The sequence below is a fragment of the Bufo gargarizans genome, chromosome 2, assembly GCF_014858855.1.
Source record: "Bufo gargarizans isolate SCDJY-AF-19 chromosome 2, ASM1485885v1, whole genome shotgun sequence".
Classification (NCBI taxonomy): Eukaryota; Metazoa; Chordata; class Amphibia; order Anura; family Bufonidae; genus Bufo; species Bufo gargarizans.
In genome coordinates, this window is record NC_058081.1 from 88447126 (window position 1) to 88519214 (window position 72089).

At 44.3% G+C, this 72089-nt stretch overlaps 1 protein-coding gene across 1 annotated transcript; it reads left to right on the top strand.

Annotated features, from left to right (window-relative positions):
- The first annotated feature begins 20639 nt into the window (after positions 1–20639).
- Positions 20640–46168, top strand: LOC122925663 (gastrokine-1-like). The gene is made up of 6 exons (XM_044277013.1): positions 20640–20699; positions 26872–26913; positions 27150–27287; positions 43185–43283; positions 45198–45327; positions 46078–46168. Exons 1-6 carry the CDS (start codon positions 20640–20642, stop codon positions 46146–46148), a joined length of 540 nt encoding a protein of 179 aa, XP_044132948.1. The 3' UTR covers positions 46149–46168.
- The last annotated feature ends 25921 nt before the right edge of the window (positions 46169–72089 follow it).

Below are 72089 nucleotides of genomic sequence, written 5' to 3' on the forward strand. Positions count from 1 at the left end.
TCGGGGGCGGGGGCTGCACAGATGGGGGGGGGGCTGCATGGATCGGGGGGGCCACGAGGACATTGATTTCAGGCTCTGATCTGCAGAGCGCAGATCAGAGCCTGAAACCGGCATTTTGACACAACCAAAAGACTAACCAATCGGATCGATTGCCGGCAAGGGGCCACTCTGATTGGTCCCTTGCCGGCATTACTGCACTGTATGCTGTCCGTGACAGCATACAGGGCAGGGGCAGAAGCTTTAATCCAAGCACTTTGCAGCGCTTGTATTAAAGAGCTGCCAGAACGTATATATACGTGGTAGCTGCACGGGGTATGTGCAGCTATCACGTATATATACAGATTGCGGTCGGGAAGGGGTTAATGTTAATTGTGTTTGTTATACATTCCCCATTTTAATTAGTATTAATAAAGTATATTCGTTTTAGCACCTCCATTCTTTCCATGATATGAGCGTAAAAGTTTACTGCATAAATTACAGAGGTTGTCCAAGTGTTTAATACTGGGGATAGGTCATCAGTATCTGATCTGTGGGGGTCTTATGCTTGACACCCTCACAAATCAGCTGTTTGAAGATATTGCAGTGTTCCATGAGAACTGCAGCCTCTCCCTAGGGAAGTGATGCTGTGTTCAGCTCAGTCCTATTTAAGTGAATGGAGCTAAGCTGCAATAGCAAGCACAGCCATTATCCAATGAATGACTCTGTGCTTGGTAAGCCGTGAGGAGGCTCTTCAAACAGGTGATGGGGGGTGCTGGGAGTCAGACCCCTACCAATCACATACTGATGACTTATACTAAGGATAGGTCATCAGTATTAAATACTCGGACAACCCCTTTAAGTTCAATGGATGAATTAATTGCTTTTGTTAGACCTATATTTATAACTGGTCTGATTTTTTTTTTTTTTACTTTTGTCAATTCAAGTTTTTATTTTCCACATCCCTCAATGTCTCAAAGTGCATTAAACATTATGGAGTATGTATAGAGTATGTATCAAATATCAGTACAGGGGACCTTGTCTACGTCTAGAAGAAAAAAGTTTCTACATCAACATTTACTGTATGAGCAGTGAGACTATAGAACTCTCTGCCAGAGAAGGTGGTGATGGTGAACTCACTAAAAGAGCTCAAGACGGGCCTGGATATATTTCTAGAAAGTAACAATATTATAGGTTGTATTATGTTACAATCAGAGTTTAATCGAATTTTAGAAAATGCGCTCATCTCTCGATTGGAGTATTGGACTTGTTGGCTACTAGGCTGTACAATCCTTTTAAGTTGCAAGTGTAAGAGGATGCCAACAAACCACAATCAGAGAAGTTAGTTTCCAACAATTCTATTATACTTTAAAATTGCATTCTCATACTACTCATTTTGGACTCAGGAACAAAAAAAAATCCCCACTTTTGTTAGGACCACAAGTTTTGACTTACTTGATGTCCCACTTTGTAGAAACCCCTTCTAGCTCCATCCTCCACTGCAAAAAGACAAATTACTTTGTCACAAGCCTCAAAACTTTGCATAGTAAATAATGGAAAGTGTAAGCTCCAAAAGAGTAGGATTTTCTTATGAAGACTCCCAAGACGCCAGTAACCAGGATGATCACAAGCCAGGCAGCCAGAAGTAAAACACTAGTGATCTAGATCTCCACAAGGTATTGCTCTATGTGAGTAAGACTTTAAAGGTTTTTGCAGGCATAAAATATTGGTGACCTATCTTTAAGATAGGTCATCAATATCAGGTCAGTGGGGTTCTGACTCCCGGCACCCCAGCTGATTAGCTGTTTGAATTAGCCAAGGAGCTTATTTGAGTCCTACAGCCTCTTCCAAGGCCAGTGATGTCACATTCATCGGTGACATGACCTATCTGCAGCTCAGTCCCGTTCAAGTGAATGGTTCTGAGCTGCAATACCAAACACAGCTGCTCTACAATGTATGAGGAATTAGCTGTAAATAGAGGCAATGTCTGTGACAGGGGAAATTATTTATGGGTACTTAAGATCCCTGTGCAGAGCAAACCCTGGAGAAATGAAACCAACTGTGCTGCTCAAATCTAGGCAGAAAAAGCAAATTAAAAATAATTACTATGATGGCATCATATATCAGACAAATTTAGGTACTTTCTATGTTTTCATAAGCTTGGAAAACCCTTTTAACATATAAAAAAATGCAAGAGAGGAGCAAAACACAACCTTTAATTTTACCATGCTAGCATGACATGTAGCAGTATTTAAACATAATTCAAATAAAGTGTGTTTAGTGATTTTTGCTTACTTTTGTGTTTTAGATCCAAGCTTCTATGGAACGGGCTGCAGCACCAGTGGGATCATTAACATTTTTGGCATTGTTATCTGTGGGGTGCCTTAAAATGACCTACAGTAAATTTTCCCTTCTTCTTGTATTAGGTGTATTTTCAATGATCCAAATGTTAATGCTCTTGAAATAAAATAAAATAAATGGCTGATATCAACTCACTTTTCTATGATAAAGCTTTACTTCACAAAGAAGGATCATTGTTGTTCATCATTCTTGTTTGTTTCTAAAGGCAGAATGAGCCTAGGGTCCCAAGGGGCAGTGGGGGACAATTTATGGATAAAAAAAAAAAAAAAAAAAAAAAAGCAACACCCTGCCAAATGATATAAATAACATTTATCCTTTATTTACAAAGAGGTTAGATTATTATTAGTGTTGAGCGAATCGAAGTTAACAAACTGGACTTCCATCCAAATTTCAGGAAAAATTTGATTCATCATGAAGACGAATTTTGTGACACTTCTTGGTGACAAATCAATTTTTCCTGAAATGGCAGTAAAAAAACAAAACAAAAAGAAAATTACCGGTAATTCGATTTCCAGAGAATCCCTCATGACAGCACCACAGGTGGTTGTCTCCCTTCTTGGGACAGTTAACAGAAAGGTTAAAATGGTCCCTCCACCCTTCAGTGTTTTCCAGATTACTACACCAGGATGGATGCAACTGATTTATTATAAATCCATAAGAAAATCGTATATGTTATATATTCATATAGTAGTTAGTAAAGGAGGGGATGTAAAGGTGCTTTCATGAGGGAATTCCTGGAAATCGAATTACCAGTAAATCTAATTTCTGTTTCAAGCTCATCGCTCATGACAGCACCACAGTCGATGCACCAAATTATAACTCTTTTAGGGGAAGGGGGGGCAAGCCTAAGGACATGTCCCAGATATATCCCAGATTAGATAAAAATATAATTTCATAGAATCAGGGAATAACCAAGAGAATAGAAACTTTCTGATTCTGCAAGAGAAACTAAATCTTGATGAGAGTAATTTGGAACTCTGAAATATCTCTTTAACTGCACCCCTGACTAACAGACCTATACTTGTCTATAGACTTATATACTTAATTAGATGAAGAATCTTAGACTATCGATGATCAGGAAATAAGTTGTCTTATTAGACATCAGCAGGAAAAAGGCTGCCCTCTACTCCTGAGCCTAGTTCATATGGTAAGTACCATTGAGGAAAGAACAGCCCGCTCTAATCCCAGATAATATTTTGTATCATATATAAATATTGCACTAAGAAATAAAAATACAGTAGGCCCCTACTGCTGTTTATTCCCAAGAGCTTTATTGTTATAATATGATAATCTACTACCTCCGGTATGCCTATAATATATAGGAAAGAGGCGAGCCAAGCTGACGGCACTGGCTTGCGGATGGCACAGACATCAACAGTGAGGTAACTGAAACTTACAATGACTTCACACCGGTTCAGGACAAGCTTGGGGAGCCAACACCAGGAGGTGCGGGCATGAACTCAATGGGAAAGAAGGGAGGATGTACCCCCCTGACAAAACTAGGACAACTAAGAACCCACCTGTCCACATGGCTTCGAAGCCAGAGGCAGTCCTGTGGGTTCCACCAGGAGATCTTCACATGGCGCTAGTCAGGTGACCAAAAAACTAAGGAGTGGCAGGAGGTCAAGCCCAGAGGCCACAGACCACGCACAGAAGCAGGAGGCCACAGGCCGTGCTCAGAAGCAAGTAGCAGCAAGCTATGCACTTAGGTAGCAACGTCAGGTCACAGGGGCCCTGAGGCCTCAACGCCAGATCACAGGGGCCCTGAGGCATCAATGCCAGGCACAGAGGCTCTGAGGCCTCAACGTCAGGCACATGCTTAAGAAAGGGATCAATTATTATTGAAACATTAAAGAGTGTACAGTCGCAAGAAAAAATATGTGAACCCTTTGAAATGATATAGATTTCTGCACAAATTGGTCATAAAATGTGATCTGATCTTCATCTAAGTCACAACAATAGACAATCACAGTCTGCTTAAACTAATAACACACAAATAATTAAATGTTACCATGTTTTTATTGAACACACCATGTAAACATTCACAGTGCAGGTGGAAAAAGTATGTGAACCTCTAGACTAATGACATCTCCAAGAGCTAATTGGAGTGAGGTCTCTGGAGTCCAATCAATGAGATGAAATTGGAGGTGTTGGTTACAGCGGCCCTGCACTATAAAAAACACACACCAGTTCTGAGTTTGCTTTTCACAAGAAGCATTGCCTGATGTGAATGATGCCTCGCACAAAAGAGCTCTCAGAAAACCTATGATTAAGAATTGTTGACGTGCATAAAGCTGGAAAGGGTTATAAAAGTATCTCCAAAAGCCTTGCTGCTCATCAGTCCACGGTAAGACAAATTGTCTATAAATGGAGAAAGTTCAGCACTGCTGCTACTCTCCCTAGGAGTGGCCGTCCTGTAAAGATGACTGCAAGAGCACAGCGCAGACTGCTCAATGAGGGGAAGAAGAATCCTAGAGTGTCAGCTAACGACATACAGAAGTCTCTGGCATATGCTAACATCCCTGTTAGCGAATCTATGATACGTAAAACACTGAACAAGAATGGATTTCATGGGAGGATACCCCAGAGGATACCCCAGTAAAAAAAAAACATTGCTGCACGTTTACAGTTTGCACAAGAGCACCTGGATGTTCCACAGCAGTACTGGCAAAATATTCTGTGGACAGATGAAACCAAAGTTGAGTTGTTTGGAAGAAACACACAACACTATGTGTGGAGAAAAAGAGGCACAGCACCCCAACATCAAAACCTCATCCCAACTGTGAAGTATGGTGGTGGGGGCATCATGGTTTGGGGCTGCTTTGCTGCATCAGGGCCTGGACGGATTGCTATCATCGAAGGAAAAATGAATTCCCAAGTTTATCAAGACATTTTGCAGGAGAACTTAAAGCCATCTGTCCACCAGCTCAAGCTCAACAGAAGATGTGTGTTGTAACAGTACAACGACCCAAAGTATAGAAGTAAATCAACAACAAAATGGCTTAAACAGAAGAAAATACGCCTTCTGGAGTGGCCCAGTCAGAGTCCTGACCTCAACCCGATTGAGATGCTGTGGCATGACCTCAAGAAAGCAATTCACACCAGACAACCCAAGAATATTGCTGAACTAAAACAGTTCTGTAAAGAGGAATGGTCAAGAATTACTCCTGACCGTTGTGCACGTCTGATCTGCAACTACAGGAAACGTTTGGTTGAAGTTATTGCTGCCAAAGGAGGTGCAACCAGTTATTAAATCCAAGGGTTCATACTTTTTCCACCTGCACTGTGAATGTTTACATGGTGTGTTCAATAAAAAAATGGTAACATTTAATTCTTTGAGTGTTATTAAGCAGACTGTGATTGTCTATTGTTGTGACTTAGATGAAGATCAGATCACATTTTATGACCAATTTGTGCAGAAATCCATATAATTCCAAAGGGTTCACATACTTTTTCTTGCAACTGTACTTTTACTCTATACATACACTTCATGAACTCTGCCCTAAACCATTTCATATATTCCCAGATTCAATATTATTGGATCTATGGATATGTGAAGAAATATTTGTATTTCTTTGGATTGTGCAACTTTGTATTTGAGAAGTGCAATATTCATTTATATCAGAGGCCAGGCAGTACCAAGCCAGGCATGAGTCTGCAAACCTACAGCCTGAATTTTTAATCCACAGCCAGTCCTCATTAAACAACAGGTGATACTATTATCGCCTGAACCACCCAATTAGATCCACACACAGATTCTCAATTAATGTAATTAGAACTGTTGAGACAATTAGACTGGTTAAATATATGCATGGTTTACTTACCTGACAAATAGTCTGCATGGTTTACTTACTGATATTGTCATGCAGCTTCTGCCAACCTGCATAGGGAGTGTTGGTCAGGAGAGGGGAATCACCCCAGTGGTGTAGCTGGGGGGGGGGGGGGCAGGGGGGCCGTTGCCCCCGGCGCCAAATTTTAGGGGGTTGCCAGCAGGGCCGTACCGCCAATTAGGCAAAGTGAGTAGATCGCCCCAGGCGGCATGGCCCTGCTCACAAGTGAGGGGCAGCGGCAGGGCACAGGGAGATGAGCGCTCCCATTGTGGAAGTGCTCATCCCCATAGTCATCTGTATGTTGCGGGGCAGGGGAGAGGCGTCTCCCTTCCCTGTTCCTCTGATAGGCTGCAGGCACTAGGCCTTGCAGGCGACGCAATGACGTAATTGCACCGCATGAGCCGTACAGTGCGGGACACAGTCCGGAAGAGGCCTGCACTGCTTCACTGAGTGTGCCATGGAGGTAAGTATAAGTGTTTATTTTTTTATATGGTACAATACTTGTTACTGGCACATGATTAGGGGGGCCATTTATGGGGGCACTTCTTACTGGTACATGGTTAGGGGGTATCTATGGGGGCACTTCTTACTGGCACATAATTGGGGGGTATCTATGGGCGCATTTCTTACTGGCACATTATTGGTGGCACTTTTTACTGGCACATTATTGGGTGGCAATTCTTATTGGCACATTATTGGGTGGCACTTCTTACTAGCACATTATTGGGGGCACTATGGTGTCATTTACTGAGGCCACAAAAAAGGGGTATTGCATTTGGAGGGCAGCATCGGGGAAGGGGGTAGAGGAACACTATGGAGGCTTCTACTGAGGCCACAAAGAAGGGGTATTTTATATGTGGGGCTCTGTATAGGGGCATTTTATGCTGGGACACATTTGTGGTGGGTACTATGGGGAAGGGGGGAGAGGAGTACTATGGGGTGATCTACGAGGGCACTAAGAAGGAATATTTTATACTTGCAAGTTATGGGGGACACTGAGGGCATCTACTGGGGCACTATATATGGGGCATTTTATACTGGTACATTATGGGGGCACTAAGAGGAAGGGGGTGGAGAGGAGCACTATGGGGGCATTTACTGGGGGCACTATATAGGGGTATTTTATACTGGCACATTATGCGGGCACTATGAGGAAACTACAAAAAATGGCGTGGGACATTAGCTCAACTGGGGGCATTAAAAGGGGGTATTTTTTTTCACTGGCACACATTATAAGGGGGCATTTTTTGTACTGTAACATTATAAGGAAAATGATTACTACTGAGGGGCATTATGGTGGGCTGTATTACTACTAGGGGTCTATGGGGAACATGATTACTAGTATGGGCACTATGGGAGCAGTATTACTTCTGGGGCACAGTGGGGACATGTTGGGGGCACTGTAGGAACACTATTACTACCATGTGTGCTCTAGCAGATAATTATTCCTATTGGTGGGACTTTTGGGAGCACTATTGCTGTGGGGGCACCTTTACACAGTATCAGTGTATGTTTGCACTATTAGTGTCAGGGGCACTATTTGCTGGGTGCTGTTATTTTAGGGCACTGTGTGCCAATAATTATTGAAGGGGGCATTATCTGCATGGTATTAGTATTTATCTGTTTCTGCAGTATAATATTGGGGAGCACAGAGGCACAGTATTGGGGGTGGTAGGATGATTTGTCCAGAAGATGGGAGGATGTTGGAAAAGTAGGAAACTAAGATTTTTTTTTTTGTCAAACTGCAGAGATGAGAAATGGCTGAAAAATGGTGGTCTGGTCTGAAGGTCTGAAAGTAGAATATGAGGAATGAGAATATCTACATCAAAGAGATGTCACTGGATGTAAGAGATATGGGGCGCTGTATTACCCTGTATGTTCTGTAGTGATAGGAGGGTGGATATAGAATTTGGCCCACCCTGACGCATCCTGGCCCCAGACTTCAGGTCACACTGTGCAAGTTCTGAATTCTGGGGGCTCACGCCCATCTACTACATTATCTGTACTCAGAGAATTATCACTGTGCTATCTGTGGTTTTACGTATGACTGCAAATGATATCTACTACATTATCTGTAAAAAGGGGCATGGCCACATGTTGGGTGGGGGGAGGGGCGCAATAGTTGGCTTGCAGCGAGTGCTGGCAACCCACGCTATGCCACTGAATCACCCCCATTCCAGCTGCTGAAATCCTCCCAAGGAACAGCGGATCTAAACTCAATAAACCCAAAGCCATCAACAATGCAGTAACCATCCAGCTGCATTAGCCACTTCATAAGGGTTAGGAACAAGCCAGGGGACCCCCATCATAAGAGGTGCTGGCACAGCCTATCATAGGGTAGGAAGGAATAGGATAAACTCCCCGATCAAACCCAGGCCAATACAGAACCCATGACTCCATCTGGGCTCCAACACCACCTGGTGGGTTCTGGGCTTCTAGGGGACCTTTGCACAGAAAGGTGTTAGCAAGATTATTCAGGAGCTGGAAGGAGAGACCGCTCCGATCCTAGTCGCAGCCTTAGGCTCTTTTTATAGAAAAATCTTCATCCCTTGAGCAGGGAACTTCTCTGTGTTTATCTCCTGTTGGGATAGGAAGATAACTGAAGGGTGGAGATGGGAGGGACCTTTTTAACCTCTCTGTTTTCTGTCCCAAGAAGGTCAATGGGGAACAACCTCCGGTGGTGCTGTCATGTGTTATGAACTGGAAAAATACATACAGACCTCATCCATTTTCTCGCAGAGAGGCCGTCGCAGCCATCTTGATTTAAGAAAATGCACCAAATCTTGCGAGCGCTGATGTGTGATATCACTATATCAGCGCACTAGCCCGGAGTTGTGATGTCATCAGTAATAACATCACTGCGCCTGGCCGGTGTGATGACATCACCATGTCAGCGCGCACAAGATTTGGCGCATTTTCCTCAACCAAGATGGCTGTGACGGCCTCTCTTGGAGAAAATAGATGAGGTCAGTATGTATCTTTTCGTTTTTAACCACTTATTAACCCCTGAAAGGCCTCAATGTGACTGTGAGATGCCATAATCAGCAATGAATGCAGCATCTTAGAGGTTCAATGACAGAGTGTGGCACAATCGCTGTTCCCCGTCATTACACCTGCTAAATATAATAGAATTTGTGACAAAGTCATTTGTAACGAATCGAATTTTGGCGAAGCAGCCAAATGAAATTTTTGATAACCGCTCATCTCTAACTGTTATGACAAGGGTTTATCAGATAACGGCTGAAGTAGATTATTACCGGCTGAAAGATGACTTTCCTCTCATGACTTCTGCATTTTATAAGAATGCACTGCAAATTCTGTGCAATCTGAATCACTGCGTGGGACATTAGCTCAACTGGGGGCATTAAAAGGGGGTCTTTTTTTTCACTGGCACACATTATAAGGGGGCTTTTTTTGTACTGTAACATTATAAGGAAAATTATTACTACTGGGGGGCATTATGGTGGGCTGTATTACTACTAGGGGTCTATGGGGAACATGATTACTAGTATGGGCACTATGGGAGCAGTATTACTTCTGGGGCACAGTGGGGACATGTTGGGGGCACTGTAGGAACACTATTACTACCATGTGTGCTCTAGCAGATAATTATTCCTATTGGTGGGACTTTTGGGAGCACTATTGCTGTGGGGGCACCTTTACACAGTATCAGTGTATGTTTGCGGTATTAGTGTCAGAGGCACTATTTGCTGGGTGCTGTTATTTTAGGGCACTGTGTGCCAATAATTATTGACAAGGGTTTATCAGATAACGGCTGAAGTAGATTATTACCGGCTGAAAGATGACTTTCCTCTCATGACTTCTGCATTTTATAAGAATGCACAGCAAATTCTGTGCAATCTGAATCACTGCAGAGAAGCAAATGGAAATTATATTAATAAAGACAATGGGGGAGATTTATCAAACTGGTGAAAAGTAGAACTGGTTTAGTTCCCCATAGCAACCAATCAGATTCCACCTTTCATTTTACACAGCTCCTTTGGAAAATCAAAGGATCAATCTGATTGGTTGCTATGGGCACCTAAGGCAGTTCTACTTTACACCAGTATGAGAAATCTCCTCCAATATTTTGACAAAAATCTTATGCATGAACAATCCAGTCTCCATGAAATTGATAGGTTCATTGATGACCCATTAACTTAACAGAACAGTGATGCATTTCTGACCACTAATAATAGCTTTAATTATGAATTAGTAATTTGACATGTATCAGCATTCTACTATAGATATGAATTTATGGAGTTGGAAATGTTGGTTGGTTTCCCGTACACACCGATACTGAAACAGGTTTTTACTTAAAAGCTGCTGGTATTGGTTAACTCTTGCTGACATCTACTGGTGGTATTATGTATGGACACTATTAGCTTATAACATCATTAGACATATCAATGGCAGGTAGAGTTTTCTTTTTGTAAAGAGCCTCTTCGTCTTACTGCCAAGTATGTTTTTAGAGGTCTGTACACGGTTGCCTCTGTATACTGTATATGGGGTTTTTGAGATGTGGAGACTTCTCTGTATTAGGGAAACAAAGAGCTAAGTTGTCTGGAGTTTTATCTCCTGTAGGGAAGGCTATGCATTTTAGAAATTTGGTAGCACAGAAACATTGAAATATCACTTCTGTCGACAATATCGGATGCAAAGGTTTCAAAAGCATGACCACTACAGCTATCACACACACGGAAAGGAGGAAAGGGGCAATGAAGCAGGTTAATGTAGGGAAGAGGGTATGCAAATCATCTCTTAGCAAGCACTGCCTCTATTGTCACCAGATGTAAGGCAGCTATCCTGTAATGTTCACTTATAGCTACTTTTCATCTGGTGGCATAAGAGGCAGAACTCACTAAGAGATGATATGCAAACCCTCTTCCCAGAATTCCAGAGGAGCATTGCCTGGCCTATAGTTCTCTTCATGCTGATTAGGCGCTCTTCATAAGAATATATGGTATCTGCTGAATGCAGCTCGATGTAAAGAACAGAGAGCACTTCAAAGTGAAGCTCCAGCTCCAGTGCACTTGCAGAAGCAGAATCTGACAGAATAAATCTTCATATTCCCACCTTGCACTGCTCTCCCTAATTTTGCCAACAGTTTTGCATGGTACCCGTAAAAACATAGCAATCTCCCCTTTACTTGATAAAAAAAAAGGTATTATTCTATAAAACATACATAAATAAAAACATGCTAATAAAAATATATCTATAATTGTATTGACAATTAATAATATATGTTTAAATAAAGGTAAAAAGTGATAATTTAAATAAAATATAGCAATGTAGCAAATTTGCTATTGAGGATGAAGCTGAGTTATCTTCAAAACTTAGCTGGTCATATGCATGCTTTCTGTGTCCAATAATTTATTATGTGCAATTCTTTAAGGAACCTACAACTGAATATACTTAACCACTTCAGCCCCCCTAGCTTAAACCCCCTTAATGACCAGACCACTTTTTACAATTCTGCACTACACTACTTTCACCATGTATTGCTCGGTCATACAACTTACCACTCAAATGAATTTTACCTCCTTTTCTTCTCACTAATAGAGCTTTCATTTGGTGGTGTTTTATTGCTGCTGACATTTTAACTTTTTTTGATATTAATCGAAATTGACCAAAATTTTTGCAAAAAAACAACATTTTTCACTTTCGGTTGTAAAATTTTTCAATTAAAACTACATTTCTATATAAATTTTTCTCTAAATTTATTGTTCTACATGTCTTTGATAAAAAAAAAATGCAATAAGTGTATATTTATTGGTTTGGGTAAAAGTTATAGCGTTTACAAACTATGTACAAACTATGGTGCAAAAATGTGAATTTACGCACTTTGACTTTCTGAGCACCTGTCATGTTTCCTGAGGTTCTACAATGCCCAGACAGTAGAAACACCCCACAAATGACCCCATTTCGGAAAGTAGACACCCTAAGGTATTCTCTGATGGGCATAGTGAGTTCATGGAAGTTTTAATTTTTTGTCACAAGTTAGCGGAAATTTTTTTATTTTTTATTTTTTCTTACAAAGTCTCATATTCCACTAACTTGTGACAAAAAATTAAATTTTACATGACTGTAACTCACCATACCCCTCACGGAATACCTTGGGGTGTCTTCTTTCCAAAATGGGGTCACTTGTAGGGTATTTATACTGCCCAGGCATTTTAGGGGCCCTAAAGCGTGAGAAGAAGTTTGGAATCCAAATGCGTAAAAATGCCCTGTGAAATCCTGAAAGTACTCATTGGAATTTGGGCCCCTTTGCGCATCTTGGCTGCAAAAAAGTGTCACACATGTGGTATCCTCGTACTCAGAAGAAGTAGGGCAATGTGTTTTGGGGTGTCTTTTTACATATACCCATGCTGGGTGAGATAAATATCTCTCTAAAAGACAACTTTTAAAAAAATTTTATACAAAGTTGTCATTTGACAGAGATATTTCTCTCACCCAGCATGGGTATCTGTAAAAATACACCCCAAAACACATTGCCCTACTTCTTCTGAGTACGGCGATACCATATGTGTGACACTTTTTTGCAGCCTAGGTGCGCAAAGGGGCCCAAATTCCAATGAGTATCTTTTTTTTCTCACAAAGTCTCCCTTTCGCACCTAGGCTGCACAAAAGTGTCACACATGTGGTATCGCCGTACTCAGTAGAAGTAGGGCAATGAGTTTTGGGGTGTATTTTTACATATACCCATGCTGGGTGAGAGAAATATCTGTCAAATGACAACTTTGTATAAAAAAATTGTAAAAGTTGTCTTTTAGAGAGATATTTCTCTCACCCAGCATGGGTATATGTAAAAAGACACCCCAAAACACATTGCCCTACTTCTTCTGAGTACGGCGATACCACATGTATGACACTTTTTGCAGCCAAGATGCGCAAAGGGGCCCAAATTCCAATGAGTACCTTTTAGGAGGGCATTTTTAGGCATTTGGATTCCAGACTTCTTCTCACGCTTTAGGGCCCCTAAAATGCCAGGGCAGTATAAATACCCCACAAGTACCCCCATTTTGGAAAGAAGACACCCCAAGGTATTTCGTGAGGGGCATGGCGAGTTCCTAGAATATTTTTTTTTTGCCACAAGTTAGCGGAAAATGATTTTGTAAGAGAAAAAAAAAATACATCTTCCGCTAACTTGTGCCAAAAAATATATATTCTAGGAACTCGCCATGCCCCTCACGGAATACCTTGGGGTGTCTTCTTTCCAAAATGGTGTCACTTGTGGGGTATTTATACTGCCTTGGCATTTTAGGGGCCCTAAAGCGTGAAAAGAAGTCTGGAATATAAATGTCTAAAAAATTTTACGCATTTGGATTCCGTGAGGGGTATGGTGAGTTCATGTGAGATTTAATTTTTTTATCACAAGTTAGTGGAATATGAGACTTTGTAAGAAAAAATAAAAAATAAAAAAATAAAAATTCTGCTAACTTGTGCCCAAAAAAAAAATCTTCTATGAACTTGCCATGCCCCTCAAAGTGATCTTTATAGCGCCGCAGCGATTTTACTGTGTTTTTGCAGTGATCAGAAAAAAAAAATTTCTTTCACTGCGGTGGGGCGGAATGAACGCAAGGCATTTTAGGGGCCCTAAAGCGTGAGAAGAAGTTTGGAATCCAAATGCGTAAAAATGCCCTGTGAAATCCTGAAAGTACTCATTGGAATTTGGGCCCCTTTGCGCATCTTGGCTGCAAAAAAGTGTCACACATGTGGTATCCTCGTACTCAGAAGAAGTAGGGCAATGTGTTTTGGGGTGTCTTTTTACATATACCCATGCTGGGTGAGATAAATATCTCTCTAAAAGACAACTTTTAAAAAATTTTTATACAAAGTTGTCATTTGACAGAGATATTTCTCTCACCCAGCATGGGTATATGTAAAAATACACCCCAAAACACATTGCCCTACTTCTTCTGAGTACGGCGATACCATATGTGTGACACTTTTTTGCAGCCTAGGTGCGCAAAGGGGCCCAAATTCCAATGAGTATCTTTTTTTTCTCACAAAGTCTCCCTTTCGCACCTAGGCTGCACAAAAGTGTCACACATGTGGTATCGCCGTACTCAGTAGAAGTAGGGCAATGAGTTTTGGGGTGTATTTTTACATATACCCATGCTGGGTGAGAGAAATATCTGTCAAATGACAACTTTGTATAAAAAAATTGTAAAAGTTGTCTTTTAGAGAGATATTTCTCTCACCCAGCATGGGTATATGTAAAAAGACACCCCAAAACACATTGCCCTACTTCTTCTGAGTACGGCGATACCACATGTATGACACTTTTTGCAGCCAAGATGCGCAAAGGGGCCCAAATTCCAATGAGTACCTTTTAGGAGGGCATTTTTAGGCATTTGGATTCCAGACTTCTTCTCACGCTTTAGGGCCCCTAAAATGCCAGGGCAGTATAAATACCCCACAAGTACCCCCATTTTGGAAAGAAGACACCCCAAGGTATTTCGTGAGGGGCATGGCGAGTTCCTAGAATATTTTTTTTTTGCCACAAGTTAGCGGAAAATGATTTTGTAAGAGAAAAAAAAAATACATCTTCCGCTAACTTGTGGCAAAAAATATATATTCTAGGAACTCGCCATGCCCCTCACGGAATACCTTGGGGTGTCTTCTTTCCAAAATGGTGTCACTTGTGGGGTATTTATACTGCCTTGGCATTTTAGGGGCCCTAAAGCGTGAGAAGAAGTCTGGAATATAAATGTCTAAAAAATTTTACGCATTTGGATTCCGTGAGGGGTATGGTGAGTTCATGTGAGATTTAATTTTTTTATCACAAGTTAGTGGAATATGAGACTTTGTAAGAAAAAATAAAAAATAAAAAAATAAAAATTCCGCTAACTTGTGCCCAAAAAAAATAATCTTCTATGAACTTGCCATGCCCCTCAAAGTGATCTTTATAGCGCCGCAGCGATTTTACTGTGTTTTTGCAGTGATCAGAAAAAAAAATTTCTTTCACAGCGGTGGGGCGGAATGAACGCAAGTGTGCGCACAAGATCAGGCCTGATCGGGCGAACACTGTGTTTTTTGTAGAGCCTATAGAACATGTTCTATTCTTGTCCGCAATTGCGGACAAGAAAAGGCATTTTCTATATAGTTCTGGCAATGTGCGGACCCGCAAAATGTGGAAAGCACATTGCCGGTGTCCATGTTTTGCAGATCTGCGGTGTCTGTGTTTTGCGGATCTGTGGATCCACGGATCTGCAAAACACATACGGACGTCTGAATGGAGCCTTACAGGGGGGTGATCAATGACAGGGGGGTGATCAGGGGTTAATAAGGGGTTAATAAGTGACAGGGGGGGTGTAGTGTAGTGTAGTGTGGTGCTTGGTGCTACTTTACTGAGCTGCCTGTGTCCTTTGGTGGTCGATCCAAGCAAAAGGGACCACCAGAGGAGCAGGTAGCAGGTATATCAGACGCTGTTAACAAAACAGCGTCTGATGTACCTTTCAGGGGTTAAAAATCGCCGCTGGCAGGCTGTAGATCCACTGGTTTACCTTCGGTTCCTGTGAACGCGCGCTCCTGTGTGCGCGCGTTCACAGGAAATCTCGCCTCTCGCGAGATAACGCGCCGACGCGTCTTGGAGGAATAACAGGGCCGCCGCTACCCCTCACATTTTGTAAATATTTTATTCTATCTTTTCTTGGGACAACACTGAAAATATGACACTTTAATACAATGTAAAGTAGTCAGTGTTCAGCTTGTATAACAGTGTATATTCGGTGTGCCCTCAATATAAACCAACACACAGCAATTAATGTCTAAATGTGCCCAATTAGCCATTTTCCCTCCCTGGTGTCGTATGACTCGTTAGTGTCTCAGGTCTCAGGTGTGAATGGTAAGCAGGTGTGTTAACTCTGGTGTTATCTCTCTCACACTCTCTCATACTGGTCACTGGAAGTTCAACATGGCACCTCATGGCAAAGAACTCTCTGAGGATCTGAAAAAAAGAATTGTTGCTCTACATAAAGATGGCCTAGGCCAGTGGTGGAGAACCTATGGCACGGGTGCCAGAGGCAGCACTCAGTACCCTCTCTGTGGGCATTCGCACCCTGGGAAAAGTCTATGGTGTACCAATATGCCTTAGACTTTTCCTGCATTCATCAGTGAAGGGCGCTCTATGAACAGCACAGGCAGCATATTGAATCTAGGCAGGCTATTATAGGTAAGTCAGACCTCATAAGTGTCCCTCTTTTGAAGGGACAGTCCCTCTTTTTGACCCAAGTCCCTCTGTCCCTCTTTTTAATCTGAGGTATAGATTTTCATTATTGCATTTACAATACTGATACAGAGCGTGTTTGTCTGGTTCCTCTCTGTATATTAGAGCCCACCTTGTATATTATTGCATTGCTTGATACAATTAGAATTTTTTAAATTTCTATATTCAGGGTTGCAGGTAGGGCACTTGGTCTCTAAAAGGTTCACCGTCACTGGCCTAGGCTATAAGAAGATTGCCAACATCCTAAAACTGAGCAGCAGAATGGTCGCTAAGACGATACAGCAGTATAACAAGACAGGTTCCATTCAGAACAGGCCTCGCCATGGTTGACCAAAGAAGTTGAGTGCACGTGCTCATCGTCATATCCAGAGGTTGCCTTTTTAAAATAGACATATGAGTGCTGTCAGCATTTCTTTAGAGGTTAAAGGGGTGAGGGGGGTCAGCCTGCCAGTGCTCAGACCATACGCCGCACACTGCATCAAATTGGTCTACGTGGCTGTCGTATCAGAAGGAAGCCTCTTCTAAAAATGATATACAAGAACGTCCGCAAACAGTTTGCTGAAGACAAGCAGAATAAGGACATGGATTACTGGAACCATGTGCTGTGGTCTGATGAGACCAAGATAAACTTATTTGGTTCAGATGGTGTCAAGCATGTGTGGTGGCAACCAGGTGAGGAGTAGAAAGACAAGTGTGTCTTGCCTACAATCAAGCATGATGGTGGGAGTGTCATGGTTTGGGGCTGCATGAGTGTTACTGGCTATGGAGCTACAGTTCATTGAGGGAACCATGAATGCCAATATGTTCTGTGAAATACTCAAGCAGAGCATGATCCCCTCTCTTCAGAAACTGGGCCGCAGGGCAGTATTCCAACATGATAATGACCCCACACACACACCTCCAAGACAACCACTGCCTTGCTAAAGAAACTGAGGGTAAAGGTGCTGGACTGTCCAATCATGTCTCCAGACCTAAACCCTATTGAGCATTTGTGGGGCATCCTCAAATGGAAGGTGGAGGAGTGCAGGGTCTCTAATATCCATCAACTCCGTGATGTCGTCATGGAGTTGTGGAAGCGGATTCCAGTAGCAACCTGTGAGGCTCTAGTGAACTCCATGCCCAACAGAATTAAGGCAGTGCTGGAAAATAATGGTAACCGCACAAAATATTGACACTTTGGGCACAATTTGACCATTTTCACTTAGGGGTGTACACACTTTTGTTGCCAATGGTTTAGACATTAATGCCTGTGTGTTGAGTTATTTTGAGGGCACACCAAATTTACACTGTTATACAAGTTGTATACTGACTATTTTACATTGTATTAAAGTGTCATATCTCCAGTGTTGTCCCATGAAAAGTTATAATAAAATATTTACTTTTATGAGATACTAATATATATATATATATATATATATATATATATATACAGTACAGCCCAAAAGTTTGGACACACCTTCTCATTCAAAGAGTTCTCTTTATTTTCATGACTATGAAAATTGTAGATTCACACTGAAGGCGTCAAAACTATGAAATAACACATGTGGAATTAGATACATAACAAAAAAGTGTGAAACAACTGAAAATATGTCATATTCTAGGTTCTTCAAAGTAGCCACCTTTTGCTTTGATTACTGGTTTGCACACGCTTGGCATTCTCTTGATTTCACCTGAAATGGTCTTCCAACAGTCTTGAAGGAGTTCCCAGAGATGCTTAGCACTTGTTGGCCCTTTTGCCTTCACTCTGCGGTCCAGCTCACCCCAAACCATCTCGATTAGGTTCAGGTCCGGTGACTGTGGAGGCCAGGTCATCTGGCGCAGCACCCCATCATTCTCCTTCATGGTCAAATAGCCCTTACACAGCCTGGAGGTGTGTTTGGGGTCATTGTCCTGTTGAAAAATAAATGATGGTCAAACTAAACGCAAACTGGATGGAATAGCATGCCGCTGCAATATGCTGTGGTAGCCATGCTGGTTCAGTATGCCTTAAATTTTGAATAAATAAAATATATATATATATATATATATATATATATATCGGAGGCTGGTATCTGACAACAATCTAAGCTTATTTTCAGTAGTCCAGCTTGATTTCTATACCTCCAATTTATTCTCATCATCATCTGTACTGTTTTATGTTATATTACTCCATCATGACCTAGGAAAGACAGTAATGAATCAGATTCATATCTTAGATTCCAGCCCAGTCTGTCAACACGGTCATTTTAATCTGTGGACTCAGACGTCAAACAGCGAAGTGGATCCAGTCCAGCATGGAAAGTGTATGCTTATTGTATCTTTTGGCTTCCATACACTGATTAAAACATTTATGTCAGCGAGCTTAGTCAATGGATTATCTAGAGTAAAGATGCTTTGGTTGGGAAGGGCAACCGGTACCAATTTCATGCCAGAAGAAACTGAAATACTGAGCTTTGTGAACCCAGGTGTTATTTTATGTCTACCCCTGTTCCAGGTTTAGCAAGATGTCCTGACATCTATATTTAAGGACCAGCAATGAATCACCCATGTCCTTTTATTATGCCCCAATCAACTGGCATCCCCCAAAAAATGACAGAAACTGACCCACCAATTTTAGCAAATTTAATTTGATCTTGGAGGGATAGTAAAAGGGGTTACCTAGGATTTTCATATTGATGGCCCATCCTCAGGACCAACACCCTGCACCTCTGCTGATCACTTGTTCTGAAGTAGCTCTAGTGCCAGAAGTTGGTGTTGGAACTACCCAGTTCCATCCTTTATTTAGTGGAACAAGCTGGTTACAGATGTGCTGCTTCAATTTACTTTACTAATTAAGTCAGGCCCCTACAAAAGGATAGGCCATCAAAATACAAATAGCAGAGAAACACTTTAACTAAGGTATCCCCAAAGTGATGTGTAGAATCCCTTGTGGATCACTTGTAATTGTTGATTCTTAGAGAACACAGATATCCAGCTTTCAGAGGGTGGCCAGTAAACTGTTCACCAGCAAGTATCTAAACTATATAATGAAGGTCACGCTATGAACTATGATATTAGATTTTTTTTTTACCATTACTGTAAATCGTGCTATAAAATGACTTAAAAAATTGAAAACATCAAATCCTTATTAGGGCATTCTTACGTAGAAGAGGAGTTCCCTTATTCACAGCTAAAAGTAGTCCCACAAATCATCTCTCAACATGTAGGATCTCGCGCGTATGAATTACACAGACAGCCTATTGATTTAAAGGGGTTGGCCACTACATAGCACTAGCTGCATATGCTGAGGTCACATAGTTCAATATGAATAATTCTACTGACCTGCATGCTGACACAGAGCTCAAAAAATGACCACTCCGTCCATCAGTGGCCTCCATTCATTTACACAGGGAACACAGACTGTGAATGCGCCAGTTACCCTGTTCATTGCCAGTCTAAATAATTAGAGGAGGCCTCCATTAGCAGCCATTTTCGGAGTGCAGCTCTAGCAAGCAGCTGAGTGGACCTGCACGTAAACATGAATTCTTCATTGTGCTGCTAGTTTAATAATGGTTTAATAATGTTTATTTCTAGTTGCATGTGTGTCCTGTTCCTAGCACATGTGCAGCTAGTAAGATATAGTGGCCAACCCCTTTAAATAGTAGACATGTAATGCTCCATATGGCCTGTGGTGGCGTTCCAGAGGAATGAAATGCTTGCTGCTGACACAGATGACTCAAGTATGTAAAGGATCCCAGATACTGTGGTCAGTTTATTATCTTATGGTTCCTAACTGAAATGATGCTGCAAAGTGGGAAAACAACCCCTTTACCCTGTTAAGCCACAATGATGTAACTGTATGTCATGGATTGATTGGTTTAAGCCTATACAATGAACAGTTATGTCATGTGATCACTGGGGCACCATAAGTGCAAGCATTGACTTACAGCCAGGCTCCAACTGTAAAGACCGGGATCAAAGATAATACTGATCCAGACTACTTAACCCACTAGATGCCACTGGGGCTAACAAAGGGCTCCAGTCATGTCATGGCTGTACAGTATGTGGAATAGCCTGTTAAGTTTATACTACTGATGCACCTGCATTGAACCACATAGGCGGCACAATATGCCGCAGAGAAATGTCTTATGTGGTTGAAACATCTAGATCTAACCCAGGAACCACATTAACAATATTGCCCATATACAAGATATAACAAATCTCATGACATCTAAGCGTGCTGTGAATTTTCTTCAGATATAAGTCTATAGTGCCTTGTCATGCTGAGTATACCAAAGGATTATATCAGCTATCAAAATGATTGCAAGTCTCTGGTGAAGGTAAAACAAAATTAAATAAATGCTTATAAAGTTTATTAAAAATGTAGATTTTTTTTTATTGTTCTATTGCATAAAAGTGGTAAAACACACACATCACTGACTCTAATTTTCCAAATCTGAATTTTTGATGATTCAATTTTGGCAAACTTTTCAAAATGGCGTAAGGGGGTGTGTGCATATACATTTGCTGCCGAAAAGTGAAAATTTTTGGACCATTTATAAAAAAAAATCCTACAATGAATGTGTCTTTAAAGAATCATCGCCATAGCCATATATACGGTACGTCATTGTCATTTTACTATTACTAATGTTGGCTTGGCATTAATGAGCTTGCAATGAGTTTCAGACAGTCCTTGGAGACCCCAGAATGTCATCCACAACTTTTCAGGGCAATTGGAACACTTTTGATATGGGTCAAATTTCAGAACTAAATCAAATCGCCCAATCGATTCAGCCATATTGAATCAAATTTCAAAAAATTCACTCACCGCTTATCACAAGCTATATAATAAAGTTAACATGCTATTCAAACCACATGGTGAACAACATAACAAACACAAAAATAACAGCAAAAATAAAAATAAATGCATTTTAATTAAATAATCGATAAATCTCATGTACCCCAAAAATGGCACTGATAAAAACTACATCTGAACCCATAAAGAACAATCAGGTTTTGGAGTGCAAGGCAAGGTTCCCTTAAAGAACTGGTGAAAGGGGCAATGAGGCAGTGCAGGCTGGCGATGCAGGAAAGGATTAGGTGTTTTTTGGGGGGTAACGAGTCCACTGAGACAACTTGGGCAGATGATACACACAAGCACTTGCAAAACTAAATTCAGTCTTTCCAGGTTACACACACAGTTTTCCCAAGGCTGTATCTAGGGGTATAGGCCATAAAATGAATTCTCTCCAGTTAATCCAGGCAAAGTTCCCACTTCGGCCAAGTGGTGCAAATTATCTATTACAATACATTCCCACTTCCAATATACTACAGTGTCCAACTGTGGGGTGTAGCCAGTCTGTCTCAGAAGTATGGAAGGCTGCCTGAAAGCTCTTCCAAATGCAATGAAGAAGTTTATGGGCTGCAAAACGGATCCGCCCCATTTCCATTATGCAGTGAAATTCTCTCCTGCATAACGGAAATGGGACGGAACCGTTATGAAGCCCATAGACTTCGATTATAACGGAATGAATAACGGAATGTCTCTAAAGGCATTCCGTTATGCATTCCAACATAGAATTGCGTTATGGTCCGTGGTAATGGAATCCATAACGCAATTCTGCTTTTACCACCAAACGAAGTGTAAACAAATTTTATAACATGAAATTTGCTCATCTCTACTTACAATACTTTTGCGAGAAAGTAACCACTATATACCACACAAGACCTGCAGTTTAGCAGATGCATTGAGCCAGTCAATTTACAATTAGATTTGACCCTTGCTTAGATTATCTGCCTCATACATCTCACCTCTTGACAGGTGCCATTATTGTGGGATAATCAATGCTACTCACTCCTCCGATCAGTAGTTTCAATGTTACAGCTGATCGGTGTAGTGATATGGTATATTAATGCTGATTTATTGATCAGACCAACATTTAAAGGGGTTTTCCAGGACCTTTATACTGAGGACCTATCCTCTGGATAGGTCCTCAGTATCTGATCAGTGAGGGTCCGAGACACGGGAACTCCGCCAATCAGTTGTTTGAGAATACACCAGCACGTACAGTAGCGCAATGGCCTTCTATCAGTTGAAGTCAATGGGGCTGAGCTCAGATACCAAGCACAACTGCTATACAATGTATGGCACTGTGGTTGGTGATCTGAGAGAAGATGAGCACTGGAGCCTTCTCAAACAGGTGATGATGATGTCCCGGGTGTCAGATCCACACTGTTCAGATACTGATGACCTATCTACATGATAGGTCATCAGTATAAAACTCCCAGAAACCCTTTTTAAAGAGGAAATAGAGCTACAAGAGTCCTGGTCAATATAAGACATCACATGGAAGAGTTGCAAGTAAGTCAACCAACAACGAGAAACTCCATATGCTCGATAAGCCACATAAGTAGGAAATGCAGACCTCAAACTAGGCTCTTTAATGATCACTATAGTTGCTATGAAGTTAGTTGCACCACTTCTCATGGAGGTTCAATAAAGGCACTATGCTTTCCCATGGTTACCCTTTTACCAAGCCATAATTCAGCCACATGCATGAGATCTAAGCCACAGGGACTTGTCACAAAATGATCTGTCATACTCTTCATTGTTCCTATAAAGATAGAAGCCTTGTCCAGTCTGAACAAGTTGTAGCTAGAATATCAGGCAAAAAAACACATTTTCCGTCACTTCTCAAGTCAACTGACTCAGTACAAGGCACTTAGAATAGATTGCTGAAATTTCGTTGGGAGTTTTCCCAGTGCTGCATTTTTTTAGTTAAGGATATGTACCTATTACACTTATTCAGCTTTCTAGATTAGATTTTACACAGTTTTTTATTTCATTTTTCACTGCAACTATTTGCATTGTCTCACTTAAGAAGTAATAGTTACATTCTTATATTGCAATACAAAATTATAATGTGGCAATAATTATATTGTGGCAGTTATGCTTTTTATTGGCATGCAGCTTCCTGGAAGGTCTGTTTTCCGGGGTTTTAATGTTGATGATGTCCTATCAGGATATAACTGATTGGCGGAGGTATGACAACCAGCACCCCCACCGATCAGCTGTTTCAGAGCAGCTCAGGTGACGGAAATCATCACCAGAACTACACAGCTCCATTCAACGTATGGTGGACAGAATGCGTTGAGGCAGTACTGTTCCTATTCACTTCAATGGGAGCAGCAGTTACCAGCTCGGTCCACTAAACAGACTGCTATGTGTACTATTGCCAATAGAGCCAATGCAGAACACCTGATTGGCACTCCGAATGATATGGATGGCCTATGCTGAGGATAGGACATCGATGGCAAAATCCCCCTCCCCCTCCAAAAAAATGTTGCATTTATATTCCAACATAATGGGATGGTCCAAGGTTCATAACAAAGTTCCTTAGAGACCTCACAGTGGTCCTTCAGAGAAATCACTCTTATGTTTGACAACTTTAGATTTAGCTACAGACCATACTGCTTCAAAGTTGTTACCTACTTTAATTTGGCTACAGACCATATCTTGTTTAACCAATCTTTGATTTGGCTACACACCATACCTTGTATTACCAAAACAATGGAACCCATATCAGATTTTGCCTGGGCATTTCTTATCTATGTTTAATAAGATAAAAGTTAGATGGTATCTATTCTACACAAGGTGGACACATTCCAAAGAAAAAACTGGAATTTGGTTTGTTTGTCCTCTCCTCTGTATATAATGGAGACCAAGCGATGGGTCTGTACTTTTGACTTCATTCTAAGCTTCTCTTCCTGGAGAGAAAACCAAAATGAAAACCTTGGTATGTATTGACACATGGAAACTGTTGCTATATTGGCTGATACAAGTTACATTATTAGGGCACCGGGCCTTGTCCTACCCACCAAAATAACACCTTTCAGATTAATAGGAACGATTTGCAGTTGCAGAACTATATGCAACAAATCTGCTGCATGTAACCCGAGCGGGTTATAATGGAGATTATATTAACATAAAACTTGCAGGTAAGTCATAGAGTTGCAATGATGGCGCCATTGACGTAGGAGGTCACGTAAAGGTTATCAAAGTTTATGTGTGATCCAGATAGCTTGTTTGTATAGTGAAAATGGAAGCAGTTTACACATGTTTTTGGCTAATATTCCTAGGATTTCTACTTGTAGTCATTTAAAAAGCACTTTCACTGTAGTGTATAGAAACTTAGCTAAAAAGAAATAAATTAAATGCAAATACATTTCAAAAAGCCACACTGTGACACAGGTTGCCTTCTTGTTCACGTTTATGCTTTGGCGTACTGGTTATGGTGGATTCGTGTTGGCTGGTTGCCAGGGGAAACATGTAGTAACGGCAACCTGTGTGTGCTCTGTCTCTTCCTTGCTTTCCCCTCCCTGTTTCCTAGTTTGTGTGGGGTTAATGTCTTGGTCTTGGTGTGGTCACAAGGTGCTATATTATCCTGTTAGCTGTGGGCCTGGGGTTAAGTCTGTCTCCAGCCTTGCTGGGTGCAGGAGCTTTGCACCTGAACTGGGGTTATTCCACCTGCCCTGTCTGTGTGGCCACTTAGTAAGACATCGAGGTCACCTTGTCTGCTTCTGTGTCTGGTCTGTGACTGCCATGTTCCCCATGGGATCCAGACATCTGCTTGTCTGTGCAGCTCTGTCTGTGACTGCCATGTGTCATTCTGCATGGCGTCCAGGCATCTGCTTGTCTGTCTGTTTGGACAGCTCTGCCTGAGACCACCATGCATCCGTTCCGCATGGGGTCCAGGCAGGTGCTTGTGTGCTGGTTGCCGTTTGTCTTGTCTGTACTCTGTCTTGTGTGGTTTATTCTGGTTCCAGTATGTGTGCCTGGGTTCCAGTCCTTGTTTGTGTGGACTGCAGGTGCTTGCACCATCAGTCTCTGTAGGTAAGTAGCCAAGTGCATCAGGACCATCCTGGAGATGCAACCAGTGAACCCCTTGCTAAGTTCATCCCTACCATCTGGGGTTCTGTGAAGAACTGGGCTCACTGAGTCTCTGCCCTCTGGGTTTGGCCCCAAGAAAAACCAGTGCACTTGGTCCAGTGGTATTTTCTGTCACTGGTCCCTTACGTACACTTAGTCGAGTGGTATTTTCTGTCACTGGTCCCTTACGTGCTGATCCAGGTTTCTACCATGTCTGTATCTTGTTATTAAAGTATTCAGTTTTGCTCACTGTCTTGTCTTTGTCTCTGCTTGCTTTAGGCCTCATGCACACGACAGTATTTTTTCACGGTCCACAAAACGCGGTTCCATTGTTCCGTGATCCGCTTTTTCTTCCGTGTGTCTTCCTTGATTTTTGGAGGATCACCAGACCAGAAAAGTGAAAATAAAATCTAAGTCAAGTTTGCCTTGAAAATGATAGGAAAAAAACTGACACGGATCACGGACGCGGATGACAATCTTGTGTGCCTCCATGTTTTTTCACGGACCCATTGACTTGAATGGGTCCGCGAACAGTTGTCCGTCCAAAAAATAGGACAAGTCATATTTTTTTGACGGACAGGAAACACGGATCACGGACGCGGATGACAAACGGTGCATTTTCCGAGTTTTCAACGGACCCATTGTAAGTCAATGGGTCCGCAGAAAATCACGGAAAATGGAACAACGGACACGGATGCACACAACGGTCGTGTGCATGAGGCCTTAGTGTGTTTGCCTGAGATGTTCAAGCGGTCGGTAGGTCCCTTGCTAGAACATGACACCCTGTTTATCTGAGAATATACATACCATATATCAAAACAGTCAAAACAAAATTTGCAAGCCGTTCTACTTTAGTGTGAATTCGCAAATTTAAGGAATAAGCAACCATAAATGTATCAACTTTTTTTGGTACTTTTAGTAAGCATTTCTCTTAATAAAACTAAAAAAAGAATACAATTCTGTTAAATGGTATCAAAGGGGTTGTCTCATCTGGAACATTGACGACATTTCACTAGGATATGTCACCAGTGTCACATAGATGAGGGACCCACCTCTGGGACAAGCACTGATCTCCAGAATGGAGCTCCCAAATAAATAAATGGAGTGCAGCTGCCTATCATTTATTTCTATAGGAGTGCCAAAACTTGCTGAGTGGTGCTTGTCTATTTTCAGAAGTTCCATAGAAACGAATGAAGAGCGCACTGCACAAACATGGCCACCACTCCATTCACTTCCATGGAAATGCCATAAATAGTCGAGCTGGCGCTAGGCTATTTTCTGCACTTGCATAGAAATAAATGGACGGCGCCCCCCACATGCACAATGTACTACTCTCATTCTCTTTAGGAGCTTTATTCTAGAGATAGGTGTGGGTCTCAGAGATCACAAAAAAAAAATGCACAAAAATTATTTTGCTAGCAAAACAAATAAAATACATTAAGGTCTTTATACAAATAAAATCACTAAAAAAAGTGTCAGGTCATTAACAACTGAAGAGCTCTAGTCCTTAAGTGGTTAAGTATACACTAGATATTAGAAGGTAATAAAATTAAATGAATACTGTGCATATTTCTCTCTTTCAGGTGATTTTCGCTGCTCTCCTTGGATCTCTGATTGCTACTGATGTAAGAATCCTTAAATTCTTCATATCTGTTAGTCATGTATTTATACATGGAATGTGGCTCCGGTTTTGTTCTAGAATTTCTTGGTTCTTTTTATTTCCTATGGAGAACAGTTGTGTTAACTTTGAGCTGATGTGTACTTACCAGCTATCCCTTGGTAGGCTCTGATTGTCACACTATTCTTGTTCTGCTTTGATATTATAGAAGATTGTGAGTAACTTTCCAACATTCTCCTATAGAACATCAATGTTAATAATCAAGGTAACGATGGAGGCAATGTGCATCAGACGGTGAATATCAACAACCAGGACCAAGTGGCCAACATTCATAATCTAAATGGCTGGGACTCCTGGGACTCCATCTGTGACTACGGGAAAGTAAGTACCTGTCTGACCCGGGCAACTTTACTTTCTTCATACAGTATAATAAGGACAATTTATTATTGTATACATAGTGCCATACAAGATACGTTTAGTAGGAGCCTTGTCCACACCAATTTATATTTCATAAGCAATAGGGAAAAGATAAATGAAGTCACAAATAGAATGTGCAGCTCTGGTCATCTCAGATGGAGACAGTGCTGGACAACAGGAGCCAGGTAACATGCTTGTCAATAGAGAGGAGTTTTCAGTGAGAGGATTGGAGAATGAGGGAGGAAGTTCCCCAGGAGAGAGGAAGCACAAGAGAAGTCTTACATATAAGATACATTTTAAAGGGCATGTGTCAGCAGATTTGTCCCTATGACACTGGCTGACCTGTTACATGTGCCCTTGGCAGCTGAAGGCATCTGTGTTGGTCCCATGTTCATATGTGCCCGCATTTCTGAGAAAAATGATATTTGGATACATGCAAATGAGCCTCTAGGAGCAACAGATGTATCACAGTTACACCTAGAGAATCAGCTCTTTCTGCAACTGCCACAATGTGCCATTGCCTGGCCCTGTCAATCAAAGTGGAGAGGGTGCGGCAGTTGCAGAAAGAGCAGAACCTCTAGAAGTAATGGAAATTCCCCCGTTGCACCTAGAGGCTCATTTGCATATAATAAAAAATCATTGTGGCAGCTGAAGGCATCTGTGTTGGTCCCATATAGAGTTGAGCGAACACCTGGATGTTCGGGTTCGAGAAGTTCGGCCGAACATCCCGGAAATGTTCGGGTTCGGGATCCGAACCCGATCCGAACTTCGTCCCGAACCCGAACCCCATTGAAGTCAATGGGGACCCGAACTTTTCGGCACTAAAAAGGCTGTAAAACAGCCCAGGAAAGAGCTAGAGGGCTGCAAAAGGCAGCAACATGTAGGTAAATCCCCTGCAAACAAATGTGGATAGGGAAATGAATTAAAATAAAAATTAAATAAATAAAAATTAACCAAAATCAATTGGAGAGAGGTTCCATAGCAGAGAATCTGGCTTCCCGTCACCCACCACTGGAACAGTCCATTCTCAGATATTTAGGCCCCGGCACCCAGGCAGAGGAGAGAGGTCCCGTAACAGAGAATCTGTCTTCATGTCAGCAGAGAATTAGTCTGCATGTCATAGCAGAGAATGAGGCTTCACGTCAGCCACCACTGCAACAGTCCATTGGCATATATTTAGGCCCAGCACCCAGGCAGAGGAGGGAGGTCCCGTAACAGAGAATCTGTCTTCATGTCAGCAGAGAATTAGTCTGCATGTCATAGCAGAGAATGAGGCTTCACGTCAGCCACCACTGCAACAGTCCATTGGCATATATTTAGGCCCAGCACACACACAGGCAGAGGAGAGAGGTCCCGTAACAGAGAATCTGGCTTCATGTCAGCAGAGAATCAGTCTGCATGTCATAGCAGAGAATGAGGCTTCACGTCAGCCACCACTGCAACAGTCCATTGGCATATATTTAGGCCCAGCACACACACAGGCAGAGGAGAGAGGTCCCGTAACAGAGAATCTGGCTTCATGTCAGCAGAGAATCAGTCTGCATGTCATAGCAGAGAATGAGGCTTCACGTCAGCCACCACTGCAACAGTCCATTGGCATATATTTAGGCCCAGCACCCAGGCAGAGGAGGGAGGTCCCGTAACAGAGAATCTGTCTTCATGTCAGCAGAGAATTAGTCTGCATGTCATAGCAGAGAATGAGGCTTCACGTCAGCCACCACTGCAACAGTCCATTGGCATATATTTAGGCCCAGCACACACACAGGCAGAGGAGAGAGGTCCCGTAACAGAGAATCTGGCTTCATGTCAGCAGAGAATCAGTCTGCATGTCATAGCAGAGAATGAGGCTTCACGTCAGCCACCACTGCAACAGTCCATTGGCATATATTTAGGCCCAGCACACACACAGGCAGAGGAGAGAGGTCCCGTAACAGAGAATCTGGCTTCATGTCAGCAGAGAATCAGTCTGCATGTCATAGCAGAGAATGAGGCTTCACGTCAGCCACCACTGCAACAGTCCATTGGCATATATTTAGGCCCAGCACCCAGGCAGAGGAGGGAGGTCCCGTAACAGAGAATCTGTCTTCATGTCAGCAGAGAATTAGTCTGCATGTCATAGCAGAGAATGAGGCTTCACGTCAGCCACCACTGCAACAGTCCATTGGCATATATTTAGGCCCAGCACCCAGGCAGAGGAGGGAGGTCCCGTAACAGAGAATCTGTCTTCATGTCAGCAGAGAATTAGTCTGCATGTCATAGCAGAGAATGAGGCTTCACGTCAGCCACCACTGGAACAGTCCATTCTCAGATATTTAGGCCCCGGCACCCAGGCAGAGGAGAGAGGTCCCGTAACAGAGAATCTGTCTTCATGTCAGCAGAGAATTAGTCTGCATGTCATAGCAGAGAATGAGGCTTCACGTCAGCCACCACTGCAACAGTCCATTGGCATATATTTAGGCCCAGCACCCAGGCAGAGGAGAGAGGTCCCGTAACAGACAATCTGGCTTCATGTCAGCAGAGAATCAGTCTTCATATCATAGCAGAGAATCAGGCTTCACGTCACCCACCACTGTAAGAGTCAATTTTCATAAATTTAGGCCCAGAACCCAGGCAGAGGAGAAAGGTCCCGTAACAGACAATCTGGCTTCATGTCAGCAGAGAATCAGTCTTCATATCATAGCAGAGAATCAGGCTTCACGTCACCCACCACTGTAAGAGTCAATTTTCATAAATTTAGGCCCAGAACCCAGGCAGAGGAGAAAGGTCCCGTAACAGACAATCTGGCTTCATGTCAGCAGAGAATCAGTCTTCATATCATAGCAGAGAATCAGGCTTCACGTCACCCACCACTGTAAGAGTCAATTTTCATAAATTTAGGCCCAGAACCCAGGCAGAGGAGAAAGGTCCCGTAACAGACAATCTGGCTTCATGTCAGCAGAGAATCAGTCTTCATATCATAGCAGAGAATCAGGCTTCACGTCACCCACCACTGTAAGAGTCAATTTTCATAAATTTAGGCCCAGAACCCAGGCAGAGGAGAAAGGTCCCGTAACAGACAATCTGGCTTCATGTCAGCAGAGAATCAGTCTTCATATCATAGCAGAGAATCAGGCTTCACGTCACCCACCACTGTAAGAGTCAATTTTCATAAATTTAGGCCCAGAACCCAGGCAGAGGAGAAAGGTCCCGTAACAGACAATCTGGCTTCATGTCAGCAGAGAATCAGTCTTCATATCATAGCAGAGAATCAGGCTTCACGTCACCCACCACTGTAAGAGTCAATTTTCATAAATTTAGGCCCAGAACCCAGGCAGAGGAGAAAGGTCCCGTAACAGACAATCTGGCTTCATGTCAGCAGAGAATCAGTCTTCATATCATAGCAGAGAATCAGGCTTCACGTCACCCACCACTGTAAGAGTCAATTTTCATAAATTTAGGCCCAGAACCCAGGCAGAGGAGAAAGGTCCCGTAACAGACAATCTGGCTTCATGTCAGCAGAGAATCAGTCTTCATATCATAGCAGAGAATCAGGCTTCACGTCACCCACCACTGTAAGAGTCAATTTTCATAAATTTAGGCCCAGAACCCAGGTAGAGGAGAAAGGTCCCGTAACAGACAATCTGGCTTCATGACAGCAGAGAATCAGTCTGCATGTCATAGCAGAGAATCAGGCTTCACGTCAGCCACCACTGCAACAGTCCATTGTCATAAATTTAGGCCCAGCACCCAGGCAGAGGAGAGAGGTCCCGTAACAGACAATCTGGCTTCATGTCAGCAGAGAATTAGTCTGCATGTCATAGCAGAGAATCAGGCTTCATGTCAGCCACCACTGCAACAGTCCATTGGCATATATTTAGGCCTAGCACACAGGCAGAGGAGAGGTTCATTCAACTTTGGGTAGCATCGCAATATAATGGTAAAATGAAAATAAAAATAGGATTGAATGAGGAAGTGCCCTGGAGTCCAATAATATATGGTTATGGGGAGGTAGTTAATGTCTAATCTGGACAAGGGACGGACAGGTCCTGTGGGATCCATGCCTGGTTCATTTTTATGAACGTCAGCTTGTCCACATTGGCTGTAGACAGGCGGCTGCGTTTGTCTGTAATGACGCCCCCTGCCGTGCTGAATACACGTTCAGACAAAACGCTGGCTGCCGGGCAGGCCAGCACCTCCAAGGCATAAAAGGCTAGCTCTGGCCACGTGGACAATTTAGAGACCCAGAAGTTGAATGGGGCCGAACCATCAGTCAGTACGTGGAGGGGTGTGCACACGTACTGTTCCACCATGTTAGTAAAATGTTGCCTCCTGCTAACACGTTGCGTATCAGGTGGTGGTGCAGTTAGCTGTGGCGTGTTGACAAAAGTTTTCCACATCTCTGCCATGCTAACCCTGCCCTCAGAGGAGCTGGCCGTGACACAGCTGCCTTGGCGACCTCTTGCTCCTCCTCTGCCTTGGCCTTGGGCTTCCACTTGTTCCCCTGTGACATTTGGGAATGCTCTCAGTAGCGCGTCTACCAACGTGCGCTTGTACTCGCGCATCTTCCTATCACGCTCCAGTGCAGGAAGTAAGGTGGGCACATTGTCTTTGTAGCGTGGATCCAGCAGGGTGGCAACCCAGTAGTCCGCACAGGTTAAAATGTGGGCAACTCTGCTGTCGTTGCGCAGGCACTGCAGCATGTAGTCGCTCATGTGTGCCAGGCTGCCCAGGGGTAAGGACAAGCTGTCCTCTGTGGGAGGCGTATCGTCATCGTCCTGCCTTTCCCCCCAGCCACGCACCAGTGATGGACCCGAGCTGCGTTGGGTGCCACCCCGCTGTGACCATGCTTCATCCTCATCCTCCTCCACCTCCTCCTCATCCTCGTCCTCCTCGTCCTCCAGTAGTGGGCCCTGGCTGGCCACATTTGTACCTGGCCTCTGCTGTTGCAAAAAACCTCCCTCTGAGTCACTTCGAAGAGACTGGCCTGAAAGTGCTAAAAATGACCCCTCTTCCTCATCCTCCTCCTCCTCCTCCTGGGCCACCTCCTGTTCCATCATCGCCCTAAGTGTTTTCTCAAGGAGACATAGAAGTGGTATTGTAACGCTGATAACGGTGTCATCGCCACTGGCCATGTTGGTGGAGTACTCGAAACAGCGCAACAGGGCACACAGGTCTCGCATGGAGGCCCAGTCATTGGTGGTGAAGTGGTGCTGTTCTGTAGTGCGACTGACCCGTGCGTGCTGCAGCTGAAACTCCACTATGGCCTGCTGCTGCTCGCACAGTCTGTCCAGCATGTGCAAGGTGGAGTTCCACCTGGTGGGCACGTCGCATATGAGGCGGTGAGCGGGAAGGCCGAAGTTACGCTGTAGCGCAGACAGGCGAGCAGCAGCAGGATGTGAACGCCGGAAGCGCGAACAGACGGCCCGCACTTTATGCAGCAGCTCTGACATGTCGGGGTAGTTGTGAATGAACTTCTGCACCACCAAATTCAGCACATGCGCCAAGCAAGGGATGTGCGTCAAATTGGCTAGTCCCAGAGCTGCAACGAGATTTCGCCCATTATCACACACCACCAGGCCGGGCTTGAGGCTCACCGGCAGCAACCACTCGTCGGTCTGTTGTTCTATACCCCGCCACAACTCCTGTGCGGTGTGGGGCCTGTCCCCCAAACATATGAGTTTCAGAATGGCCTGCTGACGTTTACCCCGGGCTGTGCTGAAGTTGGTGGTGAAGGTGTGTGGCTGACTGGATGAGCAGGTGGAAGAAGAGGAGGAGGAAGCCGAGAAGGAGGAGGTGGCAACAGGAGGCAAAGAATGTTGCCCTGCGATCCTTGGCGGCGGAAGGACGTGCGCCAAACAGCTCTCCGCCTGGGGCCCAGCTGCCACTACATTTACCCAGTGTGCAGTTAGGGAGATATAGCGTCCCTGGCCGTGCTTACTGGTCCACGTATCTGTGGTTAGGTGGACCTTGCTACAGATGGCGTTGCGCAGTGCACACTTGATTTTATCGGATACTTGGTTGTGCAGGGAAGGCACGGCTCTCTTGGAGAAGTAGTGCCGGCTGGGAACAACATACTGTGGGACAGCAAGCGACATGAGCTGTTTGAAGCTGTCTGTGTCCACCAGCCTAAATGACAGCATTTCATAGGCCAGTAGTTTAGAAATGCTGGCATTCAGGGCCAGGGATCGAGGGTGGCTAGGTGGGAATTTACGCTTTCTATCAAATGTTTGTGAGATGGAGAGCTGAACGCTGGCGTGTGACATGGTTGAGACGCTTGGTGACGGAGGTGGTGGTGGTGGTGTTGGTGGTACATCCCCTGTTTGCTGGGCGGCAGGTGCCAACGTTCCTCCAGAGGCGGAGGAAGAGGCCGAGGCGGCAGCAGCAGAATAGGCCGAGGCGGCAGCAGCAGAAGAGGTAGCAGGGGGAGCCTGAGTGACTTCCTTGGTTTTAAGGTGTTTACTCCACTGCAGTTCATGCTTTGCATGCAGGTGCCTGGTCATGCAGGTTGTGCTCAGGTTCAGAACGTTAATGCCTCGCTTCAGGCTCTGATGGCACAGCGTGCAAACCACTCGGGTCTTGTCGTCAGCACATTGTTTGAAGAAGTGCCATGCCAGGGAACTCCTTGAAGCTGCCTTTGGGGTGCTCGGTCCCAGATGGCGGCGGTCAGTAGCAGGCGGAGTCTCTTGGCGGCGGGTGTTCTGCTTTTGCCCACTGCTCCCTCTTTTGCTACGCTGTTGGCTCGGTCTCACCACTGCCTCTTCCTCCGAACTGTGAAAGTCAGTGGCACGACCTTCATTCCATGTGGGGTCTAGGACCTCATCGTCCCCTGCATCGTCTTCCACCCAGTCTTGATCCCTGACCTCCTGTTCAGTCTGCACACTGCAGAAAGACGCAGCAGTTGGCACCTGTGTTTCGTCATCATCAGAGACATGCTGAGGTGGTATTCCCATGTCCTCATCATCAGGAAACATAAGTGGTTGTGCGTCAGTGCATTCTATGTCTTTCACCGCTGGGGAAGGGCTAGGTGGATGCCCTTGGGAAACCCTGCCAGCGGAGTCTTCAAACAGCATAAGAGACTGCTGCATAACTTGAGGCTGAGACAGTTTCCCTGGTATGCATGGGGGTGATGTGACAGACTGATGGGGTTGGTTTTCAGGCGCCATCTGTGCGCTTTCTGCAGAAGACTGGGTGGGAGATAATGTGAACGTGCTGGATCCACTGTCGGCCACCCAATTGACTAATGCCTGTACCTGCTCAGGCCTTACCATCCTTAGAACGGCATTGGGCCCCACCATATATCGCTGTAAATTCTGGCGGCTACTGGGACCTGAAGTAGTTGGTACACTAGGACGTGTGGATGTGGCAGAACGGCCACGTCCTCTCCCAGCACCAGAGGGTCCACTAACACCACCACGACCATGTCCACGTCCGCGTCCCTTACTAGATGTTTTTCTCATTGTTATGGTTCACCACAACAACAAATATATTATTTGGCCCAATGTATTGTATTCAAATTCAGCGGGATATAAATTTGAGGCCTAGTATTTAGGCGCTGGGTGACCGGTATGGATTTAGTGACAGAATTAGACTTGGAAATGCACAGAAGCGTGTGTGTGTGAAGTTATTCTGAATGACCCAATGTGCACCTTGAATATTATATACCCTTTTAGGGATAGATTTCAAATAGCTCTGATATAGCAGAAACCACTAAATTATGAAATTGCTAAATTGGGAATTGTACTTCAACCCAGAACAAAAAATGTGCTTTGACGGACACTAAATATCTTGCCCAGCAACAACAGTACAACGGTGGGTAACGAGAGATTTAGAGGGAATTAAATTTGAGGCCTAGTATTTAGGCGCTGGGTCACCGGTATGGATTTAGTGACAGAATTAGACTTGGAAATACACAGTAGCGGGTGTGTGTGAAGTTATTCTGAATGACCCTATGTGCACCTTCAATATTATATACCCTTTTAGGGATAGATTTCAAATAGCTCTGATATAGCAGAAACCACTAAATTATGAAATTGCTAAATTGGGAATTGTACTTCAACCCAGAACAAAAAATGTGCTTTGACGGACACTAAATATCTTGCCCAGCAACAACAGTACAGCGGTGGGTAACGAGAGATTTAGAGGGAATTAAATTTGAGGCCTAGTATTTAGGCGCTGGGTCACCGGTATGGATTTAGTGACAGAATTAGACTTGGAAATGCACAGAAGCGTGTGTGTGAAGTTATTCTGAATGACCCAATGTGCACCTTCAATATTATATACCCTTTTTGGGATAGATTTCAAATAGCTCTGATATAGCAGGAACCACTAAATTATGAAATTGCTAAATTGGGAATTGTACTTCAACCCAGAACAAAAAATGTGCTTTGACGGACACTAAATATCTTGCCCAGCAACAACAGTACAACGGTGGGTAACGAGAGATTTAGAGGGAATTAAATTTGAGGCCTAGTATTTAGGCGCTGGGTCACCGGTATGGATTTAGTGACAGAATTAGACTTGGAAATACACAGTAGCGGGTGTGTGTGAAGTTATTCTGAATGACCCTATGTGCACCTTCAATATTATATACCCTTTTAGGGATAGATTTCAAATAGCTCTGATATAGCAGAAACCACTAAATTATGAAATTGCTAAATTGGGAATTGTACTTCAACCCAGAACAAAAAATGTGCTTTGACGGACACTAAATATCTTGCCCAGCAACAACAGTACAGCGGTGGGTAACGAGAGATTTAGAGGGAATTAAATTTGAGGCCTAGTATTTAGGCGCTGGGTCACCGGTATGGATTTAGTGACAGAATTAGACTTGGAAATGCACAGAAGCGTGTGTGTGAAGTTATTCTGAATGACCCAATGTGCACCTTCAATATTATATACCCTTTTTGGGATAGATTTCAAATAGCTCTGATATAGCAGGAACCACTAAATTATGAAATTGCTAAATTGGGAATTGTACTTCAACCCAGAACAAAAAATGTGCTTTGACGGGCACTAAATAACTTTCCCAGCTACAACAGGACAACGGTAACGAGAGATTTAGAGGGATTTAAATTTGAGGCCTAGTATTTAGGCGCTGGGTGACAGGTATGGGTTTAGTGACAGAATTAGACTTGGAAATACACAGTAGCGGGTGTGTGTGAAGTTATTCTGAATGACCCTATGTGCACCTTCAATATTATATACCCTTTTAGGGATAGATTTCAAATAGCTCTGATATAGCAGAAACCACTAAATTATGAAATTGCTAAATTGGGAATTGTACTTCAACCCAGAACAAAAAATGTGCTTTGACGGACACTAAATATCTTGCCCAGCAACAACAGTACACCGGTGGGTAACGAGAGATTTAGAGGGAATTAAATTTGAGGCCTAGTATTTAGGCGCTGGGTCACCGGTATGGATTTAGTGACAGAATTAGACTTGGAAATACACAGTAGCGGGTGTGTGTGAAGTTATTCTGAATGACCCTATGTGCACCTTCAATATTATATACCCTTTTTGGGATAGATTTCAAATAGCTCTGATATAGCAGGAACCACTAAATTATGAAATTGCTAAATTGGGAATTGTACTTCAACCCAGAACAAAAAATGTGCTTTGACGGGCACTAAATAACTTTCCCAGCTACAACAGGACAACGGTAACGAGAGATTTAGAGGGATTTAAATTTGAGGCCTAGTATTTAGGCGCTGGGTGACAGGTATGGGTTTAGTGACAGAATTAGACTTGGAAATACACAGTAGCGGGTGTGTGTGAAGTTATTCTGAATGACCCTATGTGCACCTTCAATATTATATACCCTTTTTGGGATAGATTTCAAATAGCTCTGATATAGCAGAAACCACTAAATTATGAAATTGCTAAATTGGGAATTGTACTTCAACCCAGAACAAAAATGTGCTTTGACGGACACTAAATATCTTGCCCAGCAACAACAGTACAGCGGTGGGTAACGAGAGATTTAGAGGGAATTAAATTTGAGGCCTAGTATTTAGGCGCTGGGTCACCGGTATGGATTTAGTGACAGAATTAGACTTGGAAATACACAGTAGCGGGTGTGTGTGAAGTTACTCTGAATGACCCTATGTGCACCTTCAATATTATATACCCTTTTTGGGATAGATTTCAAAGAGCTCTGATATAGCAGGAACCACTAAATTATGAAATTGCTAAATTGGGAATTGTATTTCAACCCAGAACAAGAAATGTGCTTGAACGGACACTAAATAACTCGCCCAGCTACAGCACTAGGGACAGATTTAGCTGGATATAAATTTGAGGCCTAGTATTTAGGCGCTGGGTGACAGGTATGGGTTTAGTGACAGAATTAGACTTGGAAATACACAGTAGCGGGTGTGTGTGAAGTTATTCTGAATGACCCTATGTGCACCTTCAATATTATATACCCTTTTAGGGATAGATTTCAAATAGCTCTGATATAGCAGAAACCACTAAATTATGAAATTGCTAAATTGGGAATTGTACTTCAACCCAGAACAAAAAATGTGCTTTGACGGACACTAAATATCTTGCCCAGCAACAACAGTACAGCGGTGGGTAACGAGAGATTTAGAGGGAATTAAATTTGAGGCCTAGTATTTAGGCGCTGGGTCACCGGTATGGATTTAGTGACAGAATTAGACTTGGAAATACACAGTAGCGGGTGTGTGTGAAGTTATTCTGAATGACCCTATGTGCACCTTCAATATTATATACCCTTTTTGGGATAGATTTCAAATAGCTCTGATATAGCAGGAACCACTAAATTATGAAATTGCTAAATTGGGAATTGTACTTCAACCCAGAACAAAAAATGTGCTTTGACGGGCACTAAATAACTTTCCCAGCTACAACAGGACAACGGTAACGAGAGATTTAGAGGGATTTAAATTTGAGGCCTAGTATTTAGGCGCTGGGTGACAGGTATGGGTTTAGTGACAGAATTAGACTTGGAAATACACAGTAGCGGGTGTGTGTGAAGTTATTCTGAATGACCCTATGTGCACCTTCAATATTATATACCCTTTTTGGGATAGATTTCAAATAGCTCTGATATAGCAGAAACCACTAAATTATGAAATTGCTAAATTGGGAATTGTACTTCAACCCAGAACAAAAAATGTGCTTTGACGGACACTAAATATCTTGCCCAGCAACAACAGTACACCGGTGGGTAACGAGAGATTTAGAGGGAATTAAATTTGAGGCCTAGTATTTAGGCGCTGGGTCACCGGTATGGATTTAGTGACAGAATTAGACTTGGAAATACACAGTAGCGGGTGTGTGTGAAGTTATTCTGAATGACCCTATGTGCACCTTCAATATTATATACCCTTTTTGGGATAGATTTCAAATAGCTCTGATATAGCAGGAACCACTAAATTATGAAATTGCTAAATTGGGAATTGTACTTCAACCCAGAACAAAAAATGTGCTTTGACGGGCACTAAATAACTTTCCCAGCTACAACAGGACAACGGTAACGAGAGATTTAGAGGGATTTAAATTTGAGGCCTAGTATTTAGGCGCTGGGTGACAGGTATGGGTTTAGTGACAGAATTAGACTTGGAAATACACAGTAGCGGGTGTGTGTGAAGTTATTCTGAATGACCCTATGTGCACCTTCAATATTATATACCCTTTTTGGGATAGATTTCAAATAGCTCTGATATAGCAGAAACCACTAAATTATGAAATTGCTAAATTGGGAATTGTACTTCAACCCAGAACAAAAAATGTGCTTTGACGGACACTAAATATCTTGCCCAGCAACAACAGTACAGCGGTGGGTAACGAGAGATTTAGAGGGAATTAAATTTGAGGCCTAGTATTTAGGCGCTGGGTCACCGGTATGGATTTAGTGACAGAATTAGACTTGGAAATACACAGTAGCGGGTGTGTGTGAAGTTACTCTGAATGACCCTATGTGCACCTTCAATATTATATACCCTTTTTGGGATAGATTTCAAAGAGCTCTGATATAGCAGGAACCACTAAATTATGAAATTGCTAAATTGGGAATTGTATTTCAACCCAGAACAAGAAATGTGCTTGAACGGACACTAAATAACTCGCCCAGCTACAGCACTAGGGACAGATTTAGCTGGATATAAATTTGAGGCCTAGTATTTAGGCGCTGGGTGACCGGTATGGATTTAGTGACAGAATTAGACTGGGATATGGCCAAAAAATGAACAGACTATTGCTGGTTAAATGCACTTGGTGTGACAGCTTCACCCTGATGTAGGCTTTAGCCAAAAAACAACCACACCATTGAGGGTTAAATGCACTTGGTGACAGGCGCAGCTTGCCCCTGATTTTGTATATGGCCAAAAAATGAACAGACTATTGCTGGTTAAATGCACTTGGTGTGACAGCTTCACCCTGATGTAGGCTTTAGCCAAAAAACAACCACACCATTGAGGGTTAAATGCACTTGGTGACAGGCGCAGCTTGCCCCTGATTTTGTATATGGCCAAAAAATGAACAGACTATTGCTGGTTAAATGCACTTGTTGTGACAGCTTCACCCTGATGTAGGCTTTAGCCAAAAAACAACCACACCATTGAGGGTTAAATGCACTTGGTGACAGGCGCAGCTTGCCCCTGATTTTGTATATGGCCAAAAAATGAACAGACTATTGCTGGTTAAATGCACTTGGTGTCACAGCTTCACCCTGATGTAGGCTTTAGCCAAAAAACAACCACACCATTGAGGGTTAAATGCACTTGGTCGCAGCTTGTGCTGGCGCACCACAAGACACAAAATGGCCGCCGATCACCCCAGAAAAATGAGACTGACAAACGGTCTGTGCAGCCTAAAAACAGTGAGCAATTGAGGATCAGCAGCTCAATGATCCACAGCTGCAGATCGATCAGTTAATCAAGTCCTTTGGAGGAGTTAATCTGCCTAATCTCGCCCTACTGTCGCAGCCGCAACCTCTCCCTACGCTAATCAGAGCAGAGTGACGGGCGGCGCTATGTGACTCCAGCTTAAATAGAGGCTGGGTCACATGGTGCTCTGGCCAATCACAGCCATGCCAATAGTAGGCATGGCTGTGATGGCCTCTTGGGGCAAGTAGTATGACGCTTGTTGATTGGCTGCTTTGCAGCCTTTCAAAAAGCGCCAAGAAAGCGTCACAAAAGCGCGAAGAAAGCGACGAACACCGAACCCGAACCCGGACTTTTACGAAAATGTCCGGGTTCGGGTCCGTGTCACGGACACCCCAAAATTCGGTACGAACCCGAACTATACAGTTCGAGTTCGCTCATCCCTAGTCCCATAGTCATATATGCCTGCATTGCTGAGAAAAATGATGTTTTGATTGACAGGGCCAGGCAATGGCACATTGAGCCAGTTGTAGAGAGAGCAGAGCCTCTAGGTGTAATGGTAACGCCCCGTTGCTCCTAGAGGCTAATTAGCATATATCCAAACATCATTTTTCTCAGCAATGTGGACATATATGAACAAGGGAGGAACACAGATGTCTTCAGCTGCCAAGTGCACATGTAACAGGTCAGCCAGCTTCATAGGGACAAATCTGCTGACAGATGCCCTTTAAGTATTATGGTTTATTGAGATTATTATGATTAAGTTTTAGTTTGAGTTGTATGGACTGGATGATAAAAAATATTAGGTTCATGTGAATGGAAACAAGAATAATTCATTTCACTGAAAGCAAGCACAGAATTGTCGAATTAGTGGTGGTAGGGGATGGGGATATCAAAGGCCATGTGCCAGTCCTTTGCATATTTATGCACAAGCAGTGGTGGCGGACAGTGCTTACTGGGAGGAACAGTGCTTACTGGGAGGTGTGAGACCTCCTGCAGCCGGCAGTTATATTATAATTTATACCAGAACCTGCAAAACTACCATTGCCTTGCTTTTCTGAGACATACATTGTGGTATCCACATCTTTTGGTCCCCATCCAAGTAAATGCAAATCGGATGCGGAAAAAATATACAGTAGTGTGCATAAGCTATAAGACTGGAGTATGAAATTCTTGTGTTGAAATGCTGCTGCCTACAGTTACAAGAAAAAGTATGTGAACCCTTGGATTTAATAACTGGTTGAACCTCCTTTGGCAGCAATAACTTCAACCAAACGTTTCCTGTAGTGGCAGATCAGACGTGCACAACGGTCAGGAGTAATTCTTGACCATTCCTCTTTACAGAACTGTCAGTTAAGCAATATTCTTGGGATGTCTGGTGTGAATCGCTTTCTTGAGGTCATGCCACAGCATTTCAATCGGGTTGAGGTCAGGACTCTGACTGGGCCACTCCAGAAGGCATATTTTCTTCTGTTTAAGCCATTCTGTTGTTGATTTACTTCTATGCTTTGGGTCGTTGTCCTGTTGCAACACCCATCTTCTGTTGAGCTTCAGCTGGTGGAGGATGGCTTTAAGTTCTCCTGCAAAATGTCTTGATAAAGAAATGTCTTAATAAACTTGGGAATTCATTTTTGCTTCGATGATAGCAATCCATCCAAGACCTGACGTAGCAAAGCAGCCCCAAACCATGATGCCCCCACCACCATACTTCACAGTTGGGTTGAGGTTTTGATGTTGGTGTGCTGTGCCTCTTTTTCTCCACACATAGTGTTGTGTGTTTCTTCCAAACAACTCAACTTTGGTTTCATCTGTCCACAGAATATTTTGCCAGTACTGCTGTGGAACATCCAGGTGCTCTTGTGCAAACTGTAAACGTGCAGCAATGTTTTTTTTGGACAGCAGTGGCTTCCTGGTATCCTCCCATGAAATCCATTCTTGTTTAGTGTTTTTTATCGTAGATTCGCTAACAGGGATGTTAGCATATGCCAGAGACTTTTGTAAGTCTTTAGCTGACACTCTAGGATTCTTCTTCACCTCATTGAGCAGTCTACGCTGTGCTCTTGCAGTCATCTTTACAGGACGGCCACTCCTAGGGAGAGTAGCAGCATTGCTGAACTTTCTCCATTTATAGACAATTTGTCTTACCGTGGACTGATGAACAGCAAGGCTTTTGGAGATACTTTTATAACCCTTTCCAGCTTTATGCAAGTCAACAATTCTTAATCGTAGGTCTTCTGAGAGCTCTTTTGTGCGAGGCATCATTCACATCAGGCAAGGCTTCTTGTGAAAAGCAAACCCAGAACTGGTGTGTGTTTTTTATAGGGCAGCTGTAACCAACACCTCCAATATCATCTCATTGATTGGATTCCAGTTGGCTGACACCTCACTCCAATTAGCTTTTTGAGATGTCATTAGTCTAGGGGTTCACATACTTTTTCCACCTGCACTGTGAATGTTTACATGGTATGTTCAATAAAAACATGGTAACATTTAATTCTTTGTGTGTTATTAGTTTAAGCAGACTGTGATTGTCTATTGTTGTGATGAAGATCAGATCACATTTTATGACCAATTTGTGCAGAAATCCATATCATTAAAAAAAGGGTTCACATACGTTTTCATGCAACTGTATGTAGCACTCATTTATATTTAATTCCTCTCAATTAGGGTTTGTCCACACCTACTGCGAAAAAAACATAGAGAAATTTGCAAATCCACACTATATTTGGATTTTTTATTGCAGATCTTGGTGCTTCAGATTTCACCCTGCAACATTAAAAGGGTAAAATCTGCAGTAAAATTCTGTACAAAGAATTTATTTTAAAATCTGCAGTGCTGTTAAGTTTTTCACAGGGTGTGGATGAGATATGTTAAAATCTCATCTACTTTGCTGAGGATTTCCCACCCATCAATATAAAAAAAAAAAAAAAAAAACTGCTACATCTGGGCATAGCCTTAGACTATTTAAAACATGTACGATAGTAATGCAATGACTGGATTTGTAATCTGTTTCAATCTTTTTCTAATAAAGGGAGTATTTGCAACACGACTGTATGGAAAGAAGATGTGCGTGGTGACAAAGATCGATAAGACTGTTTTCCCCAGCCTGGAAGTCCTTAAACAGAATCCCGTAAGGAGTTCAATCATTTGCTGTTATATTATTGAGACTAGAAATATTAGGGGCAATTTATCATGAGAGGGTGGGATACTTGAAGTCAGTTTTACTTGAGTCTGCCTTGGAGTATTTTGCACCCAATTTATCAAGCACTGTTTGTTAAATCTGGCTCATCTTTAAACCTGACACTTGTGTCTAGAAATGCTACTCTAGTTTTCTGCACTAACCCCCTACTGGTGTGGCTTTGGAGTCCCAGTGATAAATCTGGAGTGAAACTCATTTACATAGCTATCAACATCCACTTCCCCACCTACTTTGCAAAACTGGTGGTTTAAAAATGCAAAAAGCCCTATTTTGTGACTTTTTGAAGACAGAATCCTGCAGTGTAAGGCGTGATAAATTTCCCCCATTGGGTTTATGATCAATGGCAATTCATGTATCAATGACTGTGTAACTTTCTATCCAATGCTTCAATTTTGGTGGGTGGAGTACACAGATAATGGGGAAGGGAAGCAGAGCGAAGATACAAATTGGGCATTTTCAGGTTCTTGACACCATACTTCTAACCACCCAGGATGGGATGTACTGGTGCCCCCCTATTTTCATGGCTTCAGTACATTTTCAGTCCTTTCTTTGCTAACATTGGTACAGCAGCGGCGCAACGTCCCACCGTAGGTTCTGTCACCAGCAAGTGCTTTTTGACTTAGGCCTCACACACACGACATGTCAGTATTTCCATCCACAAACCATCTTCCCTTTCCCATCAATAGAAATAACTATTTTCATTGCAATTCAGACCAGAGTAGGACACGCTCTATAATTTGTGGAATAGCAACAGATGTACGCCTAAAATTAGGCCCTGTTTTATCAAACTGACTATTTTGGAGTAAATGCTGAATTTCCTTTAATTTTACTTGTAAGAAAATTTTATCAATTGTATGCAATAAGCCAAAGTATTTTTTTGCTCCTGCTAAGTCAGCTTCAGAAATCCACCTGTTTGTGGACGTTTCTGTGGTTTTTGACCTTATTTATGATAGCGGATTATCAAAAAAAAATTGTCTCATCTGCTCTCCACTTCTGACCTGCCGTAGCTGTGGCAGGTGAAAATAAGTCAGAATGCGTTAATTTAGCCTGGGCTAAATTCAATAAGTGCTGTGCACCACTTTCATAAGTGTTGATATGTAAAATATGGCATATATAGGTTTAAATAAAATAAAAAAATATATATATATTTATATTTAATAAAAAGCATAATTACATAACCCCACAAATTTGGCACTTCCAACAAACAGTACTTTTAATGCAGTTAAGAGTTAAGGTAAAACAAAGGAGCAAAAAAAAAAAGTCATAATTCTGCATTAAACAACAATTTTCTCTTAAACTAATTTATATGTATCTCTAAATGGTACATACAGAAAATACTAATTGTCCGACAAAAAAAACAACACCCCATTCACACATGTGCTGCCTTTATGGTAAGTACACACTTGTTATTGTTGGACTATATGAATGCACATTTTCAATAAATCAATAAAACAGACATGTAAGGAGAAGTGACAGATCTTCTTTGAATACTTTTTTCCAAGTAGTATTACTTTGTGTTGAGAATGTACAGAGAAGTGTACGTGACATTGGCAATAAAGGAATGTACCACTGAGCCTCTGCAGTCGTGTGCCACTTGGGGACAAGCCACTGCTGAGGCCAGTGAATGGCTCTAGCGCTGTACATGACCACAGGCAGGACGTCCACAGGAGACTGGGGATGGGAACTCCAACGTTGAAATGGTGGCCATTGAAGAGGTGATTGGGTTTCTTTTGTTTATTTTAAACACATTCCGGGCCTTCATTGATTTTAGCTTGGGGATTGGGCGATCCCTTTAATTTGTTCTAACATTACATGTGTACATTACATTTTTTTTTCCATGTTTAGGTCAAGACCACAACACAGCTCTTCAAGTTTAACATTAATAACGTTCCCATTGCTAACATTGGCATTTATGGTGCCCATGTTGAAGCCCTGTGTCATGGAATCCCATCCTACACTGCTGATGCAAACCAAGGTGAGGTCAGAGGCCTTAATCCCTAATGTTAACACCGACTAGCTTCTAAATGTATGGCAGGAACTTACTGCAGTTTCCAGGTGGATGCATTTAGAGAACCCTTAGATGGGCTCAGTTTCTAGTAGTCATCCTTATATTACATCCAATCAATAATGAATTAATGATGAGATATGGAGGACCAGTGGTAGGATGCAAAGTACATCCTGAAGACGTAGATAAACCTCCAACACGTTTGGCTTTAGCATGTCTACATCCTCTCCACCCTTTATGTAAATCCCTGTGTCTGAACTTTTCCATGAAATATTAAAAGCTTGGATTTTTTTTATGCACAGTACATCCAGACATTATAACCAACTGTCTGTTCTATTTCAACCCATCGGACAGCTGGAAGGCCAATATTGAGCGCATGATGTAATTCAATGCACATTTACAAGTCTACTTTCAAGGCCACTTCCGGTCACATTGCTGGGGGTGCTCTGCTGGTTTATGGGACACAGGAATTCATTGTAATAGTGTAGTTTGCAAATCCTCCACTTGTATGAAGAGCAAGAGAATGTGATAGTGTGATATTATTGTAATTTTCCTTGTAAGATCCTGTGTGTATGGGCTTCTATACCTACTAGAAAGTATAGAATCACATAAAGAAACATCATTTCAAGACTATACAGAATGTTAAAAGTAAAAAGGAAAACGATGAAATGTACTGTAATATTAAACTGTTCTCCTTATTATCTTTCTTCTCTTCATTAGTGGAGGAGTATTATGAATATTGTGACCCCAAAAGCATCGTCGTAATTTTAGGCATCAGTTTCTGTTTTTAATCCAGTACGGCACCTCTACGTCATAGCAAGTTCATTGCATTTTCTGTTTGGATCTTTCTTTTTCTATAAATAAAGCATTTATATCAATGTATTTTTGTATCTTATGTTTTGTATCAAAATGATAAAATAGATTAAAGCGGTTGTCCACAACTATATACACTCATTGACCCCCAAAAAATATAACGCACTAAAAATGATTGGTTCAATGAAACTTTCTATGTGTGAATGTAAGGATGATATCAGCAGCACCCAATCATTTACACTGGGGATGAACAACGCATGTGCTTGTTCCCCTGCCCATCTCCGATGTTGGAATAGACGGTCACGTGACCCTCCATCTGTTATCAACATAAGAAAGGTAATATGGAAAACATTGAACAAATGAAAAAAACATTGTTAAAACCCACCGAGTATGATCACAAAGTGTACACCTTTTTTTCAAGATTTAGGTAAATCCCTGCACAGTGAGAGGGATAGGAGGGGGAGTGTGGGCAAAGTTTGGATTTACTAACAAGAAGAACTGAGCAAAAGATTAACCTCTGGGTAACCAGATGAAATGATCCCCAAATTGGCTGACAGGAAGTAGCTGTCAGATACTTACTGAGACAGAAACTGAAGACAGGAAACATCTGTAGCACAGAGTTACCGTACATAAGCAGTGTTGAAGTAAACGTCTCTGGGCCCACCTAAGAAAATTATTATCAGGGTCCACGCTTCATCTATGCAGAACATACAAGATAGTCAAGAAGAATATGGGTGTTGGTGGCAACCATATACCAAAGTAGTGAAGTGACTAAATATGCAAGAGAAAGGGTGTGAATGTACAACACAGCTTTAATCCACTTTGAGGCTCTGATGCTTGGTGGTCACACAGTCAAGGCTTAAAGGGGTTGTCCAGCTTCATCCTCAATTTTTTCTAGGCCCTTGACAAACCACTGTACTCTGCTCTCCCATGCTTCAGCAGCTCGGACCCGCCAGCCATCCTCTCCTCTTTAACAGTGGACCTGGCCACCAAAGTAGCTTGGCTATTCCTTCTTGCCTGCAGCGGCCTGCTTCATGCCAACAGTGCCTGTCACTGCTCATTGGTGCAGTGAGAGGTGTACCCAAATCTTTCACAGCCTATGACCAGCACCCAGCTTAAGGCACCTTCCCCTATGGGACGTTGCTTGAGCAATAGGTTCTAGTCCGCTAATGTCTTGCAAAAGATTCCTGTCCAAATTACGTCTGCTCATGTAGCAACTTCTGCCTGTTTCCTGTACTTGACCCTCTGCTATCTGACCTTACCTCTCCCTGATCTCCATTCTGACACTAAGCTGCACTCCCTGATGATTTATAGGATTGCAGGAACTCTGCCCGCCTTAACCTTGCAACGTCTCTTTCGTGGCCCATATGGGTAACCATTCATTTCAATGGGGCCGCAAATGTAAATGACTCAGTGTGCATCCCATTTCCATATGTTTGTTCTGCAAAAAAATTAAACATGTCCTATTATTATCCGCATTATGGACAAGGATAGGACTGTTCTATTAGGGGCCAGCTGTTCTGTTCTGCAAAATATGGAATGCACATGGATGTCATCCGTATTTTTTGGGTGAAAACCAGGGATAGGTCCTGTCTAACTAATTTGATCAACTTCTAGACTGGACCAGGGTAATTTTGTGGATATTATGTATCTGGTCTTTTCAAAAATATTTGATACTGTACTACAAAAAAGGTTGGTACATAAAATGAGGATGCTGGGACTAGTGGAGAACACGTGTACAACATGAGTTAAAGGGATTTTCCAAGTGCTTAAAGCTGATAAGCTACAGTATCCTTAGGATAGGTCACCAATTTTATGCCAGCGGGGGTCCATCTCTTGGCATCCCTGCCGGTCAGCTGTTTGAAGTGACTGCAATGCTGTGCTTGGAAGCCTGCAAAGAGGCTGTGGCTCTTACTGGAGAACCATGGCCTCATAAAACACCTGTTCAGCGGGGCTTTAGGGTATTGAATCTCCACCAATCTGATATTGACAAGCTAACCTGAAGTTAGGCCATCAATATCATACACCTGGTAAACTCCTTAAAACTCTTCCGGACCTCCGCCATACATATATGGAGGAAGTTGCATCTTTAAACATGGCACCCTCTCAGGAGTTGAGCTGGCACCATAACCAAATGGTTTCTGCTATTTTAAACAGCAGAAACCCAGACAAAATGCCTGTGATCAGCGATAACACCAGTCACAAACATTGAACCCCTCCGATGCTGTTGTCTGAGAGGTGGAGCTGTTCGGGGTAGATTTAGAGAGCTGTTCATTCGTTGTGGTAGCCTCTGGCCTTCCAAAGACTCTGAGCAGGGAGTAAAAAACAAAAATGCAAAAACTGAAAATTGCAGGGTCTTGAGTTAACAACTGGCATAGGGATAGGAAAGCTAGGGTGGTTATCAATGGGTCACAGTCACCAGTAGGGTACCAAAGGGGTCAATATTGGGACTTTACTTCTCAATATGATTATTAATGATCAAGTAGAGGCACTAGAGAGAAGAAATGAAATTTATATCAACGACACTGAACACTGTAAAATAATTAGCATAATATCTGACCATCATCTAGTTAAAACAAAGTTATCTTGGCTCGGGAAATATGGCTTCATTGCCAAGGGTGGTGCAAATAATTTTCTAAATCATGTTCCAGAATGGCTAAACCAAGAGAATATGCAGCAGATTACTAATTTCTTTATAACCATGGAAGCAATAACAGGTTGAAGTACAATCAATTTAATTTAGTAATTGGGATGTTTTATACCATTTCAATATGATCTTATAATTGAGTTCCTAAAGTCTAGTAGAAATCAAGAATGAGTGCAAGTTGTGTCATAAAAGCCTTATTTAGGTCTCTTTCCCATTTTCAGTGTACAATGCAATTGTGTGTGTCACAAGGAGAGAGATACGGCAACCTGAGAAGGGACCAGTGCAGAGTGTGCAGAGTGCACCAGTAAGAGTCTTATCACGGCATGTAAAGCAGTAAAGCAATCATTGCTGCCTAACAGATATCTTAGACAAGTTTTGTAACCAAGGGGAGTTGGGTTCACTTGAATGGAGCGAGCACTTGAAATTACACTATGTAACGGCTGTAAGGGAGACGACACATAGTGTAATGAAGAGGAAGCAGAGCTCGGTGGAGTGCTGACTCCTCTCCAAACAGTTGATTGGGATGGGGGCTGCCGTCTGTCGGACTACTACCGATCAGATATTAATGACCTATCCTGAGGATTATTAAGAAATAATAAAAAAACATACTGTATAACATACTGACACCACATGAATTAAAAAAAAAGTCCAATCTTTAATGCTCCTTCTAAAAATATTACAATGAATGTCACTACTATCAAGTAAAAATCACAAGCATGAAAAGAAAAATGAATTCAAGTTGCCAGTAAAACAATTCTTTACATAGTGCACAGTATTACAAAACATAGAATAGTAAAGTATGGTGCATATTACCCTGTGGCCTGGAGACTAAGCATACTCTCAATATAAATTTCATCTATGGCTTTCTCAAGAAAGAGGGTACTATGTGCCCTCTGAACAGTAACAATGCCTAGTTGACTGAAATATAGCCCCCTTTCGGTCCCTAGAAAGTAATAATTCCCTGTGAGTGCCCCCTGGAAAGTAGCAATGCACCTTATCTACCTTAAAATAGTAAGATGTAGAGTTGAGCGAACACCTGGATGTTCGGGTTCGAGAAGTTCGGCCGAACATCCCGGAAATGTTCGGGTTCGGGATCCGAACCCGATCCGAACTTCGTCCCGAACCCGAACCCCATTGAAGTCAATGGGGACCCGAACTTTTCGGCACTAAAAAGGCTGTAAAACAGCCCAGGAAAGAGCTAGAGGGCTGCAAAAGGCAGCAACATGTAGGTAAATCCCCTGCAAACAAATGTGGATAGGGAAATGAATTAAAATAAAAATTAAATAAATAAAAATTAACCAAAATCAATTGGAGAGAGGTTCCATAGCAGAGAATCTGGCTTCCCGTCACCCACCACTGGAACAGTCCATTCTCAGATATTTAGGCCCCGGCACCCAGGCAGAGGAGAGAGGTCCCGTAACAGAGAATCTGTCTTCATGTCAGCAGAGAATTAGTCTGCATGTCATAGCAGAGAATGAGGCTTCACGTCAGCCACCACTGCAACAGTCCATTGGCATATATTTAGGCCCAGCACCCAGGCAGAGGAGGGAGGTCCCGTAACAGAGAATCTGTCTTCATGTCAGCAGAGAATTAGTCTGCATGTCATAGCAGAGAATGAGGCTTCACGTCAGCCACCACTGCAACAGTCCATTGGCATATATTTAGGCCCAGCACACACACAGGCAGAGGAGAGAGGTCCCGTAACAGAGAATCTGGCTTCATGTCAGCAGAGAATCAGTCTGCATGTCATAGCAGAGAATGAGGCTTCACGTCAGCCACCACTGCAACAGTCCATTGGCATATATTTAGGCCCAGCACACACACAGGCAGAGGAGAGAGGTCCCGTAACAGAGAATCTGGCTTCATGTCAGCAGAGAATCAGTCTGCATGTCATAGCAGAGAATGAGGCTTCACGTCAGCCACCACTGCAACAGTCCATTGGCATATATTTAGGCCCAGCACCCAGGCAGAGGAGGGAGGTCCCGTAACAGAGAATCTGTCTTCATGTCAGCAGAGAATTAGTCTGCATGTCATAGCAGAGAATGAGGCTTCACGTCAGCCACCACTGCAACAGTCCATTGGCATATATTTAGGCCCAGCACACACACAGGCAGAGGAGAGAGGTCCCGTAACAGAGAATCTGGCTTCATGTCAGCAGAGAATCAGTCTGCATGTCATAGCAGAGAATGAGGCTTCACGTCACCCACCACTGCAACAGTCCATTGGCATATATTTAGGCCTAGCACACAGGCAGAGCAGAGAGGTCCCGTAACAGACAATCTGGCTTCATGTCAGCAGAGAATCAGTCTGCATGTCATAGCAGAGAATGAGGCTTCACGTCACCCACCACTGCAACAGTCCATTGGCATATATTTAGGCCTAGCACACAGGCAGAGCAGAGAGGTCCCGTAACAGACAATCTGGCTTCATGACAGCAGAGAATTAGTCTGCATGTCATAGCAGAGAATGAGGCTTCACGTCAGCCACCACTGCAACAGTCCATTGGCATATATTTAGGCCCAGCACCCAGGCAGAGGAGAGAGGTCCCGTAACAGACAATCTGGCTTCATGTCAGCAGAGAATTAGTCTGCATGTCATAGCAGAGAATCAGGCTTCACGTCAGCCACCACTGCAACAGTCCATTGTCATAAATTTAGGCCCAGCACCCAGGCAGAGGAGAGAGGTCCCGTAACAGAGAATCTGGCTTCATGTCAGCAGAGAATCAGTCTTCATATCATAGCAGAGAATCAGGCTTCACGTCACCCACCACTGTAAGAGTCAATTTTCATAAATTTAGGCCCAGAACCCAGGCAGAGGAGAAAGGTCCCGTAACAGACAATCTGGCTTCATGTCAGCAGAGAATCAGTCTTCATATCATAGCCTAGAATCAGGCTTCACGTCACCCACCACTGTAAGAGTCAATTTTCATAAATTTAGGCCCAGAACCCAGGCAGAGGAGAAAGGTCCCGTAACAGACAATCTGGCTTCATGTCAGCAGAGAATCAGTCTTCATATCATAGCAGAGAATCAGGCTTCACGTCACCCACCACTGCAACAGTCAATTGTCATAAATTTAGGCCCAGCACCCAGGCAGAGGAGAGAGCTCCCGTAACAGAGGATCTGGCTTCATGTCAGCAGAGAATCAGTCTGCATGTCATAGCAGAGAATGAGGCTTCACGTCACCCACCACTGCAACAGTCCATTGGCATATATTTAGGCCTAGCACACAGGCAGAGGAGAGGTTCATTCAACTTTGGGTAGCCTCGCAATATAATGGTAAAATGAAAATAAAATAGGATTGAATGAGGAAGTGCCCTGGAGTCCAATAATATATGGTTATGGGGAGGTAGTTAATGTCTAATCTGGACAAGGGACGGACAGGTCCTGTGGGATCCATGCCTGGTTCATTTTTATGAACGTCAGCTTGTCCACATTGGCTGTAGACAGGCGGCTGCGTTTGTCTGTAATGACGCCCCCTGCCGTGCTGAATACACGTTCAGACAAAACGCTGGCTGCCGGGCAGGCCAGCACCTCCAAGGCATAAAAGGCTAGCTCTGGCCACGTGGACAATTTAGAGACCCAGAAGTTGAATGGGGCCGAACCATCAGTCAGTACGTGGAGGGGTGTGCACACGTACTGTTCCACCATGTTAGTGAAATGTTGCCTCCTGCTAACACGTTGCGTATCAGGTGGTGGTGCAGTTAGCTGTGGCGTGTTGACAAAAGTTTTCCACATCTCTGCCATGCTAACCCTGCCCTCAGAGGAGCTGGCCGTGACACAGCTGCCTTGGCGACCTCTTGCTCCTCCTCTGCCTTGGCCTTGGGCTTCCACTTGTTCCCCTGTGACATTTGGGAATGCTCTCAGTAGCGTGTCTACCAACGTGCGCTTGTACTCGCGCATCTTCCTATCACGCTCCAGTGCAGGAAGTAAGGTGGGCACATTGTCTTTGTAGCGTGGATCCAGCAGGGTGGCAACCCAGTAGTCCGCACAGGTTAAAATGTGGGCAACTCTGCTGTCGTTGCGCAGGCACTGCAGCATGTAGTCGCTCATGTGTGCCAGGCTGCCCAGGGATAAGGACAAGCTGTCCTCTGTGGGAGGCGTATCGTCATCGTCCTGCCTTTCCCCCCAGCCACGCACCAGTGATGGACCCGAGCTGCGTTGGGTGCCACCCCGCTGTGACCATGCTTCATCCTCATCCTCCTCCACCTCCTCCTCATCCTCGTCCTCCTCGTCCTCCAGTAGTGGGCCCTGGCTGGCCACATTTGTACCTGGCCTCTGCTGTTGCCAAAAACCTCCCTCTGAGTCACTTCGAAGAGACTGGCCTGAAAGTGCTAAAAATGACCCCTCTTCCTCCTCCTCCTCCTCCTCCTCCTGGGCCACCTCCTCTTCCATCATCGCCCTAAGTGTTTTCTCAAGGAGACATAGAAGTGGTATTGTAACGCTGATAACGGTGTCATCGCCACTGGCCATGTTGGTGGAGTACTCGAAACAGCGCAACAGGGCACACAGGTCTCGCATGGAGGCCCAGTCATTGGTGGTGAAGTGGTGCTGTTCTGTAGTGCGACTGACCCGTGCGTGCTGCAGCTGAAACTCCACTATGGCCTGCTGCTGCTCGCACAGTCTGTCCAGCATGTGCAAGGTGGAGTTCCACCTGGTGGGCACGTCGCATATGAGGCGGTGAGCGGGAAGGCCGAAGTTACGCTGTAGCGCAGACAGGCGAGCAGCAGCAGGATGTGAACGCCGGAAGCGCGAACAGACGGCCCGCACTTTATGCAGCAGCTCTGACATGTCGGGGTAGTTGTGAATGAACTTCTGCACCACCAAATTCAGCACATGCGCCAAGCAAGGGATGTGCGTCAAATTGGCTAGTCCCAGAGCTGCAACGAGATTTCGCCCATTATCACACACCACCAGGCCGGGCTTGAGGCTCACCGGCAGCAACCACTCGTCGGTCTGTTGTTCTATACCCCGCCACAACTCCTGTGCGGTGTGGGGCCTGTCCCCCAAACATATGAGTTTCAGAATGGCCTGCTGACGTTTACCCCGGGCTGTGCTGAAGTTGGTGGTGAAGGTGTGTGGCTGACTGGATGAGCAGGTGGAAGAAGAGGAGGAGGAAGCCGAGAAGGAGGAGGTGGCAACAGGAGGCAAAGAATGTTGCCCTGCGATCCTTGGCGGCGGAAGGACGTGCGCCAAACAGCTCTCCGCCTGGGGCCCAGCTGCCACTACATTTACCCAGTGTGCAGTTAGGGAGATATAGCGTCCCTGGCCGTGCTTACTGGTCCACGTATCTGTGGTTAGGTGGACCTTGCTACAGATGGCGTTGCGCAGTGCACACTTGATTTTATCGGATACTTGGTTGTGCAGGGAAGGCACGGCTCTCTTGGAGAAGTAGTGCCGGCTGGGAACAACATACTGTGGGACAGCAAGCGACATGAGCTGTTTGAAGCTGTCTGTGTCCACCAGCCTAAATGACAGCATTTCATAGGCCAGTAGTTTAGAAATGCTGGCATTCAGGGCCAGGGATCGAGGGTGGCTAGGTGGGAATTTACGCTTTCTATCAAATGTTTGTGAGATGGAGAGCTGAACGCTGGCGTGTGACATGGTTGAGACGCTTGGTGACGGAGGTGGTGGTGGTGGTGTTGGTGGTACATCCCCTGTTTGCTGGGCGGCAGGTGCCAACGTTCCTCCAGAGGCGGAGGAAGAGGCCGAGGCGGCAGCAGCAGAATAGGCCGAGGCGGCAGCAGCAGAAGAGGTAGCAGGGGGAGCCTGAGTGACTTCCTTGGTTTTAAGGTGTTTACTCCACTGCAGTTCATGCTTTGCATGCAGGTGCCTGGTCATGCAGGTTGTGCTCAGGTTCAGAACGTTAATGCCTCGCTTCAGGCTCTGATGGCACAGCGTGCAAACCACTCGGGTCTTGTCGTCAGCACATTGTTTGAAGAAGTGCCATGCCAGGGAACTCCTTGAAGCTGCCTTTGGGGTGCTCGGTCCCAGATGGCGGCGGTCAGTAGCAGGCGGAGTCTCTTGGCGGCGGGTGTTCTGCTTTTGCCCACTGCTCCCTCTTTTGCTACGCTGTTGGCTCGGTCTCACCACTGCCTCTTCCTCCGAACTGTGAAAGTCAGTGGCACGACCTTCATTCCATGTGGGGTCTAGGACCTCATCGTCCCCTGCATCGTCTTCCACCCAGTCTTGATCCCTGACCTCCTGTTCAGTCTGCACACTGCAGAAAGACGCAGCAGTTGGCACCTGTGTTTCGTCATCATCAGAGACATGCTGAGGTGGTATTCCCATGTCCTCATCATCAGGAAACATAAGTGGTTGTGCGTCAGTGCATTCTATGTCTTTCACCGCTGGGGAAGGGCTAGGTGGATGCCCTTGGGAAACCCTGCCAGCGGAGTCTTCAAACAGCATAAGAGACTGCTGCATAACTTGAGGCTGAGACAGTTTCCCTGGTATGCATGGGGGTGATGTGACAGACTGATGGGGTTGGTTTTCAGGCGCCATCTGTGCGCTTTCTGCAGAAGACTGGGTGGGAGATAATGTGAACGTGCTGGATCCACTGTCGGCCACCCAATTGACTAATGCCTGTACCTGCTCAGGCCTTACCATCCTTAGAACGGCATTGGGCCCCACCATATATCGCTGTAAATTCTGGCGGCTACTGGGACCTGAGGTAGTTGGTACACTAGGACGTGTGGATGTGGCAGAACGGCCACGTCCTCTCCCAGCACCAGAGGGTCCACTAACACCACCACGACCATGTCCACGTCCGCGTCCCTTACTAGATGTTTTTCTCATTGTTATGGTTCACCACAACAACAAATATATTATTTGGCCCAATGTATTGTATTCAAATTCAGCGGGATATAAATTTGAGGCCTAGTATTTAGGCGCTGGGTGACCGGTATGGATTTAGTGACAGAATTAGACTTGGAAATGCACAGAAGCGTGTGTGTGTGAAGTTATTCTGAATGACCCTATGTGCACCTTCAATATTATATACCCTTTTAGGGATAGATTTCAAATAGCTCTGATATAGCAGAAACCACTAAATTATGAAATTGCTAAATTGGGAATTGTACTTCAACCCAGAACAAAAAATGTGCTTTGACGGACACTAAATATCTTGCCCAGCAACAACAGTACACCGGTGGGTAACGAGAGATTTAGAGGGAATTAAATTTGAGGCCTAGTATTTAGGCGCTGGGTCACCGGTATGGATTTAGTGACAGAATTAGACTTGGAAATACACAGTAGCGGGTGTGTGTGAAGTTATTCTGAATGACCCTATGTGCACCTTCAATATTATATACCCTTTTAGGGATAGATTTCAAATAGCTCTGATATAGCAGAAACCACTAAATTATGAAATTGCTAAATTGGGAATTGTACTTCAACCCAGAACAAAAAATGTGCTTTGACGGACACTAAATATCTTGCCCAGCAACAACAGTACACCGGTGGGTAACGAGAGATTTAGAGGGAATTAAATTTGAGGCCTAGTATTTAGGCGCTGGGTCACCGGTATGGATTTAGTGACAGAATTAGACTTGGAAATACACAGTAGCGGGTGTGTGTGAAGTTATTCTGAATGACCCTATGTGCACCTTCAATATTATATACCCTTTTAGGGATAGATTTCAAATAGCTCTGATATAGCAGAAACCACTAAATTATGAAATTGCTAAATTGGGAATTGTACTTCAACCCAGAACAAAAAATGTGCTTTGACGGACACTAAATATCTTGCCCAGCAACAACAGTACACCGGTGGGTAACGAGAGATTTAGAGGGAATTAAATTTGAGGCCTAGTATTTAGGCGCTGGGTCACCGGTATGGATTTAGTGACAGAATTAGACTTGGAAATACACAGTAGCGGGTGTGTGTGAAGTTATTCTGAATGACCCTATGTGCACCTTCAATATTATATACCCTTTTAGGGATAGATTTCAAATAGCTCTGATATAGCAGAAACCACTAAATTATGAAATTGCTAAATTGGGAATTGTACTTCAACCCAGAACAAAAAATGTGCTTTGACGGACACTAAATATCTTGCCCAGCAACAACAGTACAGCGGTGGGTAACGAGAGATTTAGAGGGAATTAAATTTGAGGCCTAGTATTTAGGCGCTGGGTCACCGGTATGGATTTAGTGACAGAATTAGACTTGGAAATGCACAGAAGCGTGTGTGTGAAGTTATTCTGAATGACCCTATGTGCACCTTCAATATTATATACCCTTTTTGGGATAGATTTCAAATAGCTCTGATATAGCAGGAACCACTAAATTATGAAATTGCTAAATTGGGAATTGTACTTCAACCCAGAACAAAAATGTGCTTTGACGGGCACTAAATAACTTTCCCAGCTACAACAGGACAACGGTAACGAGAGATTTAGAGGGATTTAAATTTGAGGCCTAGTATTTAGGCGCTGGGTGACAGGTATGGGTTTAGTGACAGAATTAGACTTGGAAATACACAGTAGCGGGTGTGTGTGAAGTTATTCTGAATGACCCTATGTGCACCTTCAATATTATATACCCTTTTTGGGATAGATTTCAAATAGCTCTGATATAGCAGAAACCACTAAATTATGAAATTGCTAAATTGGGAATTGTACTTCAACCCAGAACAAAAAATGTGCTTTGACGGACACTAAATATCTTGCCCAGCAACAACAGTACAGCGGTGGGTAACGAGAGATTTAGAGGGAATTAAATTTGAGGCCTAGTATTTAGGCGCTGGGTCACCGGTATGGATTTAGTGACAGAATTAGACTTGAAAATACACAGTAGCGGGTGTGTGTGAAGTTACTCTGAATGACCCTATGTGCACCTTCAATATTATATACCCTTTTTGGGATAGATTTCAAAGAGCTCTGATATAGCAGGAACCACTAAATTATGAAATTGCTAAATTGAGAATTGTATTTCAACCCAGAACAAGAAATGTGCTTGAACGGACACTAAATAACTCGCCCAGCTACAGCACTAGGGACAGATTTAGCTGGATATAAATTTGAGGCCTAGTATTTAGGCGCTGGGTGACAGGTATGGGTTTAGTGACAGAATTAGACTTGGAAATACACAGTAGCGGGTGTGTGTGAAGTTATTCTGAATGACCCTATGTGCACCTTCAATATTATATACCCTTTTAGGGATAGATTTCAAATAGCTCTGATATAGCAGAAACCACTAAATTATGAAATTGCTAAATTGGGAATTGTACTTCAACCCAGAACAAAAAATGTGCTTTGACGGACACTAAATATCTTGCCCAGCAACAACAGTACAGCGGTGGGTAACGAGAGATTTAGAGGGAATTAAATTTGAGGCCTAGTATTTAGGCGCTGGGTCACCGGTATGGATTTAGTGACAGAATTAGACTTGGAAATACACAGTAGCGGGTGTGTGTGAAGTTATTCTGAATGACCCTATGTGCACCTTCAATATTATATACCCTTTTTGGGATAGATTTCAAATAGCTCTGATATAGCAGGAACCACTAAATTATGAAATTGCTAAATTGGGAATTGTACTTCAACCCAGAACAAAAAATGTGCTTTGACGGGCACTAAATAACTTTCCCAGCTACAACAGGACAACGGTAACGAGAGATTTAGAGGGATTTAAATTTGAGGCCTAGTATTTAGGCGCTGGGTGACAGGTATGGGTTTAGTGACAGAATTAGACTTGGAAATACACAGTAGCGGGTGTGTGTGAAGTTATTCTGAATGACCCTATGTGCACCTTCAATATTATATACCCTTTTTGGGATAGATTTCAAATAGCTCTGATATAGCAGAAACCACTAAATTATGAAATTGCTAAATTGGGAATTGTACTTCAACCCAGAACAAAAAATGTGCTTTGACGGACACTAAATATCTTGCCCAGCAACAACAGTACAGCGGTGGGTAACGAGAGATTTAGAGGGAATTAAATTTGAGGCCTAGTATTTAGGCGCTGGGTCACCGGTATGGATTTAGTGACAGAATTAGACTTGGAAATACACAGTAGCGGGTGTGTGTGAAGTTACTCTGAATGACCCTATGTGCACCTTCAATATTATATACCCTTTTTGGGATAGATTTCAAAGAGCTCTGATATAGCAGGAACCACTAAATTATGAAATTGCTAAATTGGGAATTGTATTTCAACCCAGAACAAGAAATGTGCTTGAACGGACACTAAATACCTCGCCCAGCTACAGCACTAGGGACAGATTTAGCTGGATATAAATTTGAGGCCTAGTATTTAGGCGCTGGGTGACCGGTATGGATTTAGTGACAGAATTAGACTGGGATATGGCCAAAAAATGAACAGACTATTGCTGGTTAAATGCACTTGGTGTGACAGCTTCACCCTGATGTAGGCTTTAGCCAAAAAACAACCACACCATTGAGGGTTAAATGCACTTGGTGACAGGCGCAGCTTGCCCCTGATTTTGTATATGGCCAAAAAATGAACAGACTATTGCTGGTTAAATGCACTTGGTGTGACAGCTTCACCCTGATGTAGGCTTTAGCCAAAAAACAACCACACCATTGAGGGTTAAATGCACTTGGTGACAGGCGCAGCTTGCCCCTGATTTTGTATATGGCCAAAAAATGAACAGACTATTGCTGGTTAAATGCACTTGGTGTGACAGCTTCACCCTGATGTAGGCTTTAGCCAAAAAACAACCACACCATTGAGGGTTAAATGCACTTGGTGACAGGCGCAGCTTGCCCCTGATTTTGTATATGGCCAAAAAATGAACAGACTATTGCTGGTTAAATGCACTTGGTGTGACAGCTTCACCCTGATGTAGGCTTTAGCCAAAAAACAACCACACCATTGAGGGTTAAATGCACTTGGTCGCAGCTTGTGCTGGCGCACCACAAGACACAAAATGGCCGCCGATCACCCCAGAAAAATGAGACTGACAAACGGTCTGTGCAGCCTAAAAACAGTGAGCAATTGAGGATCAGCAGCTCAATGATCCACAGCTGCAGATCGATCAGTTAATCAAGTCCTTTGGAGGAGTTAATCTGCCTAATCTCGCCCTACTGTCGCAGCCGCAACCTCTCCCTACGCTAATCAGAGCAGAGTGACGGGCGGCGCTATGTGACTCCAGCTTAAATAGAGGCTGGGTCACATGGTGCTCTGGCCAATCACAGCCATGCCAATAGTAGGCATGGCTGTGATGGCCTCTTGGGGCAAGTAGTATGACGCTTGTTGATTGGCTGCTTTGCAGCCTTTCAAAAAGCGCCAAGAAAGCGTCACAAAAGCGCGAAGAAAGCGACGAACACCGAACCCGAACCCGGACTTTTACGAAAATGTCCGGGTTCGGGTCCGTGTCACGGACACCCCAAAATTCGGTACGAACCCGAACTATACAGTTCGAGTTCGCTCATCCCTAGTAAGATGTTCTCCTCACACAATAAACAATAAATATACTTTTATTTCCCCTGGAAGAATAGCGTCCTATTTGTTTAAAAAAAGTTAAATGATACTGACCTAATCTTGTGTGAAGAGTGTAGCGTCAGGTGCCATGATGCAGTGATGTAATCAAACCTCCTGTGATGGTATTCTGACATCCTGTGGATGATCTTGTTGTCTTATAAGTCAAAGGCCTGAGAAGCATGTGGTAAGTAGCATCTAGATGAATGCTAGAACCCAAAGTTGTCCAGCAGAACAGTGCCCAGAACATCACACAGCCTTCTCCAGTTTTCCTTCTTTCCATAGTAAATCCTGGTGCCATCTCTTGTCCATGAAAGTGACAGACATGCACATGGTCATCCACATGATTTGACCCAGACACAGGCCTCTCACCCAGTTAAGCCAGTACTCTCTGCTCTACACTGATGAGGGGCAACCACCCTGAAACAGCTATCTGCAGATGAGGTGCTGGCTTATTTAATATCCCAGTCATGTCTCAAGGCTTATTTTAAGAGCTGAACATTGACTTATAGGATATCTGCCTTACATCTGGTGGCATTAGAGGCAGAGCTTGTTAAGAGCTCATTTGCATCCCTTCCCTCCCATAATTTGAAAGAAATTATACATTAGACCAAGTAACCTTCTTTTGTTGCTCCATGGTGGTGCAGTTCTGATGCTCATGTGCCCACTGGAGGTGTTTTTAGAGGTTGAAAGCTTGGGCTTGCTGACTGGTCTGCAGCTACGCAATCCCATACCTATACCTTTAAGAACGCATAGTATATTTTCTGTGGGGTTGGACCAGATGGGTTATTCTGTTTTTCCCATGCCCATCAATGAGCCTTGAGCATCCATGACCCTGTCATCAGTTAACTGTTATCCTTCCTTATACCACATTTGCTAGGTATTAACCACTATAGTGTACACTGGGGACACCCCACTATATGATAATATACCATGTTGTCTCAGTCAGTCATCTTTTATTTCTATGTTATACAGTATTTCTACCTTAAAGTTCATCAAATAGTTAAATTGAGGAAATAGCTTGGTTATTGGTGAATAATTTTGCTAAGAAAATAGAGGTCCTCAAGTGATCAATGAAAACATATGTTTTCTGATTAGGAGTAACCATGAGATCATGACGTCTTAGTGACATAATTACAAAAAACAAGATGGCTGCACACTATTATATATACAAACAATAGGGGGTCACTCTAGATAAAAGTGTTACAATACCGACTATAAATGAGTAATGGAAGCTCTTAGCGCACATACGTGTCGGGCCCATCTACCAGGCGTCAAGGTGGCTTCCGCAGATGGGTCCCTAACACTAAATATACTGCCTCACTTTGGACTTACTTAAGCATACAATATTCATGGCAGTGTAGGAACCAGCTACAAACATACTCTGCTCAGAAGTCCCAGGTAGGTGGGTGTGTTCAGTCTAAAAGAGGAACTTAACGCCTGGTAGATGGGCCCGACACGTATGTGCGCTAAGAGCTTCCATTACTCATTTATAGTCGGTATTGTAACACTTTTATCTAGAATGGCCCCTATTTCTTAGCTCTATTGTTTGTATATATAATAGTGTGCAGCCATCTTGTTTTTTGTAATTATGTTTGCTTCATGGATATGCACCTGTGATTCTGAAGGTTCTAGTCTAAATTTTCTTGCAATATATTGAGGGTAGCACCTCTTTAAGTCTTCGTGACATATTTATGTACTCCATTGGTTTTTCTAGATACTTATTATTGGACATTTGTCAGTTTCATTAGTTTATGGCAAACGCTTTTAAAGGATAACTGTCACATAACTGTCAATTCACCCTAATTTCAATTTTTATATATGTAGTTACTAATAACATGATATTCCAGAATCAGTTACTATTAGACTGACTTAACTCCTTTTTAAAAAGATTCAGCCCTTAGCAACCAGTCTGTATAAAACTGCAATTTCACTATTCAGTTAAGATGGCCGCCACTGCCCTCACCCTGAGGCTAATCCCACCTGCCCTCACTACCCACAATGCATTGAGCTCCTCACATGCACTAGCCAGTAACAATAGCCCCCCAAAAGTGTCAGTAACCAGAGCCCTCCCCCCTAAAGGGTTCATCTCCTGCAGCACAAAGGGGTTCTCTTACCACATGTTGCTTTCATTTATACACTGAGCAGACGGCAGCTCTCCCTTCCCTGCTCTGCACTGCTTCAACACTGCTTCAACACTGCATTCTCCAGCTCTGCTGAGTGAGGGAGCGTCTGCCAAGCGCAGGGACAGGGAGAAGTGAACACAGCCCAGGCACTGTTAACAGCTGCTGAGGAGGAGGACCATGCCTAGCAACCCTATTTTAAACAGACTAAAAGTAGGCAGTACATAGGAACAAAAAAGTGGAATTAAGGGGTAATTGAATACACAGTGAAAAGTTGAAATAGGGCCACCAAGGTGATATTAATCACCACAATCCAATACAAAAAAAATAAAAATATACGACAGTTATCCTTTAACCACTACAGGACCGCCGTATGCAGGATTGCGTCTTTGCGGCGGCCCTGTTATTCCTCCTGGACGTGCCGGGGCGTCATCTCGCGAGACTCGAGATTTCGGGCAGAGCCAGCCCGCGCATGCGCATCATGGGCCGGCAAAAGTTAAAGGACAAGTTCGTCATCAGCCTGCCAGCCAATGATCGTCGCTGGCTGGCTGATGATTTTCAAAAAAACGAATCAGAAGCCAGTTAACACATTATATTTATAAATAAAATGTGTTAAATGGTTTGTGTGCTCCTCTGTTGGTCCTTTTCGTCGGTTGGTCCCAGCAGAGGAGCACACATCACTGTAAGTACACAAGACACAACACTTAGCCCCAGATCACCCCCATCACCCCAATTAACCCCTTGATCACCCCTTGATCGCCCCTGTCAATCACCTAGTGAAAGGGAAAAAAGTGATCAGTGTAAACTGTCACTTTTTTTTTTCACTAGTATTGACTGTTAGGTTTTAGTATAGTTTAGGTCCCTTGGTTAGGTAGTTTAGCGTCGGTTAGCGCCCAGCCCACAGCACCGCAGTCACTGATTCGGTGATTAGCGTATCGCTAATCAGCATTTGTACTTTTATAGAGTATCTGTAAGTGATCAGAACTGATCACAGTCAGATCTATAATAGTATTAGTGTCACCTTAGTTTGCCCTCCACCCAAAATGCAGTGTTTGCCCGATTAGGCCTGTGTTTGCCCGTTCACCCACGCCTGCCCCGCCACAGTGACAAAAAATTATTATTTTTTTGATCACTGCAAAATCACTTTACAAGCGCTGCGGCGATAAAAAAAATCTGTTTTGATTATTTTTATCAATCGCAGCGACTTCTGGTACTTCGCTAGCCTCCCATTTGTAAGACAGGCATGCTTTTTTTCTTGGGTAGTCTCAGGGAATACCCCCTAAATTTAGTTGACCAAATGGCAAATAAGGGGTATTCTTCTGAAGAGGCTTACAGGCTTCTGACCCAGTAGGATGAGGAATGGGAACCCTCATCTGACAAATCCACCGGGTCAGAATATGAACCTGTAGAAAGCAGTGGCAGTCTGACCCAAAGTTCGGACAAGGATGTTGAGTTCCCTGATACCACCAGGCGTACCCGGCCCCGTGTTGCTAGACCACAGGTTGCGCAGGATCCGCTTCAAGGGCAGCAGAGTGGGGCTGGCGCTGTCGGATTACGTGGTGAGGCATACACCAGCAGCGTAGCCCATCCTGGACCTAGTACCAGCACTGCCGTACAACATGGTAAAGTGGTGAGCACCAGAAGGGCAGTTGAAGCTGGTACGGTGGCACGTGCAGTAGTTACCCCGTCGCAGCCACCGCACAGACAGGCCCGTAGAGCCCCTAGAGTCCCTGAGGTGCTGGCAAACCCTGATTGGCAGCCCCCTACTTCAGCCGCACCAGTAGTTCCCCCTTTCACCGCCCAGTCTGGAGTTTGGGTTGAGACAGCTCAGATCGGTTCGGCACAGTTTTTTTTTTAGCTGTTCTTTACTGCGGAGCTCTTGGATTTAGTCGGGGCAGAAACAAGCCAATATGCCACTGAATTTATAGCCGCCAACCCGGGAAGCTTTTATGCCCAGTCTTTCTGGTGGAAACCCGTCCAAGTTTCCGAATTTAACGTTTTTCTAGGCCTTCTCCTCAACATGGGCCTAACAAAAAAGCATGAATTGCGGTCATATTGGTCCACAAACCCAATTCATCACATGCCCATGTTCTCTGCTGCCATGTCCAGGACACGAATTGAGACCATCCTGCATTTCCTGCACTTTAGCGTCAACAGCACCTCTCGTCCCAGAGGCCACCCAGCTTTTCACTGGCTCCACAAAATTCGGCCCCTCATAGACTACTTTAACACCAAATTTGCAGATTTGTATACCCCTGAGCAAAACATCTGTGTAGACGAGTCCCTTATACATTTTACCGGGCGCCTTGGCCTCAAACAATACATCCCAAGCAAGCGTGCCCGGTATGGTGTCAAATTGTATAAGCTCTGTGAAAGGGCCACAGGCTATACCCACAAATTTTGTGTCTATGAGGGTAAAGATCAGACCCTGGAGCCGGTCGGTTGCCCTGACTACCTGGGGAACAGTGGGAAGACAGTCTGGGACTTGGTGTCACCCTTATTTGGCAAGGGGTACCATCTTTATGTGGACAATTTCTACACAAGTGTGCCCTTCTTCAGGCATTTGTTCCTACAACAGATTGGCTGCTGTGGCACCGTGCGACCTAGTGGCCTGGGCTTCCCCCAACGGCTTGTTACCACCCGTCTTGCAAGGGGGGAGAGGGATGCCTTGTGTAACCATGAACTGCTCGCGGTGAAATGGAGAGACAAGCGTGACGTTTACATGCTCTCCTCCATTCACGCAGACACGACAATCGAAATTGAATGAGCAACCAGTGTCATAGAAAAGCCCCTCTGTGTCCACGACTATAATTCGCTCATGGGAGGGGTGGACTACAATGACCAGATGTTGGCTCCTTATTTATTTTCCCGCAGGACCAGACGCTGGTATAAGAAGGTATCTGTATATTTAATTCAGTTGGCTGTATATAATAGTTTTGTTCTCTACAGTAAGGCTGGGGGAACAGGATCCTTCCTCAAATTTCAGGAAGAGATCATCGAGAACCTCCTGTATCCAGGAGGTTCCGTGGCCCCATCCACCAGTGTAGAGAGCCGTCTACACGAGCGACATTTCACCAGTGTCGTTGCTGGTACCTCAAACCAACCGCCAACCCGAAAAAAATGTTGCGTCTGTAGCATGAGTGGAATAAGGCGTGACACCCGCTATTTCTGTCCTGACTGCCCTGACCACCCTGCCCTATGCTTAGGGGAGTGTTTCCGGAAGTACAACACACAGGTACATTTAGCATAGAGATTGCGTTACACAGGACAGGCACACAGGGCTATTAGGGCCCTTTCACTCACAGCTGCTGCAAACCTCTCCTTTCACCTGGGACAAAGTGGATAATGTACTTTGCTACATCTCTGGGCGATTTGCGCTTTGCACATTGTCCCATGGGGAAGGAAAGGTTTGTCCTATAAAGGTAAAAAAAAATATAAAAAAATCACCGGTAAGTAAAAAAGTTAATGTTCTGTTCAAAAAGTTAAAGTTTATAAAAGTTAATGTTCCGTTCAAATGTTATAAAAACGTAATGTTAATACATTTATTGCGTTGCGGACTGTTTTTTTCTTTTGTTTTTTTTACCTTCTAGGTGGACCAACCGATGAACCAGCTGCAGCACTGATGTGCATTCTGAAAGAAGCATTGCGCTGCTGTCAGATTACACAAAAGTCGGTGTATGCAGAGCTGCAAGACAAGATTTCTCCTCTGCAGTAAAAGATATGTTTGCCGAGGCTTATGAGCTGAGGGGGCGGTGGTGTTCATATGCTTTGGCAAACACTTTGTATATAAAAAAAAATAAAAAAAAATCCCACCAATGATTTATTCATCCACATCGATTGATGTGAATGGAGAAATCAGGTTTGCCAGGGCATACGAGCTAAGTGGGTTTGGATGTTGGGCGGAGCTCCTATGTCCTGGCAGACGCCTTTCCCCACCTTTTTTTTTTGGGGCAGAGATTTTTTCATCCACATTGATCGATGCGAATGAAGAACTCTGTGCCATTCATTTTTTCTTTCAGCCCAGAGGCTGAACGGAAAAAAAATATATCATTACTAGAGTTGAGCGAACACCTGGATGTTCGGGTTCGAGAAGTTCGGCCGAACATCCCGGAAATGTTCGGGTTCGGGATCCGAACCCGATCCGAACTTCGTCCCGAACCCGAACCCCATTGAAGTCAATGGGGACCCGAACTTTTCGGCACTAAAAAGGCTGTAAAACAGCCCAGGAAAGAGCTAGAGGGCTGCAAAAGGCAGCAACATGTAGGTAAATCCCCTGCAAACAAATGTGGATAGGGAAATGAATTAAATTAAAAATTAATAAATAAAAATTAACCAAAATCAATTGGAGAGAGGTTCCATAGCAGAGAATCTGGCTTCCCGTCACCCACCACTGGAACAGTCCATTCTCAGATATTTAGGCCCCGGCACCCAGGCAGAGGAGAGAGGTCCCGTAACAGAGAATCTGTCTTCATGTCAGCAGAGAATTAGTCTGCATGTCATAGCAGAGAATGAGGCTTCACGTCAGCCACCACTGCAACAGTCCATTGGCATATATTTAGGCCCAGCACCCAGGCAGAGGAGGGAGGTCCCGTAACAGAGAATCTGTCTTCATGTCAGCAGAGAATTAGTCTGCATGTCATAGCAGAGAATGAGGCTTCACGTCAGCCACCACTGCAACAGTCCATTGGCATATATTTAGGCCCAGCACACACACAGGCAGAGGAGAGAGGTCCCGTAACAGAGAATCTGGCTTCATGTCAGCAGAGAATCAGTCTGCATGTCATAGCAGAGAATGAGGCTTCACGTCAGCCACCACTGCAACAGTCCATTGGCATATATTTAGGCCCAGCACACACACAGGCAGAGGAGAGAGGTCCCGTAACAGAGGATCTGGCTTCATGTCAGCAGAGAATCAGTCTGCATGTCATAGCAGAGAATCAGGCTTCACGTCAGCCACCACTGCAACAGTCCATTGTCATAAATTTAGGCCCAGCACCCAGGCAGAGGAGAGAGGTCCCGTAACAGACAATCTGGCTTCATGTCAGCAGAGAATTAGTCTGCATGTCATAGCAGAGAATGAGGCTTCACGTCAGCCACCACTGCAACAGTCCATTGGCATATATTTAGGCCTAGCACACAGGCAGAGGAGAGAGGTCCCGTAACAGACAATCTGGCTTCATGTCAGCAGAGAATCAGTCTGCATGTCATAGCAGAGAATGAGGCTTCACGTCACCCACCACTGCAACAGTCCATTGGCATATATTTAGGCCTAGCACACAGGCAGAGCAGAGAGGTCCCGTAACAGACAATCTGGCTTCATGACAGCAGAGAATCAGTCTGCATGTCATAGCAGAGAATGAGGCTTCACGTCACCCACCACTGCAACAGTCCATTGGCATATATTTAGGCCTAGCACACAGGCAGAGCAGAGAGGTCCCGTAACAGACAATCTGGCTTCATGACAGCAGAGAATCAGTCTGCATGTCATAGCAGAGAATGAGGCTTCACGTCACCCACCACTGCAACAGTCCATTGGCATATATTTAGGCCTAGCACACAGGCAGAGCAGAGAGGTCCCGTAACAGACGATCTGGCTTCATGTCAGCAGAGAATCAGTCTGCATGTCATAGCAGAGAATGAGGCTTCACGTCAGCCACCACTGCAACAGTCCATTGGCATATATTTAGGCCCAGCACCCAGGCAGAGGAGGGAGGTCCCGTAACAGAGAATCTGTCTTCATGTCAGCAGAGAATTAGTCTGCATGTCATAGCAGAGAATCAGGCTTCACGTCACCCACCACTGCAACAGTCCATTGGCATATATTTAGGCCCAGCACCCAGGCAGAGGAGGGAGGTCCCGTAACAGAGAATCTGTCTTCATGTCAGCAGAGAATTAGTCTGCATGTCATAGCAGAGAATGAGGCTTCACGTCAGCCACCACTGCAACAGTCCATTGGCATATATTTAGGCCCAGCACACACACAGGCAGAGGAGAGAGGTCCCGTAACAGAGAATCTGTCTTCATGTCAGCAGAGAATTAGTCTGCATGTCATAGCAGAGAATGAGGCTTCACGTCAGCCACCACTGCAACAGTCCATTGGCATATATTTAGGCCCAGCACACACCCAGGCAGAGGAGAGAGGTCCCGTAACAGAGAATCTGTCTTCATGTCAGCAGAGAATTAGTCTGCATGTCATAGCAGAGAATCAGGCTTCACGTCACCCACCACTGCAACAGTCCATTGGCATATATTTAGGCCCAGCACCCAGGCAGAGGAGGGAGGTCCCGTAACAGAGAATCTGTCTTCATGTCAGCAGAGAATTAGTCTGCATGTCATAGCAGAGAATGAGGCTTCACGTCAGCCACCACTGCAACAGTCCATTGGCATATATTTAGGCCCAGCACACACACAGGCAGAGGAGAGAGGTCCCGTAACAGAGAATCTGTCTTCATGTCAGCAGAGAATTAGTCTGCATGTCATAGCAGAGAATGAGGCTTCACGTCAGCCACCACTGCAACAGTCCATTGGCATATATTTAGGCCCAGCACACACACAGGCAGAGGAGAGAGGTCCCGTAACAGACAATCTGGCTTCATGTCAGCAGAGAATTAGTCTGCATGTCATAGCAGAGAATGAGGCTTCACGTCACCCACCACTGCAACAGTCCATTGGCATATATTTAGGCCCAGCACCCAGGCAGAGGAGGGAGGTCCCGTAACAGAGAATCTGTCTTCATGTCAGCAGAGAATTAGTCTGCATGTCATAGCAGAGAATGAGGCTTCACGTCAGCCACCACTGCAACAGTCCATTGGCATATATTTAGGCCCAGCACACACACAGGCAGAGGAGAGAGGTCCCGTAACAGAGGATCTGGCTTCATGTCAGCAGAGAATCAGTCTGCATGTCATAGCAGAGAATCAGGCTTCACGTCAGCCACCACTGCAACAGTCCATTGGCATATATTTAGGCCTAGCACACAGGCAGAGGAGAGAGGTCCCGTAACAGACAATCTGGCTTCATGTCAGCAGAGAATCAGTCTGCATGTCATAGCAGAGAATGAGGCTTCACGTCAGCCACCACTGCAACAGTCCATTGTCATAAATTTAGGCCCAGCACCCAGGCAGAGGAGGGAGGTCCCGTAACAGACAATCTGGCTTCATGTCAGCAGAGAATTAGTCTGCATGTCATAGCAGAGAATCAGGCTTCATGTCAGCCACCACTGCAACAGTCCATTGGCATATATTTAGGCCTAGCACACAGGCAGAGGAGAGGTTCATTCAACTTTGGGTAGCATCGCAATATAATGGTAAAATGAAAATAAAAATAGGATTGAATGAGGAAGTGCCCTGGAGTCCAATAATATATGGTTATGGGGAGGTAGTTAATGTCTAATCTGGACAAGGGACGGACAGGTCCTGTGGGATCCATGCCTGGTTCATTTTTATGAACGTCAGCTTGTCCACATTGGCTGTAGACAGGCGGCTGCGTTTGTCTGTAATGACGCCCCCTGCCGTGCTGAATACACGTTCAGACAAAACGCTGGCTGCCGGGCAGGCCAGCACCTCCAAGGCATAAAAGGCTAGCTCTGGCCACGTGGACAATTTAGAGACCCAGAAGTTGAATGGGGCCGAACCATCAGTCAGTACGTGGAGGGGTGTGCACACGTACTGTTCCACCATGTTAGTGAAATGTTGCCTCCTGCTAACACGTTGCGTATCAGGTGGTGGTGCAGTTAGCTGTGGCGTGTTGACAAAAGTTTTCCACATCTCTGCCATGCTAACCCTGCCCTCAGAGGAGCTGGCCGTGACACAGCTGCCTTGGCGACCTCTTGCTCCTCCTCTGCCTTGGCCTTGGGCTTCCACTTGTTCCCCTGTGACATTTGGGAATGCTCTCAGTAGCGCGTCTACCAACGTGCGCTTGTACTCGCGCATCTTCCTATCACGCTCCAGTGCAGGAAGTAAGGTGGGCACATTGTCTTTGTAGCGTGGATCCAGCAGGGTGGCAACCCAGTAGTCCGCACAGGTTAAAATGTGGGCAACTCTGCTGTCGTTGCGCAGGCACTGCAGCATGTAGTCGCTCATGTGTGCCAGGCTGCCCAGGGATAAGGACAAGCTGTCCTCTGTGGGAGGCGTATCGTCATCGTCCTGCCTTTCCCCCCAGCCACGCACCAGTGATGGGCCCGAGCTGCGTTGGGTGCCACCCCGCTGTGACCATGCTTCATCCTCATCCTCCTCCACCTCCTCCTCATCCTCGTCCTCCTCGTCCTCCAGTAGTGGGCCCTGGCTGGCCACATTTGTACCTGGCCTCTGCTGTTGCCAAAAACCTCCCTCTGAGTCACTTCGAAGAGACTGGCCTGAAAGTGCTAAAAATGACCCCTCTTCCTCCTCCTCCTCCTCCTCCTGGGCCACCTCCTCTTCCATCATCGCCCTAAGTGTTTTCTCAAGGAGACATAGAAGTGGTATTGTAACGCTGATAACGGTGTCATCGCCACTGGCCATGTTGGTGGAGTACTCGAAACAGCGCAACAGGGCACACAGGTCTCGCATGGAGGCCCAGTCATTGGTGGTGAAGTGGTGCTGTTCTGTAGTGCGACTGACCCGTGCGTGCTGCAGCTGAAACTCCACTATGGCCTGCTGCTGCTCGCACAGTCTGTCCAGCATGTGCAAGGTGGAGTTCCACCTGGTGGGCACGTCGCATATGAGGCGGTGAGCGGGAAGGCCGAAGTTACGCTGTAGCGCAGACAGGCGAGCAGCAGCAGGATGTGAACGCCGGAAGCGCGAACAGACGGCCCGCACTTTATGCAGCAGCTCTGACATGTCGGGGTAGTTGTGAATGAACTTCTGCACCACCAAATTCAGCACATGCGCCAAGCAAGGGATGTGCGTCAAATTGGCTAGTCCCAGAGCTGCAACGAGATTTCGCCCATTATCACACACCACCAGGCCGGGCTTGAGGCTCACCGGCAGCAACCACTCGTCGGTCTGTTGTTCTATACCCCGCCACAACTCCTGTGCGGTGTGGGGCCTGTCCCCCAAACATATGAGTTTCAGAATGGCCTGCTGACGTTTACCCCGGGCTGTGCTGAAGTTGGTGGTGAAGGTGTGTGGCTGACTGGATGAGCAGGTGGAAGAAGAGGAGGAGGAAGCCGAGAAGGAGGAGGTGGCAACAGGAGGCAAAGAATGTTGCCCTGCGATCCTTGGCGGCGGAAGGACGTGCGCCAAACAGCTCTCCGCCTGGGGCCCAGCTGCCACTACATTTACCCAGTGTGCAGTTAGGGAGATATAGCGTCCCTGGCCGTGCTTACTGGTCCACGTATCTGTGGTTAGGTGGACCTTGCCACAGATGGCGTTGCGCAGTGCACACTTGATTTTATCGGATACTTGGTTGTGCAGGGAAGGCACGGCTCTCTTGGAGAAGTAGTGCCGGCTGGGAACAACATACTGTGGGACAGCAAGCGACATGAGCTGTTTGAAGCTGTCTGTGTCCACCAGCCTAAATGACAGCATTTCATAGGCCAGTAGTTTAGAAATGCTGGCATTCAGGGCCAGGGATCGAGGGTGGCTAGGTGGGAATTTACGCTTTCTATCAAATGTTTGTGAGATGGAGAGCTGAACGCTGGCGTGTGACATGGTTGAGACGCTTGGTGACGGAGGTGGTGGTGGTGGTGTTGGTGGTACATCCCCTGTTTGCTGGGCGGCAGGTG

Excerpts from the sequence above, each read along its gene's own strand:
- LOC122925663 (XM_044277013.1), top strand. The coding sequence starts at position 20,640 with ATGCTGAGTATACCAAAGGATTATATCAGCTATCAAAATGATTGCAAG. Across the intron at positions 26,914-27,149 it reads GATCTCTGATTGCTACTGAT|AACATCAATGTTAATAATCA; the intron begins GTAAGAATCCTT and ends ATTCTCCTATAG. Across the intron at positions 45,328-46,077 it reads CACTGCTGATGCAAACCAAG|TGGAGGAGTATTATGAATAT; the intron begins GTGAGGTCAGAG and ends TCTCTTCATTAG.